At 37.0% G+C, this 72,089-nt stretch overlaps 1 long non-coding RNA gene across 1 annotated transcript; it reads left to right on the top strand.

Moving 5' to 3' along the window:
- The first annotated feature begins 22,765 nt into the window (after positions 1-22,765).
- On the top strand, positions 22,766-33,566 carry LOC128803749 (uncharacterized). Its single transcript, XR_008435820.1, has 3 exons — positions 22,766-22,793; positions 32,507-32,611; positions 33,406-33,566. It is a non-coding gene; the product is annotated as an uncharacterized LOC128803749 (long non-coding RNA).
- The last annotated feature ends 38,523 nt before the right edge of the window (positions 33,567-72,089 follow it).

Raw genomic sequence — 72,089 nt, 5'->3', positions numbered from 1 at the left:
GTTTCTCCATATATTTAGCCTCTCAAAATCCTGTTTTCTTCTGCATTCTTAACAGTATCTGGTGACCAAATACCTACACTATCAGCTTACATGTGATTAGCAAGGCTTTAATTTACCGTGTTCTTAAAGCCACATGGAAATGTCCATGCTTGAAACTGGATCTGAAACCAAGAGCATCACAACCCTTATGTGGTATTGACTTTCATTTTGTAGATAGGGAAGAAAAAGAAAGGAGTGTTCTCAGAACTAGTTCATATAATGGGAGTAAGCTACTTGTGGGGTATACACTGAGAATAGTGTAAGGAATGCTCTAACATCTTCGTCACTCAAGAGAAACAATGCTACATCTAGAAACTGCAGGCAACTTCTAAATGTTGTCAAAGACCACAGGAAATAGAGGCTGAAACCTTGAGGATAGTTTGCAATTTCTTAAGAGCTTAAAATGATGGAAAGGCCACAATCTTAGAATGGCTCCTAATGAAACAAAGCAAACTTCAGTAATTTTTGAGCCAAATAATGTAACTAATGGATTTTATGCATATTTATTTTTAAAAGTTTCTTGATAAAATAATAAAAAATACTATTCCATTTAATAGTGCCAAAGAATTCTCCAGGGTACAGAATAAAAGTATGGCCCGCTACTCTAACTGTAACAATAGTCCTTTGATATGTTTGTTGCCCATGTCAAAGTTCAGCCTTCCAGGCAATTCTTGAGCAATGTTTGGGAGTTAACAGAGGCCGCAGAGAACTTGCAAAAGGTGATTTTCCATCCTGTTTTGGAAAATAAATGAACAAAAATACTGACAGGGGTTATTCTATACCAGTTGGCCTCACTTCCAGTAAAATACACTGGAATGTTCTGGTGTCAACATAAACACTGAATCTGTGAAAAGCATGCTGGTAGCTGTCAGGTCACAAAGTATTCATAAGGTAAAAAATAAAGTATTAACAAATTAAAAGTTAGCTTCGTGGTATTAGGAATGGCTAATGAGAGATGAAGCCAAAAGTCTGTGTTTATTTGAGAGAGAAAGCCTATATGATGGGATGTCATGTCCCACTCCTGCTTTAACCAGGGGTGTGCTATTAAGTTTTTGAGCTGCATCTTCAGGGCATCAAAGAGGCCTGGGATTCACCCTGGGGTCACCCTGATTTTCCTTCTGTGAGTGCCCTCCTCTTAGACAAGAATTTGTGGTAATACTTGACACTCACAATAGTTAATTTTTAACTTTTTGACTAAGTCATAAGAAAACGATTTCTGAGTAAGGAAAAAAATCAATGTTGTAATAATCAAAGTGACTGAAATACAGCATAGATTTCCATTCAAATAGATAAGGTAACAGAAACAGTCTTCCAAAACTGAGTGGAGATCATACCATTCCAGTTTACTCTTGACAGTGCTTGATTGTTTATTGCATCAATTCCTGCTTTCTACAAGCTACACTGGACTTGTTTTTATGTACTTTGCCTGATGCAGTGTATATAAGAGACAAAGGAAACAGATAAGGGCAGACAGGCATAAGGATGAAATTTCTTCTAGTTCTGTTGGTGAAGTGTACTAAATGTTGGAAGGGAGTGAGAGGAAACTTTAACTTGCTGTCCAAATTCTAAATCTAGGAGTTCAGAGGCTGTGCCAGATCTCAGCATCCATGGCATATGGTCTACAAAGCTATTCTGGGGTAAGACTGCATTTTGTTCTGTGTGTAAATGCATGAGTATATATTTGTATGTATATGTGTATATATTTACATATATACAAATGTATACATATATGTTTACATGTATATATATGTGGTAGACAAGCTGGTAAATATACATGGAACACATACAGAGTAAATAACTTTCTCAGCAAATCCTTATAGCCTGCTAAACAGCTTCTGTTCTGTGGAGTACTGCAAAAATCAATGTGTCTAAGGCATTCTTTTGATAGAGAAATCAATCATACTTGGTAAAAATATGGAAGGGGTATTGTGACATAGAGATGTGAATAAAAAATATTTGGCTTTCATTCTATAGATTTGTTTTCTCTCTGCAAATTTGGACTAACCATATTTGAAAAAAAAGTTCCTGTAAGTGATGTAGGTAACGCAAGTGTAATTTAAACAAGCTTTACAACCTGCTGGGGGAAAATAATTAAAGAAGAGCAATGTTTTTTAAGAACTTATTTTTTTTATCATATATTATGTGGCTTTTTTTTTTCATGATTATATTATGTCCAGGAAATGTCCTTTTTTTTTTTTTTTTTTTTTTTTTTTTTTTGGTTCAGTTAAAACACCTATAAAACTCTCTTTTCAAATCTTCCACATTCCCCTCTGGAATAACAGTCAGGAACTCATGGCTCAGAATCAAGAGCAAAGTGCAGACAAATGAGTGATACCAGGGCCTAAACCAAAGTCTTCATGACCAGATTGTCTAACAGACTGGAGTAATAATCTTCAGAGTCATCAGAGTCACCATGCTGTCTTGCAGATTGCTGTTTTAAGTGGCTTTGATTATTATGGTGATTTGGCAGCTTAAATTGGAATTTGGGCTTCTGCCCAAATAAGTTCAAATATATTACCTGAACTTAATTTAATTCTCCTGGATGGAGAGTATTCAAGCAACAGAAGAAATTCCTCCAGTTAAAGTTGAATTTAAAACAACAACATGACTAGTTTAGTTTCAGAATTTGTTTCACAGAACCTTATATGCCTAATCAAGTCTCCAAGAGCAAATAACAAATCAGATGATCAATTTATATGTAATAATGTGTATTATAAAACCACATTGATTGCTATTTATGAATCAAAGGGTGCTAATTTCTACAAAACTTCAGTATTAGAGTATTGAGAAATAGGAAGCTGATTAGTGGAGAAATTAGTATCAGTGAGGCATGCAAACACTAAGTGGTAAACATGGTTTTATGGAGAAACAGAGTGGAAGACATACTGCATCAAAAAAAAAAAAGAAAATATAAGACTTTATTAAATGTCTCTGACACTTCAGATTCTCACGTGTGCAAGAATGACGTAGTTAATATCAGAATTTTCCCAGTACATGAAATTAGTCCAGTAAGGTGAATAATGTTTATGTTGTTGCTGTCTTAAAAATGTGTATGGAGGTTTATGGGCCATGTGGGCATCATGAAGGTCAGGAGGACTTGAAGACATCCATTTGAGTGCTAAGTGATTTTACACTGAAACAAAACAGAATTATGTTGATCTGATTGGTCCCCTCTCCATTTTTCACAGGAAGTGTTGACATGGATATAATACCTTTGGCACAATCAGTCAAAGCCGACCATAACCTGATTTGCAGATACATGGAAATAGTTTACGATGTAATTGCTAAAAGGGAAGGTACTGAAGGTATACTTCACTGCCACAATAATAGTGGCTAAAAAAAAAAAAAACAGAAAATGGGAAACAATAATAAAGACATACATTGATGTTTTGTGACTTTTAAAAATAAGCTGCTAAAGTAGTTGGAGATTTGAAGAGCAAAAGATATTTTTTTTCCTTCTGTAACCCTGAAGTGAATGAAAAGGATTTTTTTAATGCAAGCAGGTGGCCTACACATTCTAGTTATTATGCATAATCCATTATACAGAAAGCAATAATTATCCTGTAAATTGAATATCACAAAAATAGAAAAGTTATCACTAGAATCAGACAAAAATATCCTCTATTACCAAGTACCTTCGGTGGGAAGTATCTACTTAACTGCACACCACCAATATGAATATCAAACTAAAACCATGATGACAGATCAGATTGGCTAGCAATTAAGCACAAAGACTTTGCCATTGTATGTAAATGCTATTAATTTGAGCTCCATGGAAATGCCTACTGGCTAAGTGTGATGTATGGTCAGCTTGGATTGAAATGGCTTTGCTTAACAATTCACTAGCTCTGAACCTAATAAGAGTGTGGCTTTATTGTGGATATGAGCATAAATGTATGTACTTGATCTTAATCAAACTGGTAGTGTGGTACTGAAGAATAATGCAAATTCATAGTACTGAAATTACTAAGTGAGTTCTTCATCAGGGTGCTATCTTTAAATATGCACCCTGTATCTCACCATAAAGGAAGCATGGATCTAGCTATATGGCAATGTTATTACAAATTACAAGAAGAATAAGAAGAATTGCATGTACTGACAGTGATGAATAGACATAACTCACCATCTCAGAAAATGATGTCCAATCATCTGCTCTGAAAAAAAAAAAAACTACAACTTCTCTTAAAACAAGAAGTTCACTTTTTTTTCCCTTAATGATTTTCCAAAATAAATGAAAAGTGGATTTGAACAAAAAAAGTAATATATGTTGGGATCTGTATTAACTGATATGAATGGGAGAAAATGTTACAGGATTAGCCTAAGGTATGTAAAACTTTCAAATAAATTGTGAAGTTGGATTTCAAATACATGGCAAAATGCATACATCTTCAGCTAAAAGAAAAAGATTAAATTTAAGGGCTGAATATCCTTTCCTATACACAGTACAAAATTAATAGTAATTCCATTGCAGATAGTGGAACTGTATCAAGAAAAAAACAAGTACAAATAGGATCATGCCTATAGCACCTAAAAGCATAAACCAGCCTATAAGCTTGTTTAACATATGACAGGGCTAGAGGCAATTTGGAGTCTGCCAGCACTGCTCCCCCTGGAATATGCAAAATAGCTAGATTTTACTGCACAAAGAACATTTTCCACAGTTTAGCATACGGTTTAAACTTTCCAAAGAGAATATGCAGCATAACATGTTGCTTTTTTTTGTTGTTGTTTTAACTTTCATTATGTAGAATGTGTTCATTGATAGCAGCATGTCTCTAACTAACATAAATCCTAAATCCTAACTTCTTTGTGGTCAGTGGGTTACCTTCTGTTTGTGTCAGTAGCAACAGGATTTGACCATGCAGTGCTTTATACAAACAACATTGTTAGAACTGACAGAGGCAATATCAAGGTAAATATACCTTGATATTATACCTAATATACAATTATCAAAACTAAGAACATGTTTGATTCTGGATGTTTGTTTTTCCTGAAAAATATCATAGCTAATCCTTTGCAGGGAAAATATTTTGAGTGTATTTTTTTCAATATTGTGAATGTAAAATCCTGTCCTTTCTTTGGTCTAATGTAAATAACAGACTGATTATTTAATGAGAAGTTATTTGAATATTTTTAGATTGCAATTTTATTTCAGTTTATTATATTTTAGCTGTTTTTCTTATACGCTTTTGCTGCTTTGCGTTCTTCTCCCCGATCCGGGGCAGCTCAGGAGCCCAGCTAAAGGCGCTGCTTCTCGGCCGGACCGGGGTGCCGCGTGGTCTGGGCGCTCTGATGTTCAGCGCACTGGCGTGGGCTGGCCACTCTCTGTAACCACGCTGGGAGGAGACAAAGAGGTGAAGGAATGACCACCCTATTCTGTGGTAGGCTGGAGAAGGTTTATTGTCACGTGGTGCTGCGATGGAGAGCAGTGACTGCTCCCTAGCACCGCGTGGACAATGATGGTGATGGGACCAAGGGCACATGGGATTTTATAGGGGGCAGGCAGACGCGGGCGGAAGCCCTCCCGCCCAATGGGGACAGGTAACGTGGGAGGTGACGTGAACCACGGCAACCAATGGGAACATGACAGGGGTGTGTACAGGGTTCCAGGACGAATAGGGATACAGGGATGGGGTGACTGGCACGGAAGTTTCAGGAATGAATGGGGGTGGTTACAAGATTGACATGGGGAAGCTCCAATGGTGAGTGACCTGGAGCGAACCACTGCGGGGGGAGCATGGGGGTGCACAGAACTGACTAACTGACATTATTAAAATTCCTAACTAAACCAAATCTGGGATGCAACACCCTTTCGCGGCGTGGGTTTTTGCTCTCCCCGGCTGCACGCGGCTCTTGGGAGCCCGGCTGTGGCGTAGCTTCCACGTGCTGCCGGGGTTTGCTGCCGCGGGTTCCCGGACACGGCTCCGTGTCTCGGGTGCGTGGGCTGGCCAACCGCTGTTACCGTGCGCTAGGGATCCGGCAAAGAGGAAGGAATTTGTCCATTTACTCCGTGCTTGGCAGGAACGGTTTATTGGTCACGTGGCGCGGTTCGATGGAAAGACGCAACCGCTCCCGGCACTCGCATGGGAGAAAATGGCGTCTGACTGCCGGCGGGATAGGGCTTTATAGAGGGGCGGGGCGAGAGGATCCACGGCCTGCCGCCCAATAGGGGCGGCTGCCGTGGCGATGATGTCAGCAACCGCGACCAACCAGAGAGCCCCGTAGGGGCGGGCGCCGAGCCAGAGCGGGCTGAGCGGGACCGTGTGGCCAGCACGGGGTTTCCCGGGGCCGGACGGCAGGGTGGTTACAGGAGCAGCACAGGGGTAAGAGCCGGCAGCAGGCAACATGGGGGCAGAAACCGCGGGGGGGAACAACGCGGGGGAAACGCGGGATTACAGAACTTGACTTATTTTAACATAAATTAAAAACCCTAATCTAAACCCAAACTCCGGGATGCAACATCTCCCCGCTTAATAAAATATAAAAAGAAAGCAGTGGTGTTGATTCAGTCTCCCAAGCGGTGGCCTCTTCTCCCAGCTTCTTCTGGTGCTTCAACTGCGGTGACTGCTACGCAGGTGGAGAGGGCCTGGAGATGGTGCTGGGGTTGGTTCTTTTCAGGGTGTTTAGGGATAGGGAAACTGGGACAACTTTATTACAAACATGGGGATTTGGGACACACACAGACTGGGGCTTTGGGGAAAAACATTTTTTTAAGGAGATTGTAGGGTCCTTTTTCTTTTGCGTCGCCTGCGGTTTGATGCAACCCCCCGACTGGTGGGGTCATCTGCCACGCTCAAAGGCACCCTGATGTTCTGAACTACCACCTGCACAGTTACTTGATAACTCACAGCTCCCCTTAAGGTGCTGTGGCCTGCCTTACTTTTATCTTCACGCGAGGCAGGTGCGCGTTGTTTCTTCAGTTTTTTGGGGGAATGGGATCTCCCTCCCCCCCTCTCCCCCCTCCCGCTGTCCCTGGGGGTGCCCTGCCCAGAAACGGACATTGAACCACAAAATGTCCTCTTTGATTGCAGTGGAAGCACTGGCGTCTTGCTGGAGGCTGCTTCGGACCAGCGTTCTTTGGAGGCACGGCATCCAAGGCAGCAGTGTTCATGGATGCCGCTTCCAGGACAAACTTGTCCTGAACCTCTGATCCCTCTACATGCCTCTCATCTGTCGGCTCGACCCGTTCCACGGAATCTGGAAAATGCTCAGAAACCCACATCCCCCTGCTTCCCTCCCTCCCGGGTCTCCGGGAACCCTGGGACTGCAGAGGCAGAGGCTCCGATTCCCCCCCCTCTCCTTTTCCCTCCCGCCCAGACGTCTGGGGCCCATGGGAACTTGGAGGTAGGGGTTCCCGTCCCCCCCCCTCTCCTCTTCCCTCCCGCCCGGCTCTCCGGGGCCCATGGGAAGATGGGGATAGGGGTTCCCGCTCCTCCCTCCCCCCTCTTCCCTCCCGCCCGGATCTCCGGGACCCATGGGAAGATGGGGACAGGGTACGGGCAATAGGACGGGGGCTGCCTCCCTCAGGCAGCGGGGTGGAGATGGCAGAGCTCTCCCCGGTGGAGGAGGGCGGAGTCGATGACTCAGCAGGGACGACATGCAAAGGACTGGAGGGAACACCCATTCGAGGGAGAACAATGGGTGAGGGAGCAACCTGAACTCCCGAGGGGGCGGCGCCCACGCCCACAGGGAGGCAGGTGGGGGTTGGGTCAAAGGCGGGGACACCAGGAACAAAGAACAGAAAGGGGTTGTGGGAAGAAGAGACCCTGCCATGTGGCCGCCCTCCATCTTGGGAAGACAAAGGGATCGACCACGTGGCCTCGGCCTCCTCAGAGGAACAAAGAAAGGGGTTTAAAGAAACAGAACTGCGCGGGGTAGCGCCGAAACTGGGATTTTCAACTGGGAACAAGGGATTGGAAAAGGGGTTTAGGGTCGTGGCCTCAGCGAAGCGACCGATATCGCTAAGGCGGGGACGCCGGGGTGGCTTGGGGGAGCCAGGCGCACGGTCCACGTTTGTGGAGCTGCCCTGCGTCTCAGACTGACGGGGTGCCCCCCCTCGCCCACCCAGGTTAGGGGAAGAAGGGGTAGGAGAAGGGGATGGGGAAACAGATTCAGAGGGAGTAACAGATTTTCCGGATGGTTCTTTCCTTTCCCCAACCGAGTTTCGCGCGGGGTCTGATTTTACTACATCCGTGATCAACAAATGGAATTTAGGGAAGCAGTCATCTATGGAGGGATCCCTACCGATCCCCTCTGCTAGCCTTTTTCCCACTTGCTCCCAAAATTCTGGTTTGCGCGCGTCCTCGGTAGACAGACGGGGGAAAGCAAAGAACAACCACCGGACAAATTTCTTAACTAAATTTTTTGGGTATCGGCCCTTCACCAAAAGGATTTCTTTAACTTGGGAATAAAATTCCTTTTGTTGGGCAGATAGCACGGTCCCCATGCTTTTTCCACCCAAACCACCTCACCCCTGGGGCAGTAAAAAAGAGAAAAAGAAAAGCAAGAAAACGCAGGCGACTCCAGCGGCTGCCGTTCGTGCTGCGCGCTGCACGTCCCAACCTCGGGAACACGGCCAGCCCTCCCCGTATTAGCTGGACACGTTTCCACGACTAATACTTACCAGACTGAAGTCTCTGCAAAGAAAAGCTGCTACCAGGGTCCGGGAGTCCCGGGAAGTGTTCTTTCTTCTGCCCTCCTGGCTGCGAAAGTTTGCACTTCCTGTCCCACGCGGGACACACTGTCTGGTCCCTCGTGGGCGACGGAGACTTCACTGACGTACTTTGGAGAGCCCCTGCTCTCGGTTTCCGTCCGGCACGGAGCTGTGGTCTGGCGCGGATCGCTGCCCGCTCTGGCTTGGCGGCGGCGCTCCCCCCTTGGCGGTGGCGCGGCCCCTGGCCGGCGGCGGCGGCTCCTGGCGCTGTTCCTGGAGCTCCGCGGTGAACCTCCGTCCACGCAATCAGCTCAGCGCTGGCCTCGGCACCACGTTCGGGCGCCAATTGCGGCGTGGGTTTTTGCTCTCCCTGGCCGCACGCGGCTCTTGGGAGCCCGGCTGTGGCGTAGCTTCCACGTGCTGCCGGGGTTTGCTGCCGCGGGTTCCCGGACACGGCTCCGTGTCTCGGGTGCGTGGGCTGGCCAACCGCTGTTACCGTGCGCTAGGGATCCGGCAAAGAGGTAAGGAATTTGTCCATTCACTCCGTGCTTGGCAGGAACGGTTTATTGGTCACGTGGCGCGGTTCGATGGAAAGACGCGACCGCTCCCGGCACTCGCATGGGAGAAAATGGCGTCTGACTGCCGGCGGGATAGGGCTTTATAGAGGGGCGGGGCGAGAGGATCCACGGCCTGCCGCCCAATAGGGGCGGCTGCCGTGGCGATGATGTCAGCAACCGCGACCAACCAGAGAGCCCCGTAGGGGCGGGCGCCGAGCCAGAGCGGGCTGAGCGGGACCGTGTGGCCAGCACGGGGTTTCCCGGGGCCGGACGGCAGGGTGGTTACAGGAGCAGCACAGGGGTAAGAGCCGGCAGCAGGCAACATGGGGGCAGAAACCGCGGGGGGGAACAACGCGGGGGAAACGCGGGATTACAGAACTTGACTTATTTTAACATAAATTAAAAACCCTAATCTAAACCCAAACTCCGGGATGCAACACCCTTTTCTCTCAATTAGATTATTTAAAGTTTTGTGTGTATACACCCATTCTATAAGTGTTCTAGTTAGGAATTTTTTCAAATAAATTAAATAAAACCAAATAACTGAAAACAAAACAAACAAACAACAACAAAAAACTTATCATAAAGTTATCATTAGCAATAAATTATTTTAAAATAATCTAACTTTCTTTAAAACATATTTATTGTCCATAAAAGGTTACAGGCATGCTTGCCGGAGCAGAATAATACTCTCAAATTGAATCTTTAGTCATGACAATCTTCATTACTATTTTCACAGATAAGATGAAAGCATTTTTCTGAATTTAAAGTGATGCCTTAAGTTTTAGTTTTCATATTTTTCAGTATAAACAACAGCGAATTGAGAAGAGTAATCTGGGAAGCTGGGACTTCATAGCCTGAAGCTGTAAATGGACAATTAACCTCAGTATGTAAATGGACCAAAACTTACAGAAGTGTGAAAATGTGTGACCCATCTTGGGTGGAGCCACAGCTGGGGTCTTGTACTGCCCAAGGTGCATCCTTTGAAGGCCTTTTTAATAAATACCTATTTTATTCTTTTAATACTGTCTAGTCTCTGTTCTAGGTAGCCTTTCAAGGCATCAAAAGCATATTTTGAACTATTGATATTAGAGAAAGAAGCAGAATTTAATGGTAAGGAGTGTCTTGTCACATTGCTGAAAGTGCTGTTTATTAAAAAGGTTAAACAAAGAATTTGAGTAAGTTATAGTGATTAATATCTTCTCTCTATTTTCATTTTCCTCCAAATTATGCCACAACAGCATTTCCTGAGATGGCATCTCCACTGCTAAAACATTTTATGTACATCCTTTTAATTGCACTTCTCAAAGAGTGTCCTAATAGTTCACCATTAACTCCTTGGACAGCTGATGACTGAAAGTACTCTGAGTGACAGACGGTAGTCACCATGTGGGTGTGGTTTGTTTTTGTTTTTGTTTTTGGTGGCTTTTGTTTGTATTTTTGTTTGGTTTGTTTTTTTTTGTTTTTGTTTTTGTTTTTGTTTTGTTTTTAAGATGAGAACTACAGAAAACAAATTCTAGTGGGAAAAGTCCATTAAAATAAAATCCTGCCTATTTTGCATGTGCATTGAAATCAGCTTAAGGACCAACATTGCATTTATATTAAAACAACAGGAGACATGAGCAAGCAGAACTTGGACCTAAAAACACTTCTGTTAACAATAGCACTGAATATTCTTCTAAAATTACTTTCTTTTAAATCATTAGAATTTCCATTTCTGAATGCCTTATTCACTGACTAATTCCCTTAGTTATTACAAACTGCACTGAGAGGGAAAAAGTGTTTCTTAGCTATCTTTGGAGTTACTCAAGGCATCACCTAACTTTTTTTTTTTTGCTATCTTCCTCTGATAAGCATGTTTCTTCTTACTAATGAAACTCTTCCCTTAAAAATCTCTCTACAGGACAGAATTTTTAACCAGTACTTTCTACATGGTTTTGAAACCTATTTTTTCAAGGCAATCAGAATGATTATGAAAGGCTGAGCCTACAGAGTTTCCCTTAAATAATGTCCCCATGCTCTAAAGCTAGGGAACAGGAAAATCTATTTAAAAAGATATTTTAAAAAATAGAAGATCAATATTAGCTGTGCTCTAGCTAAATAATAAAAAATGGAACAAATCATGTCACTAAACCTAGTTTTGTTCTCTTTAAGCTGTGGGAAATTAGTGGTTAGCAATGACACAGTCTATACTGCATGACAATCTGTTGTCCCTGTGTGGTGTAAATGTTAGACTGCCAAGGTGATGCCTGCAGAAAACAAACAATAAAAAGTACTTTACAGCAAAAAATAATGTAGAAGACCGCAAAGGAACTTTTCCCAGGAACTCTTATAATATTTACATCAGTAATTCTCAATTTAAGAATTGAGAGTGGACATCTCTGTCTCAGAAAACTGCTTCTGTTTGCTAACATAATTTCTAGACCGGTATAGTATTCTTTCCTGGTTGTTTGGTATACTTCATTTTATTTTGCAAGAAAATTATGCAAAATAAATTATTTAAATGAAGCAATAATCATAAGCTAAAGAAAAAAACCCAAAAGTTCACTTTCCATTCTAGCATGAGCACCATCACTTTTGTATCTCAATTACTACCTAGAGATAGCAGTCAAAACTGCCTGCAGGTCTTCAAGCTCAGTTATGAGTGTAACTCAATCTATGGTGTTTCCAGATTGGTGAATTGCACCTTGAGATATTACTTGATATTATGCACTCTGGGGTTTTCTATTCATAGAGATGGTTGTGGTTATCATAATGAAAGCCACTGAGAAATATCTTTTGAATGTTTTTATCACTTCTGCCAGGGAAGAAATTACAGCAGTGGTATAGGATGATAAACCTGAAAGATTGAGAAAGACCTGTCTTTCCTCTTAAAAATATATTTAAAAAAAAACATGTAAAACTAGGATGCAACAATAAAAAATGTTTCTAAGTTCAGTGGAGAAAAGTGAGACATATATTCACTACAATTAAGTAAGAATAATGTTTGACACAGTCACTCATTCAGATATGTTACAATATTATTTTAATCTAAAACAGCAGTGATTTGTATCCAAAAAGTCCCTAAGATTTTAGGGAATCATTCTAAGAATCTTAATCTGCATTTTGATGACTAAGTACTATAGTAGGCCTCTTGAGTGCAAATATATGCATTATATTCCAGCAATAAAAATACTGCATTCCAAGACATAATTAAATAAAGTTTTAAGTGCTAAAAGCTGCTTGCACTTTACCGACATAATAATGACAGATATTTCAATAAAAATAGAGCAATAGAAATAAACCAATAATAGTTTAGTAGTTAATGCAAAAAAAAACCCTTTTTTTTTTCCTATCAAATGATTTTCCATCTACATAAGCTTTGTGGATAGAATGTTGTAAAACTTGTCTAATCTTCTAAAACATAACTGTAGTTCACTATTTTCTTTGAATAATATCTTTTATACCTACAATAGTTTCTTTACTCTTAGCATACACCTTAGCTTTCAATTTAGAAAGCTCTTACTGCAATTACAGGTCTCAGAAAAGAATGGAATTAAAAGGAGGAATCCTGGACTGAGAAGAAATACAGATAGAAAAAAGTCATCAGATTTTTGAAATTTCACATTTTTCAGTTCTATTTTGCAAAGAAAATTCAGGGATAAAAATTATGTTTTCCATCTTTTCAAAAGTCCATGAAGAACACATAAATCTGATGCAAAAGGAAGAGCAATAAAACCAAATGAAAGTTATCAAATGTTACCATACTGCATTCCACTGAAATGTCATAAACCCTTTTATAAAGACAAATTTCCCCTCAAGTGCAGTAATACAGTCAGAGTGGAAAACAAAATGATCTTTGGTTTATATACTTCTTACCCTCAGAGGAAAAATACCAAAAGGTGTTCTGATGTTGTTCATAAAAGATAAAAACATTCCAGAGGGGAAATTTTCTCTTTAGTGCTGGGGCATGGTAGAATTGGAAAGCAATACGAGGAGTAATGGACAGAACAAAATGAAATCAGATTTTAGAAAAGAATACGTTAATGTGAGAGTTTGGGTGTTTTTCCAATTACAATGCTATCGTTTTATTTCCCAAGCCCTGACTTTTACAGGATCCTCCTCTCTCTAGGGCAAGTGAAGTTTTTTTTGTGTTTTTGTTCCTGTGCTGATTCTGCAAGCTGGTATTGATTAGCTTACTAATGAAAAAGGCCTCAGGTGTAATCTGCAGAGGTTTATTTTGTTTTCTTTATCTTTTGTATAATGGTTATGACCCTGGAGTCATTCCAAATTCTGATACTTCTTTTGAAGATCATATCAATCACGTACTTAAAGTGTGTTGCAGCTACCTTAATAAGTCTGCTAGACTGAAAGCTGTGATCTTTGAACACTTGCTGAAAATCAGTGCCATACTGTTTCTGCCCTGATTTGACTTGTGAATATTTTTTCTAGATGTTTTTTTCTTGAGATTTTTCAGTTAGTACTTATAGCAGTCTGCAGCTACTACAAACCAAATAACTACATTACATATTGTATTGAATTATGGTAGTCATACTCAGAAAGTTACCATAGTTTACATGATGCATGCTAAAATACAAATTTGTTTCAAGATGACATTAAAGCTGCCATACTATCAATATATATCCCAACAATTTTGGTAAGTGAAGCTCATGACAAGTAACAAAGAGAAATATCTACTGAGAACAGTGATATTTTATTAACCTTTTAAGAACAGATTCAAACAAATAAGATATTTCATTGTCTTACCTGACCAACAGTGACATTATAGGCCAAGACAACCAAACAGTGATGTGACAAAGGGCCAATTAGAAAAACATGTCTTTCCAAATAGGAAAAAAAAAATATTAGAGGGACACTAAGGAGCCTCAACTCCTAGATCCCCTCCCACAGACAACTACATAAAATTGTTTTTGCCACTGGCATATTTTCCATAGTCATAGCTGTTTTAGTAGAGACATTTATAAAATAAAAAGTGTTATGGTACTTACTGCTCTTATGCTGACCCAAGCATCAAAATACCAAGCATTACAGCTATCCTGGTGGACATTTTATTGAGAAAAAAAAATAAAGGCATGCTTTATTTAGTGTTAGTTTCGCCCTCTAGGCAATGTAACAGTCATTTTTGATAGGCAAATAATTTCTATAAAGTTTACTCAAAACACTAAGTTGACAAAGTCACTGTGGATACAAAACAATTAAAACTTCATGATGGTATTAATGAGGGAAACAAAATGTAAAGGGAAAGATCATTTGAGTAAGCAATACTTTTCCTTCTCTCATTTATTCTCTTTTCTCATATCTGTTTTCTCACGTTTTTCTATATGAGCTGATGAATAGAGAACTATTTCTCATACAGAAAACCTAAAAAATACCCCAAGCACAGACGTCATCTTGTTTAGATCATAAAACATGTATTCTGTTTGAGCAATACATGACACACCTTATAATTATATTAGTGCTTGGAGTGTTTCAGTCAATACCTAGATGTCTGGAATCACAAAAGATGTTTTGGGATAGCAAAGATATCCACTACCTAGTAGATATGACAAAGGACATACTTTCTGGGATGAAGATGGAGATGAGTTGAAATATTCTTTGTCATTTCAAAACCCACAAGGCACCAGTGTGTGGGCAAATTAATTACACTCCTAATCCCCTGGGTAAAATTTTAGATTTTCTTAAAGTTGGACGTTCAACACAAGGTTAGGCACTGTTAATTATCTTGCCAGTTCTCCATCTATCTTCAGGCCTAAATCTGTGTGTTTCTGTGGGAGCTAGGTATTTGAGTACCAGGGACTACTCTAGTCCCTGGAGTAGTTGGCCAAGACAGCTAATGAAAGTGACAAAGCATGTCTGCTCAGCACCTCAAAACAAGATTTGACCTGAGAATAGGTATTTACTGCCATTTGAAATGTCTTAGAATGCCCAAGAACTCAAATTTTGATGAATAAATATGACAGAATCTAAAGTAAGAAAAGTTTATAAAATTGATTTGTGGTCCCAGATATGTACTAGCTGTCTTACTGATTATATTGAGTGCTATAGAATATTTTTGGGATTGTGTTTTCTCTTCAACTATAAACTATTTTCACCATCCCTTTGCACTATAATAATTTTGCATGTATAGAGAGAGAAGTTAGTCTGATGAACTAGTTAATCTCTATTTTAAGATGTAAGATATATGGAATTTATTCTTTTGGTATGGTTTAAATGCATATTATAAATATAAAATTTAAAATAATTTCTATTTTTAGAGAATCTTTAACCAAGCTTTCATTTAAGCAATTTAACTGCTAATGCAATATGCCATCAGGCACTGTTCTGGGATAAAGATAGGACTGGAATATTAAAGTAAGTATATCATACGGGTGACTCAGTCTGCAGCTATCTAACAATAGCTGAAAGAAAATGTTTAAACTATTACATTCAAAAGACTGTGAATATTATTCTGCATTTCTTAACTCTTAATCAGAATCACAGAGGACAATGCTCAGAATCTAAATCTATGACAAAAATGTTGAAAGAAAATTCCACATTCTTTTTATCTAAGCACTACACAGAGTACACTATATTTGTAGTCCAAATTTAAAAATATTACCTTTTTTCTGATTTTTTTGATACTTTTTAAAGTTTAATTTGGTCTATTTTATCTTAGTTACCAAGGGTTTCCTTAGAGACATATATCACAAAAAAAGAAAAACTGGGGAAAACCAGAAGGGATAGAACATATACATACTTAGATTTATCTTCTAAACACAACCCAATAGCTTGTTTCTTAGAACAATGTTATGAAAGACAAAAAGGTAAAGAAGGAAGAATAGCAGCATGATTCTAATATGGTATCTTTGATTTAAAATCATCCTTTAGAATACTTTCTGGATAATTTGTTAGACAACCCTCAAAAGAAGCTTCCATTATTTGCCATCACATACAAGCTTTTTAGGAACAAGTGTGAATATAATTTCTTTAGTCACTTTGTGATTATAGTAGTGACATTGATAAACTATGTCCTTGGCAGACAACAGTGATGATCGAGCTGCTTTTTTTCTTGACAATTTATCATATTACAACGCTGTCTGGAAGTGACAAGTTATTGTTTTTTGGTTCCCTAAACTTAGTAGTGTTTGTTGTGAACATTAACTTTTTTAATAAACAGTTTCCTTATAGTATTGATTGCTATTGTTCAACAAACATTTATTATGCCTGTACCACTGGTTTTCCACTAAACAGTTGCACGCTGCCCATTCATTTTACTTTAGTGTGTAGAAATTGCATATAGTATATGGCATATAGAATTCATTAAGCTCATAGTCTGCACCCGAGAAAAGGACTCCACTCTTCACACAATTTTCTTCTACAGACAAATGAAAACTCAAGCTATAATATAAAATGAATAAAAACCACACAATTGTTAAAATAATTATGAGTCAAAACTATTTTCAGAATACAGGCCTTCGTGCAGACAATTCAAGAACCTCTGCTGGCTCTCATGTACCCAGAAGATTTTAATATATATTGTGATTAAATAGATATTAATTTTGGATGAAATGTGAAGGAAGTTTGAATACCTATTAATGAATTCATCATAGATTTAACATCTTTGACAATAAATACAATATTTAGGAGATTTACGTAAAAGATCATATTTTTTACTTAGATAAACACAATTTTTTTTTTTATGCATAGCTATTAAATTTAGCAAACTATTTTATTTTTTATGCAGTCTCAGAGAAAATTTTCACTTCATTCTTATAGCAGATATGGTATATTTGACATTAAATCTTTAAAATCACAAATAAAATTAATTTAAATAATGTATAAAAAAATACTTCCTCTTTCAATTTAAGTGATTTCTCCTTAACTATGAAGAAAATATGGCTTTACATACTTTTTACCTTGCTAAATTGCCTCAACTACTTATCTGTTCAGTCAACCATCATTCAGTGTAGACCTTTCACTTATTGTGGCACAAATAGTGTTTGAGAATTGCTGCTTTCACATTTGTTGTCTCATGGCCATGTGTTTCAGAAACAACTTGTTCTAAACCTTCAGAACTTTCTGAATAATTTATATTTTTATTTTCCCTGAAGAAATTTCTATAATAAGAAACATAATGTCTTTTTTAGTGTTTTCAGATCATCTCCATTTGCTGGGGGATAGTTTATGGCCAAGTGCTTCATGACAGCTCTTAAGCTACCAGGAAAAGAAACTATTATTTCTCTTTTTTTTCCTGCTTACAACCTCTCTCTCTCCAACCAAAAAAAAACAAAACAAAAAACAAAACAAAACAAAACAAAAAAACCAAAAAAAACAACAACAACAACAACAAAAAAAAAAAAAAAAAAAACCAAAAAAAAAACGTGTAAGCAAACAAACAGGCAAAGAGGCAAAGAAGCCCAAAAGATGTCATAATATTTCTTGGGTGATTTGTGACAATCCTTTACTTAGAGAAGTTTATATCCCTTGTGATGGTTTAGCACAGTTTCTTGAGACCAAAAAATGTAGGGAATTCCTTTTTTGCAGCAAAAGTATAAGAAACCATAATGTAAATCTTCACTGCCCAGGGCTAAAAGCTCATGTAGAGTCTTTCCTTTCATGCATTGTCTCATTCAAATAACTTTTATATATTTTGGGGTAAAATTCTTCTCTAGCTAAGGTCCCTAAAAAGAAGCTTTTCCACTACTCATTTTCTCCTTAAGATCTTCAAGTAAGTGCAGCAGCATCAAATATAGACACAAGTGCCTGAAGAGGAATAATTTTCTCTCTACATGAGCAATGATTTCTTGTGATAGGAAAGTTTATAGGACTTGGCCCCTATTAGATTATACTCTGTGCTGGAATAGAAATTGTCATTAGCTTAATGCCTTATCAATTGATGCCTTAATGCCTTTATCAATTTATCAATTTATTGCTTATTTCTCTGTGGCTCCTAGCTTTCATGAGCAATTGGTATTCTAGCTACTCTTGTTTTCTTTACTGGGTTTACCATACAGTTATGCAGAAATGTGTATTGACCTGATGGACATTTGATGTGATGCATTTTAGGGCTGAGTTGTATTTGCTGATTGAAAAATGCAGTTGTCTGGAAATATCACATCAAAATACATACAGATTTATTTGATTTTTTTTTCTATTTTCATTTTTTCTCCTTTTTTTATTTTTTTTTTTCTTTAAGGAATGCTGAACTTTGTTTTCTCTGTCAATGGATTCAATAAGTGGTTGCTTAAGATAATGGGCATGATAATCTTCATAGGTAAAATGATGTACCAGTTTACTTTTGAAGCAGCACAAAGATAAGGAAAGAACCAGCTCAAAAATCACCTCACATGTGTGATTGTGCATAGTACTCACAATAATTTTTCTTGCTTCTAAATTTTCTTTGTATATCACATTTTTTAAAACTTAGCATTCAAAAACTTCAACTTTAACAACATGTACTTCTTTACACGGAGATGAGTAGGAAGGATGAGGCAGTGAGGAATTCAAGGCTAAGAACCAGCACCTTATTGACAGTACGTTGTACAGTGGCTCATAAGACAATTGGGGTTTGACTTTGACAGAAAAGCCATGTCATAGCAGGAAAAATCTGAAGGCCTGTAAGGAAAAAGTTGCTATTATTTCATGGAATTATGCAAATACTTTTACACTAATAAATCAGAGCTAGTGCATTTGAAAGATAGGGTGTTTTGAGAAGTTGAGCTAGAGGTCAAAAATTGAATCTGTCTTACAAACCTTTTGAGAGACTTGAAAACTTGAAAGGCCTTGCAAGAAAACTCCTCAACAAGTGCATGGAGAAAGCTAAGACACACAACTGATAATAGCAAAAAGTGAATCAGGGGAAACCTGAACCCCATCTAAATTAATGGAGGAAGCTAAATAGTCTGAAGTTAACACATTATAGTCTGAGTAGTACCAGTTAATGGAGAAAAAACAAAAAGGAAAGCAACTCTTGGAGAAAATACAATGTTTCTGTTGATGGTAGATCCAATTTGACTTGCGAATTTAAAGGCAGTGCAATTGTTTTACCCTTCTGCATTTCACCAATTCTGCAGCAATAAGAAAACAGTTGTATAGTATATGGCTTTGAAAAACCCAACCCAACACAAAAATGACAACCAAACCCACAATGTTTCCATTCTGGCATAAATTTCCTGGTTTTGTAGATCTGTTTTGGATTCTGTATGCTATTCTTATAATTCAGTCCTGCAGTGTTTGAATCACAGAACTATGGAAAATGAAGATTTAAAGGCATGACCTGATTTATTTCAACATCCTTCTCAAAGCAAAAATAGACTCCAAGTTAGATCAAGGTACCTGTGAACTTTTCCAAATGAACTTTTTAAATTTCCAAAAATTATCAATGTATCTGAATATGTTATTGCTCCTCTCACTGTCATTTTTTGCCACTATATGCAATAAGAATTCCTTTTGTAGCAGCCTGTTGCTTCCACTATGAAAACCTGAATTAAGTCATTTTCTATTCTCTCTGTCATCACTTTGTTAGGTAGGGGAAGGCTGCATTAATATTTTTTCTGAGCTTTCCCTTCTCTAAGTTAAACAAACCAAATTTCTTCAGCCTTTCCTTGTACATAATTTGATCTGGAGCCCTCACTGCATTATGATTTACTTTTAGGTTGACTCAGATTTGTCAATCTCTACATTGCATGGGGAAGCTGAAACCTGGAGGCAGCATTACAAATGCAACTTCACTAAGGCTGAGGAGAGGTGATTTATCAGTTCTGTCAACCTGTTTGCACTAAATTTTAAATTGTCATTTGGCCCTCAGTTCCTTTCTGCAAAAGTCTGTTACTAAACTGCACTGATGTCAGGAGATGCTCTGCCTTGAGCAGCAAGAGTTCACATTACTCTTTGCTGGAATTCAGAATGTTTCTGTTAACCCAATCCCCCATCTTTTTGAGTTATGTCTGAATGGCAGCCCTGATACCCAGCACACTAGCCATTCCCCCTAGTTTGGTTTGTTCACAGATGTAATGAAGATGTATTTTGTCTCATATTCCAAATTGTTGATGAAGAGATTAAACAGTGTTACTTCCAATACTTACCCAGGCATGACATTCATGGCTCACTACCATTTAAAACTTCAAAACTATGATCTCTGCCCTTTGAGTCAAAGAGTAGCTCTGTGAGTTTTTCATTCACCTTGTAGTCCACCCATCCAATCCTTATTTCTTCAGTTTTACTAGGTTACTGTGTCAAAGCCTTACTAAAGTCAAGGTAAATGATATACACTACTCCCTTTAGGCAATCATTTTATCACAAAAAAGAAATAAGGTTTATCAAGAAGGATTTACCTTTCCTCACTATTTCTCATTTTTCCTTTGTATTTTTGCTAAGAATTTACCTCCTGATTTTCCCCATGACTGGCATAAATCTGAATTGTCTGTTAGATCAGATGGTTTAAAATGAAATTTCTTATTAGATAAATTTGCAGACTGTACTCCTGACATAGGTGGAATTATCAAGCTGTACAAGATGGACATCACAGGAAAACAAGAAATTTAACACAATAATTTTATACTGGCATAAATGGTGACACAACGTTAACATTCTCTTGGAATGAGAGAATATGTCAGTCTTCATAAGCAGTTGCCTCAAGTAGCCCTCCTCAAAACAACCTGAGAAACACCTTTGGCACTACAATTAGGATAGTAACACAATCATAAGTCAACAAGAAATAGCTAGCACTCCGTCTGAACAATCTCATACTGCATTTGACTTTTGCTCAGGCCTTAACGTTGACATCAAGAAGAACCCTGGCAGCATGTACTCAGTTTGGTTTCACAACAGGTATTCAGGTACAATTCCATTTTTTCTTTACTTTTTTTTAGCATTTTACTCCTCTCTGTATCATAGGAACATGACCCGTCCTTCTTTGAAGACAGGAACAACAGGGATCAGTATGTAAAAGTATGCCTGAATAGCTGCAGAACAGGAAAGAACATCTTTACTTCTTTAACTGTGATAATCTCCCAAAAGGACTGGAAACACAGCCATAAACTCTGTTTAAGAAGCTTACTATTAATAAATGTGAGTATTATGGTTTTTGGTATTATGGTATTATCTGGTATTATGGTTTTTGTTCTGTTTGTGAAGTGTGTCTTTATGTTTTTTGTGAAGGTGGTGTAAGATTTTTTACAGTAACAACTTGCAAAATGATTTTTTTGAGTCTATTGGTATAAAAGCACTGACACTCAATTTACCTGCATGCCTTAGAAAGCAAACAGTTACATAGCTTGATGTAGTTCATATCTCTTCAGGTCACCCATTCTTTATGAAGTTCTCTCATCATGCCATGCATTGAAAGATCCCTATTCATGCAGTACTTTGTATTTTGGAAGTAATCATTATGTTGGGTGGCAATATAGTTCTAAAAGATGCAAAAGGCCACCTGCTTGTGAAAAGATAGGAATGTAGGTCAGGACATTTCTTAGAATTAAACTTTTTTTTTTTTGTACAACATTAAAAATAGTTCTGACAATCAGATATGGCTCTTTCTCTTACGCTGCTTTGCTAGTATTTTTGACACATCTCCTTTTCAAATGTCAGTGACCCTTCCTACAACATTAATAGTTTGGACTTCATACTTAGGGCAATCTGCATTTTGAAAAAGAGTGCTAACATTTTAATTCCAGCACAATTGTCCACTTCTTTTGTGTTCAATTGTAATTTCTTAAGGCAGAAATTTGCTACTTGAGCTGAATATGTTAACTGGTTGTCTGGTTGAAGACAAAACACTTGCACTTAATTTTTCTTACTACTAGAATAGCAAAAAAAAATGAAAAGATAAACTTTATAGTCGATACTCAACTGGCTTTTTTCCTTTTTATTTCCTGGCAAAGGAAGGATTTTATAAGAGTAATAATACAATACTAATTAGAAGAAATATGTTAAAATATAACTAAAGCCATTGGAACCACGAGCAAAACAATATTTAATCCAAATCTTCACTTTTAAACCAAGTAGTATAGAAAAAGTTACTTATTTTTTGAAAGATACACTTAACACTACTCTGATTGCAAGATTTTTGAGGTTTTGAGTCAGGGGACAATTTTTTGCTAATCCATTGCAAATCTGTTTAAGCACATCCTGTCAGAAATATATTTCTGGAAAAAACCCAAAAACTAACTTTAGTGTGGACAAAGTCAACAGAAATGCCTGTTAAACTCTCCAAAATTTTGTTTGTATTAAGCATTCTTAAAATTATGGCAAAGGACAGAAATTCTGTTCACTACTCTAGAAACTGAGGATTGGATTTAACTGACCAATTAGGAGACTCATTGGAAAAATGCAGCTTTGCATAAAAGGTCCTGGCATCCTGGCAGACAGTGTGTTGAACATATATCAGTAGAGCAGCCTTGCATCAAAGAAGGCCAATGACATACTGGACTGCAGCCATCAGGTCCAAGGTAATGATTCTTTCACTCTATGTGGCAATTGTGAGGTCACATCTGGATTGCTGTGACCCATTTTGGGATTTCCATAGAACAAAGATTTTGGAAGGGGTATGCAGGTGTGAGGAAAGGGTGAGAAATTTTGGTTTATTTATCTTTGAAAGAATAAGTCTTTTTGCCTGCATCTGATTAGACAATACAAAGATAGAACCAGATTCCCTCAATATGCACAATAAAGGTGATGGAAACAAGCTGGAAAGTGGGAAGGTCTGAGTCACTATAAGGATAAAACAGAAGGTGGTTGGACACTGCAAAAAGTTACTCAAAGAGTTTGTAGAGTGTCCATTCTTGGAGATATTCAAAAGTTGATTGAAAGTGTTCTTGAGAAACTTAATATAATTAGACCATAGACCTTCATTTTAGAAGGGATGACTATGTGTTCTCTGGATATTCCTTTCAACATGTATATTTCTGTGATTTGGTTGTTAACCTTATGGGGGAGTATAACAGCCATTTTTCATGGAATCAGAGAATTGTAGAGCAGCCCAAGTTGAAAGGGAGCTCGAGAGATTGTCTGGTTCAACCTTTTGTGTGAAATAGAGTCTAGATGAAATTACCTAGCCCCCCATGCAACGTCATGGTAAAACTCTTCAGCAATGAGAAAACTACAATGCCGCTGGGGAGCTGGTTCCTGGAGATTGGTTGTTTTCACTGTAAAAAATTCCTTCCTTATATCAAAATTAAATCTCTCCCAGTGCAACTTGAAGTTGCTGTCCCTTGTCTTCTCTATGTGGCTTCTTACGAAGAGATAAAATGATCTTCATCTTTGTAGCTGCCTTGAATACTGGAATACTTTGATTAGGTCCTCTCCTGAGCCTTTGCTCCTCCAGGGAGAAGAGATGCAACTCTTTCAGGTTCTCACAGAGAAGGTTCTCCAGACCTCTCATCACCTATGTGGTCCCATTCTCAAACACCACAGAAGTAATTTCATACACCTCATCCAAGATGATTTGGTATTTGGACTCCCAAATGGAAAAACAGTCAGTCTTGGGAAGGTCTGAAGTATATCGCTACCACTTAGTGAGATAATCAGAGAAAAGGTTATTTAAATTCTTCTCCCCTGTGAGTCAGCGTACTTGGTGTTTAATGAACTAAGTGCTTGCTTTTCAGTAAAGGCAGTGTCTAAACCATGTTAGCAAAGGAGATGGTCCAAATACACTTTGTCTTCTATGTCTACAGGAATAAAATATACTTTAGTACTAGCAAAAGTACTAGAATCACTGATTCTACATAGACATCTCACAGAAAAAGTGTATCTTAATTCTTTGTCACTTATATTTCATCATTGTAAAATATTACTGTTACATCTTCCCAGTCTATTACACAATCCAGGTATTTCCCTACAAGTCACTTCTTACTTACTGTTGACTTTGTCATTGATGATTTGTTATTTTCTTACAAATAACCAATAATATAGAGTAAGGCAAGAGTTGATTATGACATGACACCAATATATGTTTTAAATATTTTAATAATGATAGCCTATTTGGAAAGACCTTCTGAGGTTTGTCTTATGCCTGTTCTTTAATCCATTTAATTTATATTACATGAAATTTTATCAAAATTTATTCATTAAATTAATACTTTTTATAAAGTTTAATGCCTTGCAAAAAAAAAAAAAAAAGTGGGTGCACTACATGAGTGATATTATCTAAATTAACTTTAAATATCAAAGCAAACAGAAGTTGTTTAATTCACAATGATAAGGTGATGTTTGCTCACTTAGTTCCTTGCTTATTCCAATTTCAGTAATTCTATTATTTAATATCAATAATTTATAGACAGCACCTTTCAACTCAGAATCTCTCCTATAAAAAGGGAAACACCAAGGGAAACATGGAGAATAACAATGGGAGCTAGGAGTCCCAAGTGTTATTCCTTCTATGGCTGATTCTGTGACTGAGACATCATTCAAACAGTCTTTCTTATTTATAAATAACACTTAATTCATACTAAAAATAGTAGGTCTTTTGAGCTTGAAAATTTAGGTTTCTTCAATGATGTTTTTATTTAACATACAAACAATTTTTCTGTATTCAATTGTCCACATTTCAACTTGCAGCTGTAATGGTATTTATACCTACTATGAATAGGCTTGTAAAGAAAACCATCAGCTTTCTCAAAGTTTGATAGGGAAGCACAAACTTTCATAAACTTGACTAAATAGAATGTTTTAAATTAAGACATTTTATAGTTAAATGAATGTGTTTTTCTAAATTTGAACACTTTCATTTTTTATTAAATATAAAAACAAAACAAATATTCAAGTAAAATTTTCATGAGTAAATTATTTCTAAAATTGAATAGGTGGGATTAGGAAGAAAAGTTAGATTTGTTTTTCCAAATTAAAAACATTCCAGCATTTTATGAAACAATAAAAAACCCTCCAAAGTAGATAAATAAAGTATTTGTGTTTGCTAGATCTGTGTTTTTCATGAGAAAAGTGTCTTGATTTGACATACCAAGAAAGAAAATGCATCTTAGAAAATCTTTGCTAGACTCCCACTTATTTTGAAGTAAATTTTCATTATATCGGTAAGGATTTTTAATGAAGTGGAAACAAAACAAACACACTGCTTCAAATGGTTAGTAAAAAAATAAAAGTCACATGATGCATGGAAAACTGCATGATTGGCATTATCAACAGAAGTTGAAAAAAATACTGGTGGAGAAAAACTTATGAGTATCAAGGATATGAAAAATATTGTTCTGAGACACATGGTGAGAAAAACAAAACCATTCAATATATATTGCTTTTAAAATTTTTATATACCTTTAATAAGAGATTCAAATGATAGCATCATAATAGTATAAATCCTTGAAATATCCGCGAAAAGCCTTAGGCTTTCGAAAATAAATTTGGGAAATATAGCTAAAAAGAAGGAAATGTGATTACTTCTAAATATTAAAATCTGTCATGGTGACCCAGATGCACTAAGAGTGTCTAAAATTATTTAACTAAAGAGTATCTGGAATGCATGCATTTGAAATAGCTTTTTTTGTTTGTTTTTTAAGAGTAAACATTAGAAATTGCTGAGCATTGAAAAGATTTAATTATCTAATGTTTTAAATAGACTTTTGAAATATCATCTTCTAATTCAGCATAATGGCATTATGAGATATAGATATGAGAGCCTAACAAAGTATTAATCATATTTTGTGTTGTTTTGAAGCTCCTCTGACTGGCTTTTTTTAAATCATATTTTCTCAATTGTTTTATATTTCAAAACAAGTTCAACATTTTAACAATTGAAATTGAATTATTTTCCTACTTGACTACAACTAAAAATTGTGAAGAATTTGCTTGCTAGATGTAACATATACACCTTTATCTTTCTTTTTTAGGTATTTCATAAAATGTGTGTCTTAGGGTAGTGAAGCCCACAGAATAACCATCCAAAGAAATCAATCAAATCTTCAGCTCTCATGTGTGTCTTCTGAATGATGGTGCTATGAATTCACATAGATTTGATCAGCCTTCAGTAAAATTCACTTAGACCTGAAGTGAATGTCAGTTATAACGTGTTAGATGTTATGTGCGAATAACAGGCATTACAAGAAAAATATATTTTTAGGGTTTCAACAGTCCAAAAGTTATTTCCCTTCTATCTGCAACAACTCTTCACTCAAATGTTAGTATTTCTTTTTCTCTGTGCCACGCTCTTCTCTGAGTGGGAGCTGTGAGCTCTCCTTGGCCTCTTCCATAAAGAGTTTGCCATGACATGTGTTAAACTGTGAGATTTTGCACTCATGCCAAGTATGCTCACACTCCTTCAAACCTGCAGACTTATAGGTTTGGGTCTGCTATGAGAACGGTAGCTGAGGACTGAAAGTGAGGAATTTGGGAAAGGAAAGGAACAGTAATGTATTGCTGCTCTTGGTAATTTTATACTTATTTTATTAAAGAGATACAATTAGGCTGAAAAAGAACACTAAAATAAATACCCTTTTCCCTATTAGGTTTTAATCCAAAGTGGTGTTGGGATTTGTTGTTGGGCTTTGTTTTTTCTTTCCCTTTGTTGGGGAATATTAGTACAAATTATTGACCTATATAGAAATTTGGGAAGAGGTTAATATTTATCTAGAGGACCATTTTCTCAATCTGGAAAAGAAAAAAAAAAAAGAGACACATATCTTTTTGATAATATGTGAATACCTTTTTCATGTAATCCCTAGTAAAAGTTACTAGGAAATTCTCTCCTATTGTATACTGAAATCCCAAATAAGAATTTCTGTTGTAGTCCCACTTCTAATGCAATCATTGTGGATTTCTTAAAAAAAAAAAATACTCCTATATTCTAGCAGCCCCAGCAGCATCATGCCACAAGGATCCAGCCAAATTCTGTTGTTGTTTGTTAAATTCTTTATAGTGAAAAATTTCCTACTTGCCATTTCTTTTCTGAAAATAATCTCTGAGATCAAAATATCAGAGCTTAAATGTACCACAGTTTGACTGAGATTTTCTTTCTCTTTGCTTTCCTTTTGGTATGCTCAAAGCTTTGTCCATGCTCAAAGCACAAAAGTTTGGAACTTTCTTCAACCTGAATATAAATAGCAAAGATCACTGACCTGTAGTCTGCTCTTCTCCCTTTATCAACATTAATGGAAAGCGGGGGAGGGAAAGGGAAAATGCATGCTGTTAGCTATTATCTTTACAAATGACTTGCTAGCCTTTTATTAGTCTTCTTAGTCTTCTTAGGCTTCAAACACTCAAAGGATATTTTCAGAATTTCACTAGATGGAGGTTCAGTCCTGAGATGACTTGACAAGCTGCATCTTCCTTAAGAGATTTTGACATGATATTAAGCCATAGTTACAAGCCAATACTTGAATGTGGAGCCCTGGGGAAATCTTTCTAAAGTGGAACACAACATTTACAGCAGGAGGCAGGTGTCTGCACCACTGAAGCAAACAACAATATGATATATTTAGTATCGAAAATGGAAGCAAAACTACTGTCTCTTTACCACTGGGGAAAATGGAAAGGGTTGAATGAGAAAGAAAGCATCCTTTTCAGCTCTGGAGAATTTTAATTCACTGACAGAATGAAATATAGTCTCATCATGGCAGGTGCAGCAAGTGCCAGGTGCTGTTCGCAATATTGTCTTTGAATTTATGTGTTTTTGAAACATTGAGAGGATGTGAAGCAGCTGCAATGGCCATGTGGAGAGAAAGCAAAGAGCTTTTAATTAGCAATAAGAGGGCTGTTAATTTCTTTTAGGAGCTGACTTTGCTTTGCACTCATATCAGAACCTCAGCAGGAACTCTGTGCAGTCCCAGACACACGAAGAAAATCAAGCAAGCCATGTGCTACAGCAGATTTAAAGCAGAAGTGAAATTAGGCTTTGGCTGTCAGCTAAAAAAAATCTTGGGAATTTTGATTTTCAAATTGAGAAATGAGATTCATAGATGAGGGACTGCACAAAGATTTTAAAATTTCAGTGCAATCACTAACCCAAGCGGTGCATAATAAAGCACTCAGAGATCACAGTAAAAAAATGTATCAGTCCTGCTATGGGATTCTTGCTGAAACCTAATACAGTAGTTTGAACTGAAGTAAATGCTGGAGACCAAATACTGAGATAAATCAGAATCTGAGAAATGTTACATGAGACTACATCTGAGATACTAAACCACTGGCACAAATACCAACTTTGACTTGGATGAAGAATTTAAGGTTTTTGAAGTCTGACACACAGTTCTGCCAAGGTTCAGTCTCTCTGGAAAACATACAGATGACTTGCCATTAGAGAAAGCCAGAACTTTCATTGGTTTCAATTCTGTCAACCTCAAAAAGAACAATGAAATATTCATTTTTACAATATATCATTTATTTTTATGCTAAGAGTACTAGTGTGTGGCAATCATAGCTTTTCATCATTTAAGAGACATCAGTGATCTACTCATCCTTAATTTAGGGATTTTCTCAAATGAGATTGAAAGATTTGAAATCTGAAGAGATATTTCTCCTCCTGCTGAGATAAATGTTAAAAATGTGCAATATGTTATTGAATGACAGGGAAAATGAGTTATCAATGTCTAAACAGTCTAAACTCATTGGGGTAAATTGAGACTTTTCCAGTAAGTTTAGTAAGTTTGCTGGTTTGTAAATCCCAGTATGCTCAATAGTTTCTATTTAATATCCAAGGAAATACAGAACCACTTACTGTATATAGGAGATGTCTCCTTAGTATTTTCTTTGGATCCTATTTTTAAATGCAATTTATTTATATGTTTACCTTTATGTTGCATTAAAGATTATTGAGGCAAAGAAAGTTAAACATGTTCATGAGTCTTTACAGAGCAGGCAAATATATATTAAATTCATGCAAATAAGAAGGGCATAATAGGTCAGGACCACAGTTTTTAATTTAATCTTTCATTATGCATCATAAATTATCATGCCTAATTTATGGGGAGACAAAAAAATTAAAAGAAGGACAACTGATAATGTGTCATATCCCTAAAGACAGCCTTTCAAGATAAAACAAGACTCACTCTACTTTGTCAAGTCAAATGTCCACCTATCTTTACATTCTTATCTAGTATATAGTAGTAATGTGCTATTTAGACTTAGTTTCTCTTTTCAATATTAGTAAATAATAAGAAGCTTCATGTATTTATTTTACACCTGTATCAAATACGTATATGGATAAATTAATCAGGATCAATTAACTGGCTTCCTGATGTAATGTAACAAATGTGGAGTTTTTCATCAGTGAAATGGAACAGAGGGATACAACATGAACTGCTAAGTATTTCTCTGCTGTTATGAGATGGTATACAAAATATTATATATTTATAAACAGGACAAATGAATTAGAGATTAAACATTGTCTGTGAGGAAAAAATCTGTGTATTTTTGACTGTTGCCAATCCTCTGCCTGCTTTGGGAAGTAGAATTCCTGTGTAGAGATAACACACTCTCAAATCCATGCTTGAGCCTCCCTGCTAGCTAGGATGAGCTGAGCCTAACCGAATCTCTGTGTCCCTGTGTGTCTCTGGTGCCCAGCATTGTCAGTGAGGAAATTAAATAAATCTACTCTTTTCCTTTTAGCTGGGGTTTGATGGTTGCCTTTGGTTACCTGTGTTTGTCAAGTCACACACCTACCCATGTATGGGTAAGACTTGAGAAAACACAGCATACCATTTCCTATTTTTAAATTTTAACAGTATTTGAGGTAAGGTATGCATAAAACAGTAGGGCTTATTTTTACAAAAATCAATGTGTTCTATATTTATATTTTTATCTATTTTTATGGTTTTTTTTCTCATTTCTCAAAATGGCTGAGAAGAATTCAGTCATTTATTCATCTCCAAATACATACAGAGATGGAAATTTATGCTAAGTCCTTATGATTATGTACTTGTTTAGAAATCAGAGAAATATCATTCTCAGTGGCAAGACTAATTCAAAACTGATTTTCAATGTTACAGACCAATCAGTTCCACTGCTGTCTGATTTCTCCATATTAAGATTCCCCCCTTGACTCACTTCTTCAATCTGCTCTTGCTAAATGAATCACTAACAGATCTGCTAATGTTTTCAACATATGGTCAAATGAATATGATTCATCTTTTAATAACTGCTGTCTGTTATGAGGAAATCACACTATGACTAGTGAAGAAGTCACATCTTTGCTTCACTAGGTGGACCACCTCCAGTATGAAAGTATAGGTCAACAGTTTTGGTAGGAATAGGAAGTTTGGTAACTAAACAAACATTTTCAGGTACCTCATCTCTCAGCACATCAATCCCTGTCCAATTTATATTCTACAAAAATGCTTATAACATAGCATCTCAGAACATACCCTGATCACCTCTACTCTCATGCACTAAGATATAAAAGAAAAACTTTATCACTTTACTTTTTTTAATATCTTTTGTGCTCTTTTGTGTTACAAGGACTTGCATTTACCAGAACCTATGAAACAGAACCAAAGTGAGATCCTTCAACAATTGTCAGTGTCTCTGAGCTCTTCTCAGAGAAGACTGACAAAATTATCATCTTCAACTATCTGAAAAGTTCATTTCTAAGCATACAACTCGTTATTGTACTCATTAAATAGGAGGAATTCTTAGATACGGAGCATGGGGAGTTATTCAATCAAGCTAGGTCTATCATTAACTTATAATTTTGTATTTGGTTCATGGATTGTTTATTTTTAACCCAGAAACAATTTACATCAGGCAGTGATTGTCTCTGCATTCATTCACTGACAGCCAGGCAAGCACAGGCAGGGTTGCACGCTTTGTTACTCAGCCCACCTGCAAAGAACACTTGCATTCACCAAGTTACTGCTGCAGCTCTGTTCATTCTACTTCAGAAATGCAAGATGAGTGTAGTCACCCCAGGCTCCATTTAATCAGTAGAAGGATGGCCAAGGAGATGGTGCAAGTGTGTGGCAATTACTGCTTCTACATCACAGATACGTGGTTATCCACTGATTTAATGGCAACTGTACACAACCCTAATGCTACAGCTTGTCCTAGTGAAGAGGTTGCATAAATATTAATGTGATTTCTAAGCCATAAGCCATGTACATTTTTTAAAATTAAATGTATATACTTGGTGTGTGCTGATTCTGAAATACATCTATTATATGGTTAGCTGCTGAAATTCTATTGTAATTTTCTGTGGCTCAGTTAATTTCAGACATTTCAGCTCAAGCTGCAGTAATCTAAGGCAGAGGTGAAATTCAGGCCAAAGAATTCTTAGTGAATGCTAAAACATCATGTACTGTTAACTTTGCAATTAACACATCTTTCTTTGAGCTGGAAGAGATAAGTTGGCCATGACTCTGTGGACAGAAATCACTGACCTGTTTAATAGTGTGAGATGAACTGGAACAACTTGCTGTCCTTGTTTTGTTTTTTAACTGTGTTCTCCAGGATTTATGCCTGTAGAACCATGCACTTTTGTTTAATTCAGTGTTCTGGCAGCTTCATGTGCTGATTTCTGTGTTTAAGCTACATCTTGACAGAATTAAGTTAAGGATTTCCATGGAGGCTGGAAAGGGAAAATAAGAAATTAATTCCTTCAGGCTATGGGGGAACCGTGCTGTTATTTCTTATCTTTCTTTGCTTAACATATCCTTAGTATACTTTTGAGTGTGAGCTTGTAAGCATTATATTTAACTTGGATCCTAATATGAGATATTAATTATTTAGAAGTAAATACTTCTTTTATGAAGAAAAGTGAAGAGAGTCTGCGGTAAGAACACTAGTTTCTGGTTTTGGGAATAATAATGCTAATCATTTGTGCTGAAGCATGCAAAAATTAATACAAACCTTAGATACAGATGCAGAATGGCTAAAGGATGAAGGACCTGGACCAAAAGTGAAAAAAAGGATTTTTAATACTATTAAATACTGTTTCCTCTTCATTACACACTTACTTGCATTTGTATCACAGGTCTTTCTAAAGCTTTCATCAAGATTATCCTAAACCACCCACTAAAGTCCTGTAAAGGTAAATACAGCTCAAGTCGCAACAGTCTAAAGAGACTGGCAGTTGGTAGTTGGTGTAACTGAGAGAAGGAATAAAAAGTCTAAAAACAGCTCTTAATCATGTCATAGTCTACATCAGTTGACACACCAAAAGATTAGATATCTTCTTGTGGGTCACCCAGAAAGAACTATAAGTGCAACTTAAATGATCTGAAGGGAGAGAATTTAAATTTAATTTGCTTAATAGGTACACGATGCTTTTGGTCCATGGGTCTTATGCTGCATGTGGCTTGCAACTGAGTTCTGCTTCTATCTTCTATTATTTTATGGCCAGGAATGGGAGGAGCTTTCCCTCACATGGGATGCTGGATAAACCAAGTTGGATAAACCAAGTTTTCAGCTTTGGAAGACAGTGAAGTGCTTCAAAAGTTATCAAAAGGTGAAACTGAACAGAAGTATTTGCCCTTTTCCCATGTACTAGATATTGCCATCTTTTTAACCATTGTCTCTTTCCACTTTTTTTTCAGAGGATGACACAATCTAATTTATTTCATCTGTTATATAATGAACATGACATAGTCTTCCATCAGTCTGTTACAGTTATTCTGGCCTTAAAGTGAATATCTAATTCAAACTAATTTGGAAGAATGAATAAAGGGACATGTACCTTTCGCTTCTAGGTTGGTGAACTGAGATCAAGCCAACCCAATGGAAAATGATAGTATTTTCTGAAAGAGACCATAAATGTGGCATCTCAGTCCCAAAATTAGTTAATCTTCATTTCTTTGACATTCATTGACACTGCTGATGTGGGAAAGAAAAGAAGCTAAATTACTGAAATAAGGAGAATGGGCTAAGCAGCAGTTAGTTTTAACATTTACTGCTGGTAGGAAAATGTAATTCACTAATATTGCTGGACATTTCTTTTCATACATACAAAAATTTAGGGAAATATGAGAGTAATTGAAAATATTTTCAAACTACAAAATTTGCTCATGCAACCTAAAGCCCTGCAGTACCCCAAAAGGTGAAATTTTAACATGTTCTTACTAGAATGGCCTTCTGTGCACGTTTATCTCTTTCTGTAATAGTCCGCTTCATTATCCAAATTGGTATTTCCATACCAGTGTTACATTTCAGTATAAAATAAATCTTGAGGCCTAAGGAGATAAGGAGTATGAGAGAAATAACTGTCTTTATGGCTTCCTTGTTTTTTGCTTTTCTTTTTTTCAGGTAGTTTCCTTGGGATTTTGCCTATTCCCAAAGACAAGCCTCTAGTCTGAGAAATGTAGGAGTATCATCAAGGGATGTCTGTGCAGCATTTCTGATTGATACAAAAATATCTAAGGTAACAAAACAAAGAAAGACTTTGATAACCTTTCCTCAAAGCATAGTCCTGCAATAGAAAACCCTTTCATGTCCTTGCCTTTATCTTGGTCTTTTAATTCCTTAATTGATTTGATAGAGATGGAAGGATGGATGGATGGATGGATGGATGGATGGATGGATGGATGGATGGATGGATGGAGATAGAGAGATAGAGAGATAGAGAGATAGAGAGATAGATAGATAGATAGATAGATAGATAGATAGATAGATATTTTTTTAAATCAAACATGTCTCAGAATTAGGTACTAGTCCTCTAAATAGCTTTCCAGCTTTCCAAAGAGATGCCTTTTTATGGCTGCAGAGAAGACCATTGAAGTCATTGGGCATTACCCTAGTTTGTAACCAACTGGAGACTGGATGCTTTAGACTTAAGATCTTTTCAAGCAACATCCTCAGTTTCTAGAAATTATCTAGGTGCTAAATAATGTTTAGTAAATGAAATAATCTATTCAATTATTGCTCTGATTTGAAAAGTTCTCTTGTGAACCATAAAATACTTGTGTATCTAATATCCTCCTCCTTGTGAAAATTAAAACTCCAAGCTCTGTATGAAGGACGTCTCTCCATCTGTGCTGTCATATGTAAAATTTAATTCCAAGTCTGTAAAGGAATAAATTAAAGGTGTTAGTTAATATTTCTTAGCATGGAAGGCCTATTGCTCATTTAAGGATTCAGTATTCTTAATTCAGGAACTTTCATAAACTATTAATTTAACTAACTACTGAAAATCATTTGAGCTACAGAAACTGAGGTTCCAATAAATAGACTAGATCTCAGTGGCAAATATCTAACCTGACACTGGTACAGGTATGTGTGTGTGCCAATTTTGCATCTTCCTTGGAAACATCCTCAAATGGGTGTTGAGCTCCAGATTAGCTAATCTGGACATACACATATGTAGATAAATTCAGGTCATCACACTCAAGGGAAAATTCAGTTTACCCTGAAGGCTCAGTTCAGGTCAGGCAGTGGCTTAGTTCCATTCAACTGCTTAGCAGCTGACAGACAGACTCTCTGAGAAACTTTTGGGTCAACCAGTGCTGCTCCTATCCACCAAATCAAAAAGACATTTGTTTTCTGTGCAGCTTGTATCATATCTGTATTACTTATTCAAGAATTCAGAACACCATAAGACATCATAAATTATACAAGACATGTAAGTTTAAGCAAATTAGTTTAAATGCTTTGTGAATTATCAGTTGAATCTCTGCTCATACTACTTTGAGTGCCCTGTTTAGAAATCATCACAGAATGTAAGACTGAAATAGGGGTATTTTCACCTAAATGTCTCAGTAAGTTTCTGGAGGCTGGATCAAAAAAAATGTCTAAAATAGATGTTGAGTATCACCTAAAATGAGATATCCACAAGATCCATATAGGCTGGCAGATATGATTTATGAAGTCCTCAGTATTTTGAATTTTTATCTGAACTGACTTCACTCTCAAACTGAAATTCAATTCTCATGAGTGGCAAAACTAATATGGATATCTTTAATAGGTAGCTACATATTTGTCTTCTCTGGCATAAGAAAAAAGTCAGGATGAAATTACAATTAAGATTAAATATTTTCTATGAAGCTGAAAAAAGTTACTTTCTTAAGTTTAGAAATGCAATTATTATTCCCTTGTGCTAATTTATAGAGACATTCTGGTATCTATTATTTGTATGGTACATTTTTAATGATTTTCCCTAAGCTGCAATGCAGACTAAAATCTTGATCTTCCTTGTATGTAATAGAGCATTTTTTTAGGAAATTCAGAGCCAAAAGTGAGTTTAAAGTAGCAGGTGTAGAACTCTAGAAGTAGGCAGTTCTCCAGCAACAGTATGTATGAAAATTATTCAAATTGCCCAAAGATATTTTCTTAGTGTAATCTGTTTATATATTCCCTCTTTTTAATATTTACACTGATAAGAGCTTCAGAGATGTGTATAATCATTCTCCATAGAAATAATCAAGATAATTAATATACTTATTTGAAAACATGCAAAAATGCATCGAAAAATGATTCACTAATGTTTCTATCATGATTTTACATATCAATAATATATAATAGGCCTGGTTCTGCCTATTTTGAAATCTATGGGAATTTTGCCATTAAATTCAATAGCAAGAACATCAGGTCCAATATGAATATTTGAGTATTAAGTTAAAAGTTAAACTCTTTAGAAATAAGATAATACCCTATGGTATTTCTAAAAGGAAAAAAGGAAGAAAAAAAAAAAGACTATTTAATCTGCTTTCTTAATCTAATATTCCCTTTTTCAATGTTAAAAGTATTTGCCTTGATTTGCTTTTTACATTAAGCCTTAAAGTTATTTTCAGTTTCTGGAAATTTGAAGGTAAATGAACAACAAATTTTTTTCTACTGTATTAATATGATGCATTCTTGGAGACAGAGGAAATGTACTTGCTGAACATCTGAGACTCAAAACCTAGGCATTTTCTGGGCAAAAAGAGACTTAAAGACAAGTATCTCTCAAGTCCCTCTGATTTCTGAATTAACATACAGCATGTTACCTTTGAATACTTCCTAATGTGGCACCTTGCTAAGCATTTATTTCAACATATTTTCTCTCCGTTAGGCTTTTTGCTCCACATTTTCCCTGGGAAAAGGACATCTATTTTCCAAATTCAAGAGCAGGCTTCTGTGGCTCTTTTTGTCTCTCATGCTTGTTTCTTGCTATTTTTAGTACATTTTTCTCACTATTATGATCTTGTTTCTGGATTTATCACTGATAGCTTTTCACCTATTACAAACTGAGATTGATCATATATTTCTAAGATGTCCTAATGGCTTGGCTGATCTTATTTTTAACAGTAATTTTTCTAACATTTATTAGGAAAACTGAATAATAGAGATGTTGATGAAGATGACTGGATTTTTATTGAAACAAAGGAATTGTAGATTTGTCCATCTTTCCAACATTTTATTTTTAAAGGAATGCTCAGACCATGAACACACCTTTACAGCTCCAAAAACTCTACTTACATTTGTGTGCATCTATTATGGCTAAAGAACTAAACTCTGCTCTTATTTCAAGGTTTGGGGTGGGGTTTGGTTTTTTGGGTGTTGAGGTTTATTTGTTTGGTTACTTGGGGTTTTTCTTAATTTTTTAAGTCTGGGTTGTTTTTTGTGTTTGTTTTTGTTTGTTTGTTTGTTTTTGTTTTGTTTTGTTTTGTTTTTTGTTTTTTGTTTTTTTGTTTTTTTGTTTTTTTTTTTTTTTTCTGACTAAGCATACAATTACTCCAGTGTATTAAAACTTACAGAGGATTTCAAGTAAGATAAAAAAATATTCACTTTTTAAGCAGTGTAATTATCTAGCAGAAGTCAGTGCACTGACTGTTCACATGAATAAATCTATTTTATGTGTGCTGGAGTGTTGAGAAATTCCAAGAGCAATGTCCTCAGTTCCAGCAGAGACACAGATTTAAAAGCTTGTCTGGTCTTTCTGATCTTTCCTGCTCTCAGAAAGATATTCACAAAACCATGTATGAACATACACTTACCAGGCAACCATATTTGCTCTTTTTCAAAGTAGTATAGATTTTTCCCTTATGAAGACAAATACTTCCCGGTATTCTGTTAGCAAAGAGCATTTCTGGATTTTTTTTTTTTTTTGCACACATGCAATAAAAATATTATGATAATCTAGAATTTTAAAATCTTTTTAAAATCAGAAGTATTCTAAATTATTATAATCAGTGTCTCCATACTCTGATAGGAAACCAAGTCCACAGTTTTATATCAAGGATCACATTTTACAAAACTTGTCACAAAATTCTTTTTCATTGTTTACATGGACATGAGTTCTTGAAAATTACAACTTTAACTTCCTGTCTTTGCCAATTTTGAATGTGATGTCTGCTGTATTTTCAGGGTGAATTTCAGGGTCAAAGCAATGATGAAAAATATAAAAAACAAACCAACAAAACCCAGCAGAAGATAATATGGCACTTCTATCTTCCTTAGATGTTGTTATAGTCCCAGTTCTTCAAATCAAATTATGGTTGCTTATGGTACTGCCAGTGTAAAAAGTCCTCCCAATTTTCTCTTTATATCAACTAAGTGTTTGGGGCAAATGACTGGTATTTTGTTATATATTCTTGCCACATTATTTAAACTAATGCAATGTTCTCTGTATTAAAAAAAAATACTTAGTAGAGATTTTACCTATGCTATCTCTATCTATATCTATATTTACTTCATATAGTCAGTATGAGGATTTGGCTCTTGAATTACTCGATCTCATGAGGTTATTTTTATACAGAGTAGTAAGCACACAGATTGTATGCTCACCATTCCTCTTGCATAATTATAGTTGTGATGTATATTCTTAGGACATCATTGATAATAAGTAAAAAAAAAATCAATCGACTGTATATATCTATCTTTAATATCTTGATTTCAACTCTCCCTGGATCACAATCTGGAAACAGCATTTTGCATCCTCTTTTTGCTTGTTATCCGTAATAACACCATAGGTAGAATTTTACAAGGAAAAACAAACAAACAAAAGCAAAAACAAACAAGAAACCTACAACAAAACAAAAACTAAAAAAGAGAATTGCCATTATTACCTTTTCATAACTTCAATACAATCTATAAACTTTATTCTATTTGGTGTCTAAATCCATTTCATGATAGTTTGCTTTTTTATTTGCATGTCATTTCTTATTCCTATTTTTTTCAAAATCTTTTTTTGTTTTCTACCTTTTTTTTAACTTAGTTTATCCTTAGCTTTTATTTTTCTGTCCTGTTTGTTTCTAGATTTTTTTTGGTATTGTTTCTATCATCTGTTGCCCCTCTTATTGCAACCTTGTCTGGAAACAAGCCAAAAGCAAGAGTATTTAATCTAATGAGATTGGTGTCAGTTATGAAAGGTTTGTGTGTTAAACCACGCTTGGATGTCTACTTTTCCCCTAGTTCTGTTGTGCACAAGTTATACCATCTGACAAAGTCTGAGTTTGAATAGCTTCCTTGATTTAACTGGCAACAGTAGTTTTGATCAGATGAGTGCCCATCTTTTCATCCATTTGAGCCATCATTGTCTGTGATCTTCTAAGCAGACTTAATCTGTTTCACTGTATTCTATACTTCTTGAGAAATACTTACACAAATTTGCAAATACTTAAATTATTTTTGTATGAGTGTGGTGTGCATGCATGTGTTCATGTGGGGGTCTTTGGCATCTACCTACCTTTAAAGTAGTTATGAAGTGAATGATACAAAGAAGTAATTTTAATTTTAAAATTCTTGATGTTTATATTCCCTCTTTACGTATCTTGTTGATGTTAAATACTTCAGGTCCAGCTTCTTCATGAAGAAACCCACCTGAAATTGCTTTCCAATACAGTTAGTGATATTGTCTAGTTGCTTTGAGAGGATGCAGTCATGAATCTTTGAACCGTTCTTCAACCTTCAAGTTATTATCAAGTGTAAAGAAAAATTTAACCATTGGCTGAACTAATATGCTGTGGAGTTTTCTTCTAAGAAAAGTATTTCAAAATGTGAGGCTTTGCTTTCTAATTTTAACTGTAGATGCTTCACATTATTTATCAGTGTAGACTGCTTCCATGCTTTCTTCCCCAATGTCCCTTCACAGCATCTATTATTACTGAGACAACAAAAGAAATTATGAAAAAAGAAGCAATAAAAAAATTTCCTCCTTCCTGTTAGTAAGAACAGCTTACATTTCAAAACAGCCTTTTCTTTAATTGTGTATGAAAGGATTCTGAGAAAATGTACTATCAACATTTGATTTAAACTTCTGACAACTGGAATAATTAAACTGATTTTTGTTGTGTGATTTTTATGATAGAAATTTTTAGCAATTAGTAGATTTTTATGCAGTTGAATTTTTAATGTCAACATTTTTATCTTTTTTTTAATTTCATTTTTTTAAAAGTTTTTCGTATGGGAAAAGCCTTTGGGGACAAATGATATGAAGAACAGATTTGAAATGAATAGACATAGTAATTATAATGTGTCTTTATACAGCAATATGGATGCTTTCAATGTTAATTTAAAAAACCCCACAACAACTGAAAGGACTTTTGTAACACAAACAAATATCTAAATAGCTGTTTTATGCAAATAAAATGGAAAATAAGTTAAAATAGTTTACAAAGCCACAAAATTTCAATAGGAAAATATATGGATACTTTTTTTTTTATCCTTAATGAAGAAACATGCCAGCTTAATAAATCCAAATTTAAGAAGGAATGGATTGGCAAGAAATAAGCTGTAAAAAGCAAGACAACATATCAGGACAGCTGTAATGTAGTGCTTTATTTAAATGGGGAATTGCACAATCTAATAGTGCAATATAGAGAATGCAACCATGAATACTAAGAGGCTAAATCCTCTCCTGGATTACAGTGTCTCAAAGGAGCAAAAAGAAATAAATGAATAACATGTAGACAAGAGCTACATTTCTCATGGGGCAGAGATGCATGTCTAATGATAAAAGATAACATAGCAGTAAAATATTCCCTAGCACATTTTGGGTTATTTAAGAAATCTTTGATATTTACAGCTGAGAATTACTAAACCATAGGAAAAGAGGAGAAGGGGTGGGAGGAAGATGTGCTCACAAACAGAAGTCTTTTTTAAATAAGGTGTTTATATCTTTTCACAGATCTGTGTGACACTAAAAAAGGTATAGGACATGTCTCACCATGTTAACATAACAGCAAAAACAGGTGATCTAATCATAGATGCAAGGTTCCCATTTAATACATAGAACATATTTCCACACCTGATACAAAGAGATACAGATTCTGCATAGGCCCAAGACTCTTATAGAAGTAGATCAATAAGTCGTGTTTAAACCAAAAATGTATTTGTGATGAACCTGGCAGAAAGATGCAGATTGCCAGCTAAATTTCTTCCTTAATTTCAAGTGACCTGATAGACACAATCAAATATTATTGTGTTACTGAATGAATGCAAGGATTTATATGTGTGTGAAAAATTATCCTGCTCAGTGAACTGCTTCATATCAGAGGGCAAAAGATGTAATCAGAGATAAATGGTCTCATCTGATCTTGGGTTAACAAAATCTGGAAGGGAAAATTTGAGGCAGAAGCTACAAAGCCCAAGGAGAGTTATTCTAATATTTTCCTGTGATTACAAAAGAAAACCTTCTAACCAAAACAAACAAACAAACCACAAAAATAAACAAAAACCCCAAACCCCAAACCTAAAATAAACTTTTAGAGAAATAGGTCAGAGAAGAAAAATGGGACTTCTGCAGTAGAAAAGATAAATTAAAAGTTCCAAGCTATTACTACATTTTAATTTGAATGTTTTCATAATCAAGATATTTTCATAGTCATTATTGTTTCATGTCAAAAATAAGAATGAGAATAAAAAGCTCAATGCGTGTTCTTCCACAGATTTCTGAGAGGTTTGGAGAAAACAGTTGTAAATAGAAACAGTTATTATTCAGGTGTGATTGCAAAATTTTGAGGGAAATATAACTCACCCACATCAGACATCTGAATTGGTAAGAATACTGGGACTGAATATAAACATTCTTCTCCATCTAGCAGAAACACTTCAGAGACATGCTTTTCTTTTAGGGAATAACTAATAGAAAAGTTGCAGACCAGCAATAAAAGATACCAATACGGATACATTTTCCTTGTCTTTGGTGAGCACACAAAAAGAAATACTAAATTGAGATTTTCTTCCTGAGACATTTTTCTGAATATGGATAGAAAAAATTAAATTGTTTTCAAATGAGAAAAGAATTTTTTTTACTCTGTTAATAAATTTTACATTTTGAGATTTCTTGCAGTGTGTGACTGAAGATTGCAGAGTAATATTATATAGATTCAGCATACTGGTAATACACATTGAAAAAGTTTCTTCCTGTATTTTAAAAATAATATAACTATGCATGGATATGGTGGCACAAAAATAAGTTTAAGAATAAACAATAACTTAAAAAATAGCCAGCAGTCAGTTTTGTCAGGTATTTTTAAATTGTAACATAGAAATAAAATTAGTAAATCTGTGTCTAGACTTTTCTGCTGGAGTGAGCCCATATATGCTCAGGATTTTTGTTAGAATGCTTGTATAGATGTTTATTGTTCTGTTAATCACTAAATACTTGTGGCCTCCTCTGTTAATCTCTATGAATGCATTTACAACCCTCGACTGTTAGTTGGAAAATTACTATAATTTGCATGGGAAGTAGAAATCTGATAAGTAATTAATCTAGTTAATAGAACTGACAAGTATAACCAGGATTTGTCACCGGTTTCCATGTTACTGCTGTCTGACCAGCTGCTTTATGAGTTTGGCAAAGAATTGACTGGCATACACTTCACTGAATGGAAGTCAGGCAAGTTGCGAAACTACTAAAAATATTATACCATTTTAATAAGAATGCTGAATGCTTTCTAAGCCCCAATAAGGACAAGAATATGTAGCCATGTTGATTTTTTTCCTTCCTCCATCCAAATGGATTGCAGTACAATCTGCAAGAGCCATCAATTTTACAGTTTACCTGGTATTACTCTTTCATGAAGCATTGCCAAGGAGACAGAACGCTTTTTCCATTTTACCTTTTCTGCTCCCAAAGAGAAAAATTCTTATTTTTTGACCTCAATTAACTTTAGATACCATTCTTTTTTTTTTAACACATTAAACTAGTATTTTATTATTTCATAGTGTAATAAGATATTTCATGAATTCACAATTACTATTTTACCTTGTAGTTTAGTAAACAATCTAAGATTGACAGATTATAATTTTAGCTAATCTTTCACTCCCAAGAAAAGTGAGCTGAGATGATCAAGCGATTGCTCAACATTATGTACCAATGCATCCAGTCCTACTGCTTCTGCTGATAGTCTTGCAATTATTTCTCTGCCTCGGATGTTAGTTCAGACTATATGTCCTGAGTCACACTTTTCTTTTTGTTCTGGGACATTTTTGAACGGAAAACACACAATCTGTAAAACACTGCCAAGTTGTTTGGTTTAGGCTGATTTCAGTCATAGTTTCAAGGCTTTGCCGAATTTCCATTTAATGAGAGAAAACCAAAATGAACACTATTTCATTATGGCTCAATATCTACATTTTAAAATGGAGAAGTAAAGTCACAATGCTAACATTTCTTGGCTTTTCATTTCCTCCAGTTAGAATCTGGTCATACTGGCACAGGTTTTCCTCATAAGTAAAATGTTTGTACAAAACAATTAATTATGTCAGTGGGCTAGCTGAAATCCTTAATTATTTTCTGATGAACCTTGTAAGAAATTATCTTCAAAATTGGATCATCCTGTCTGCTGTAAAGTATTGTGGAAATCACAGGCCCATTTTAAGTTAGGAATAACTGTATAGTGAGACATATTTACAAGTGCTGAACTGCTGTGTCTGCAATAAACATTAAGACTCTTTCACCTAAAGTAGAGATGCTGTGAATTATGTATTTTATCCTTTGATATACTTTTTTTTTTTCCTGGAAAAAAAGGAAGCATTAAAAATAGTGGCAGTAAAAACTGAACACAAAACAAGGAAAGATAAAGATTAGCACAGATGATTATATAGCTCAGAGGACATTAGAGAATTAACTTATGTTAATATTTATACACAGACATACACATTACTGCATAACTGTATATGCACATGCACTCATGCATGCACATACATATGCACACATGTATGTGTGTGTGTGTGCCCATTAGACAAAATCTTACTGGCACAATGAAACAATGAAGAAATATGCAATCCTCTCCCTGGTTCTTGAAAGAAGCAGGGTTGAAACACATTTCCCCAAGTAACCTTTCTGGTGTTTTTGTGCTTATATTGGAAAAAAACCCCAAAACTACTTGTCCTCAGAAAAAAAAAATAGGGAGATTTTACACTGACAATGACTCAAACCACATCCTTATTCTCAGTCACTTCACAGAAATGAGTTTGGACTGTTAAAGGATCAGTATGCTGATTGTTTTAAGAACTATTCTAGCAAGCAAATCTTCACATGAACAGTATGGGAGGTTGGGGTTGATGTCCTGTACTTCTATGACCCAAAACTAATTGCAGATGAAGTTTCTTGAACTTATGTCATTTGTGAATTTAACTTTGACTCTTCAAAGAACACAATGAAGAGATAATTTTAGCTTGTTTCTTTTTAAGAAAGACTTTCAGTTACATCTGTTCATCTATCTATCTCCTGTCTTCAAAGGCTTTTGAATACATCAGTCAAACATAACCTAATTTGATTAAAAAGTATGAATGAGAATTACTGAAACTGCACTCTGGTTAAATGAATGATCAGACTAGTGATCAAACAATGGTGTGAAATTAGAAATAATCTATTCTCTTGCACTCCAGCCAGAAACACAAACTTGCCCTTGGCCAGTCCATACCCCTACTGGAATCTATTGATGACATAGACAGTTTACTGTCTATAGCACAGCTTACTATATCCTCCTCTTATTGTTGTCTTTTAGGAATGATTGATTGTTGACATGACAGCTGGGTCAGAGAGCGATAAAGCTAGATAAGTTTTCCCAGAATTGGCCTGGGAGATTTTAGGGAGTTGAAGAAAAATGATGTTGGCCAATTATTAAAAACAACCTGCAGGTGTTGTTTTCCTATTATCTATTTCCTTGTTATTCTCATAAGATTATTTATAAATGGGTGTCTTGTTAATTAGCCAATCAGGTGAAATGTATTGATTAAATGACTAATCAGGTCTACCTGTATCAGAACAGTGTATAAAAGAAGTGGTCTGAAGTAAAGACGCGTGCTTTATGCCACTCAGCCTTCTGACGACTCTGTGTCATTTCTTACTGAACTGTGACAGTTGATGTCCTAACATATATTCAAATTACAAAATAGGAAGAGTTTCATGGCAGAAATCTGGCAGTTCAGCTTCATTAATTCTTCTCACAAACAATGTGTTTGGAAATTCAGATGTGCATCTAGAACCAAACCTAAAAAAAATCATGCTGGCATTAGATTTTCAGCATTGGTGTAGGAGCCAGAAGGCTTCCTGTTATAGTTCGCTTATCCTATTACATCGTCTATTACATGATAAAAAGGGTTTCTAAATACAAAAGAGAACCAAATAAACAAAAGAAAAATAATAAAATGAAGGTTTCAACAACAAATAGATAATTAAACAGACAAATTCAGTATTTCACTCATTATTACCATTTTTCCCTGTATTTATTTTCTTTTGTCCCCTTCTGTTTCTCTTTTAATAACGTAGTTTAAGATAAGACATTTTTACATATTTTGGATTTTCTCTTTCTCAGAGAGAAACGTGTAAATAAAACTCTATTGTTCTTCAGTAATATTCAACATTTCCTATAAGGTATAGATTTTCTTTGCTAGTATAGCAAAGATTCTGGATGTCCATTACTGTCCTTTTTCCTATGAGAAAAACAGAATTAATAATACATATATATTTTCAGACTTACTCTGAACATTTAAGGTGATATTAGCTGTTCAGATACACAGACATTAAAAATCTAGTGAAAAATATTTGTAGGTTCCTAAAAAGCCTCTTAAACTAAGATGCAGATATAAAGTTAGGAGCATATTAAAAACTTGTAAAGGTTTATGAAGAGGAAGTGAAGTTAGTCATTAAACTGCAAAACCTTTTCTGACTTACTGCTCATCTTCTTTATGCCTCTGTTCCCAAGAAAAATCTTCAGGACTACGTGAAGAACAAGCAAACAAAAAGAGCTATGTGAGCAGAACAGAGAAAAAAAAACCCAACCTGTTTGTGGACTTTCCTTTGGAATAAATCTAATGAACCCTTGAAATCTGCAAGGGTTGATACAATTCTAACCCTTTAGAAAAAGAGAAGAATTATTTGTGGTATTTAGATCATGGGTTCTTTTTATTATTCTAGAAGGTTGCTATAGACTTATAAATACTAAATATTTTAGTAATCATTTTTATGTTCAATAAAAACACATAAGTAAAATATTCTCATGCTATAGAAACCCATAAACCATTAAAATATCATTTTAAACATTATGTTAGATGAAAATTTACATATATCATGCCAAATCTAACATTCTGAGAGAGAAGTGAGGCTGCTGTGATTCCATGCTCCTATTTCCAACCAGTAGTGAGACTGACGTTGCATTTCCAGCAGGTACATATACACAGAACACATGCACACAAATATTTACAGATACACTGAGGTGGTGGCAGCACAGATCACAGATGGACAAACTCATCAGTCACCCAATCTGCATGAATGACCTCATCCTGCTCCCCTCTCTGTCTGAGCAGGATGAAGATAAAACAGTGGGGGAAAAAATATGTGCACGTATATATGTATATATATATATATATATAATATATATGTATATATAATATATATGTATATATGTTGGATACCTTTGTCTACTGAGTTCAGATGCTCAGTCTGCCCAGTGAGTATCCCTGGTTTCCAGTCTACGCTGTTTACGCTGTTTCTAGCTCCCCAGGTCCCAACAGCCAGATGTGTACTGACCAGAAAAGTATTTGCATTCAACTGGCCTTTTTTTCCCCCATAGCTTTCCATTTTCCCTTGCTTGTTCTTCTGTTGCATCCTGGGATTGGGTTTTAGGGGTTCTTATTTCTGTTAGCTAGCCGAGTCCTGTGTACCCCTGCGCTTCCCCCGTGTCGTTCCCCCCACCACGGTTTCTGGCCCCATGCTGCTTGCCGTTGGGCCATCCCCTCTGTCGCTCCTGTAACCACTCCCCTATCCAGCCCCGGGAAAAACCCCGGGGTTTTTGTCTGCCGCCCCATCCCCACGATCCCACTCAGCCCGAGGCTCGGTGCCCACCCCTGAAGGGTTCTCCGGTTGGTCGCTGTCCTACATCATCATTGGCAGGGAGGCATCTGCCCTCCCTATCACATCCCCTATATCATTCCACTCCCTCCCAGGTCCCAGCGCCATTTCCCCGACGTGGAGTGGGAAGCGCGGGCCTTCCGGCTTTCCTCGTGGGCGATCTGGACATTCCTTCCCTCTTTACCTCGGATCCCGTAGCACGAGCGACAGAACCCAGCAGACCTTGACTGGCATGCCGGTGCCAGCAGCACGCGGGAGAGAAGCGGGAAACCCGGAAGTCCGGGGGGAGGCAGCGCCGGAGGGCATCGGAGATGCCCTGGTCCGGGGAGAAAGAGAGAGCGCCGCAAATGGCACCCAAGTGGGGCCTGAGCTGGCAGAGTCGCCCTGCGCAGACAGAGACTCACCGTGAAGCACTGGGAGATGTGCGGAGGGCCGTCGCTGCTGGCGCGTGGCCGCACTGCCGATCAATGGCTGCCGCCGCCAAGCCAAGCGTGTGCAGTCCGCGCGGAGAGCTGCCGCGCAGACGCAGTGCTGCGACGGAACTGTGCTTTGTGTTAGACTGAAAACTGGAGAGAAGACTCCAGTAGGTCAGTGAACTCCCCACTACCCACGAGGGAGCATGCAGATGCTTTTCCCCGCGTGGGAGGGGAAGTGAAACTCTTCACAGCCACGAAGAGCCAAAGAAGAGAAACTTCCCGGGACGAGGACCCTGGTGGCAGCTTTTTGTTTGCAAAGATCCCAGTTTGGTGAGTACTAGCAACGGGAGGGTACCCGGGCTATACTCTCCTTCACTTGGGAGGGTACGGAACACGCAGCGTGCAACGTGAGCAGTGGCCGCCAGGGTCTTTTGTGATTTTTTTTGTTTTTTCCCTCTTTTTCTGCACCAGGGGTGAGGTTATGTGGGTAGAAGTAGCATGGGGACCGTGCTATCTGCCAACCAGAAGGAATTTTATACCCTACTTAAGGGAACTCTATTGGTGAAGGGCCCCTACTCCAAAAGATCGGTTAAACAGTTTGTAAGGTGGTCATACTTTTCCTTCCCACGCATAACCACGGGGGATGCTCGCAAAAAAGAGTTCTGGGAGCAGGTGGGAGCGAAATTGGCGGAGAGGATTGAACACAGGGATCCCTTTGTGAAAGATTCCTTTGCCACCCTCCATTTGCAGATTTCAGAAGTGGTGAAAGCTGAATCCGCACGAGAAGCAAGCAGGGAGGGGAAAGAGCCATTGTACAAAAATGTTGTTTCCCCTGAACGTGTTTCCCCATCTTCCTTTCCTACCCCTTCTTCCCCTAACCCGGGTGGGTAGGGGGGAGTCCTCCGCCGCTCAAAGGCGCAGGGCAGCCCCACAAGCATGGGCCGTGCTCCTGGCTCCCCCAAGCTCCCCCGGCACCCCTGCCTTAGTGAAATTGGCCACTTTGCTGAGGAACTGACCCTAAGCCCCTTTTCCAATCCCTTTTTCCCTGCTGAAAATCCCGGTTCTAGAGCTGCCCTGCACTGCTCTGTTTCTTTAAACCCTTTTCTTTGTTCTCCTGAGGAGGCCGAGGCCACGTGCTCGATCCCTTTGTCTTCCCAAGATGGAGGGCAGCCACATGGCAGGGCCTCTTCTTCCCACAACCCGTTTATGTCCTTCGTTGCCGGTGTCCCCACCTTTAACCCAACCCCCACATGCCTCCCTGTGGGCGTGGGCGCTGCCTCTTCGGGACACCAGGTTACTCCCTCACCCATTGTTCCTCCTCAATGGGTGTTCCCTCGAGTCCTTTGCATGTCCTCCCTGCTGAGTCATCAACCCCACCCTTCCCCACTGGGGAGAGCTCTGCCATCTCCGCCCCGCTGCCTGAGGGAGGCAGCCCCCGTCCTGTTCCCCGCACCCTGTCCCCATCTTCCCATGGGTCCCGGAGACCTGGGTGGGAGGGAGGAGGGGGGAGGGAAGAGCGGGGACCCCTACTGCGGCGTTCTAGTGTTTGTCCAGGTCTGGAGCAGCCACTGTGCCCAGTGGGGCACTGCGGCTCCTCCAGTCCCGGTCCTGCTGCTGCTCCCGGGCTCGCGGCTCCGGGAAGGTGGGTTGGCCACTTTTACCGCCGCGCACGAGGGACCTCAATAAAGGGGGTGAAGGAAGGACCACATTCCCCACAGTAGGAGCTGAGAGCATTTTATTGGTGTGCTCTCAATCCCTGTGTTGAGAAATATGGCCGCCCAGGTCCTGCCACATGGGAGTTTTATGGGGGGGTGGAGCGGGAGGTGTCACGTGGTCTGGGAAAGCCAATAGGGATGCAGTAGGGGATGGCACCGGGGCCGGGGCAGTCCCGGGGCTGCGGGGGTGTGGTGTGGAAGACAGGAGCCAATGGAGAGGCGGCAAGAGTGGCGCCGGGGGTCTGGGGTGGCCCCAGCTGTGGGGGAGGGGGAGGGACCCACAGGACCCACAGGAAGAGACGGGGGGATGGGATCCGGGCCATATGGTAAGGCAACTCGGGAACCGGGTACTGCAGTGGGGGGAAACCTGGGGGATACATGGGGTTACACAGAATTTGCTAAGATACATCAGAACCCTGATCTAAACCCAAAGTCTGGGATGCAACACCCTACCCCCATCTTCCCATGGGCCCTGGAGAGCTGGGTGGGAGGGAAGGGCGGGGGGGGGGGACGGGAACCTCTACCTCCAAGTTCCCATGGGCCCCGGACGTCCGGGCGGGAGGGAAAAGGAGCAGGGGGGGAATCGGAGCCCCTGCCTCCACATTCCCATGGTTCCTGGAGACCTGGGAGGGAGGGAAGAGGAGGGAGGGGGGAGCAAGAGCCCCCGACTCTGCAGTCCCATGGTTCCTGGAGACCCGGGAGGGAGGGAAGCAGGGGGAGGGGGAAGCAGAGGCAGGTCTCTGAGCATTTTCCAGATTCCGTGGAACAGGTCAAGGTGGCAGCTGAGAGGCCTGCAAAGGGATCGAAGGTTCAGGACAAGTCTGTCCTGGAAGCGGCATCCATGAACACTGACACACAGCTTGAGATCCCTAAAAGGCCCAGAAGCCACGTAGTTGCCTTGGATGCTGTGCCTCCAAAGTACGCTGGTCCAAAGCAGCCCCCAGCAAGACACCAGTGCTTCCACTGTGATTGGAGGGGACACTTTGTTGTTCAGTGTCCATTTTTGGGCAGGGCACCCCCAGGGACAGTAGGAGGGGGGAGAGGGGGGGAGGGAGACCTCATTCCTCAAAAAACTGAAAAAACAACACACGTCTGTCTCGCGTGAAGATAAAAATAAGGCAGGCCACAGCACCTTAAAGGGAGCTGTGATTTATCAAGTAATTGTGCAGGTGGTAGTTCAAGATATCAGGGTGCCTGTGAGTGCAGCAGATGACCCCACCAATCGGGGGGTTGCATCAAACCGCAGGCGATGCAAAAAGAAAAAGGACCCTACAATCTCCTTAAAAAATGCTTTTCCCCAAAGCCCTAGAAAACTTTCCAGCCACCCCAGTCTGTGTGTGTCCCAAATCCCCATGTTTGTAATAAAGTTGTCCCAGTTCCCCTATCCCCAAGCACCCAGGGAAGAACCACCCCAGCATCGTCGCAGCAGGCCCTCTCCACCTGCAAAGGGCAGCCGTTGCAGCAGCTGAAACGCCAAGAGCAGAAGCTGAGCAAAGAAGCAGTCAGACGAGCAGCAAAGAAGATCAAGCAGCCATTCTTCCTTTTTATATTTTGAAAAAGAGGGAATTGTTGCATCCTGGGATTGGGTTTTAGGGGTTCTTATTTGTGTTAGCTATCCAAGTCCTGTGTACCCCCGCACTTCCCCCGTGTAGTTCCCCCCACTCTGGTTTCTGGCCCCATGCTGCCTGCCGTTGGGCTATCCCCTCTGCAGCTCCTGTAACTACTCCCCTATCCGGCCCTGTGTAACCCTGTGTCCGCCGCCCCATCCCCACGATCCCACTCAGCCCGAGGCTCGGTGCCCACCCCTGCGGGGTTCTCTGGTTGGTCGCTGTCCTACGTCATCACTGGGGGGTGGCATCTGCCCTCCCTATCACATCCCCTATATCATCCCGCTCCCTCCCGGGTCCCGGTGCCATTTCCCCCATGTGGAGTGGGAAGCGTAGGTTGCTATCCCCACTGCAGCTCTCAGCGACAATAAAGCCTTCTGGCTTTCCTCGTGAGTGATCTGGACATTCCTTCCCTCTTTACCTCGGATCCTGTAGCGTGGGCGACAGAACCCGGCAGACCCCGACCCACATGCTGGTGCCAGTGGCACGCAGGAGAGAAGCGGCGAACCCGGAAGTCCGGGGGGAGGCAGCGCCAGAGGGCGTTAGAGCTGCCCCGGACCAGGGAGATTTTTCCCCAAATCACCTAAGTCCCTCCCTTTTCCCACTTTTAGTTCTTCCCCTAAATATCCCATAGTAAGTTCTCTGCAACCATGAACTGCTTTTCCCCTGCATTCCTTAATGTATCCCACACCCTTAGACATCCCATACTTAGTCTGACAGGTGATCCAGAGAGTTGCTCCTGATGACATATCTTGATGGGTTTCAGACCTGTACAACAGGGCTGGTGGCTGTCATGGGACAGTTCTGGGGGGGGGTCTGTACAAGGTGTTTGCTCATATTTTATGAATCTTTAATATGGGATCCTGCCTGCAACTGTGCATTGCTGAGCTCCTCTGAGCTTGTGGAAATGGGCTTTTGATGGCCTTCCCATAGTAAAAGACCAGTGTGGAGTCAGGTGACGGCATTATTTGGGCTCCCACTCCTGTTTATCTGAACCCTACTGTGGCTGTTAAGATGAGTTTGTGAGCATAACCTACCATTGTCCCACACTCAGGCCTAACCAGAGAGTACCACACCATCCTCTCTCCTTGCACAGCACTTCCCATGAATCTGTTTCATGTCTTGGCAGGGCTCTGCTGCCAGAGCAGAAATTCTAGTGCTCTCCCAGATACATCTCTGAGGATTTGTAGGTCTATGTGGCTGTGGTCTGCCAAATCTTATAGATTGTTTGTACTTCCCACTTGTGAAAAGAAGGGAATCAGAGACTATAAACAGAGGTTTATCACTTTCAATGAAACACTGCATAAGAATAGAATCCTGTATTTGTGTGAAGTTAATTAAGTCTCTACAAAGGTGTATTTTTAGTATGGTGAATGGGAATTTGACATTAGGTAATACTAATATATGACAGCTGGTTTCTCTATACCACAGTGAAAATGTTCCTATCAGTGTCCCTAATGACTGTGAAGATTGTCAGCTCAATCATTAAAGGGTTTCTATTTCCTTTCCTGAGAGATAATGGCCATTTTTACTTTAATATCACAATAAGCCTCTAGTTTTGCTACAACAGATCATAATGGATTATGTTGTTACAATATCTGTCTGTCCAAGAAAAATGAAGAGTACATTAAATATTGCTCAAAACTGTGTTGTTCATTCTTTTCACTTTTTCCATCAATACAAATCCAAATTCTAGATTACAAAGCAGGTCAAATCAAGGAACAAATATATTTTATGATTTTATATGAGAAGAAGTTTAATCAAATTTTGTCTTTAAAGTGCTATAGAAAATTAAACTACAGGAAAAAAAAAGAATTCAGCACTGCTTTGTAAAATAACATTCAGTCCTCAGCTATGAATACATAAATAGTATCTTTCTGTTATTTCAGGATGTTTTCCTATTTTTTCATTTTCTCATGATCAAGACCAATCTTAATTTCTTGTGTCTACAAATATGTGAACCTTATAACTTATTTAGCTACACATGTTTTTCCTAAGGCAGTTTTGAGCTCTAACATGTTAGAATTAGTTTTTCATCTCTTTATATTTGTTGAAAGAAACTCTTCAAATTTATTGAAAGAAACTCCTCAAATGTCAATGGCAGATGCCAATATGTCCTCAGAAGACAAATGAAAAATCTTGATTAGGATGTGGTCATATTACACACCCTTCTGATATGATCAAGAGTTTATGTATCTCTCAGCCTCACAGCCAGTGATACCAGAAAGTCTGAAAAAGCACAAAGTTTTTTACTCTCTCAATAGGCTGCTGAACTAATCAGGTATCTCAAATGCAACATTTACTGCTAAGCAACCCCCCAGGTACAACATTAATTAGCTGAGAAAAGAAAATGCTATACTAGTTCACAGAAACTGATCAAACCCACAAGACTGCAAATATGTATAACTTATATTTTCGTTGTCTTATATTTCCCTCATTTTGTGATTCTGTAATTCTGTCATAGGCTAGAAAGAAGTCTGTCAGTTGAGATAGACCTTATGCTGGGAGAGAAACAATTGTAAGCAATAGATAGATAGATATGGATACAGATATAGCTTATAAACATTTCACCTTATGCCAGCTCAAACCATTAAGCATGCCAAAGCTGCTCTAGTGAAAGCTTTGGTTACGTTTTAGCCATCTGAATGCTGCCATAGAGACCACTTTTTTACCTTCCTTGACATCTTCTGGTTCTCTGGGTTGCAAATCAAATATCAAGGAATACCAGAACCTATGACCATTACAGAGTTTGTTCAACTGCTTTGCAAAATTCCTTAAAGATGTAAATACATATGTGGAGAAGTCCAAAATATTTCAGTAAAAACCTTCTTATGAAAGAAAATGTTGTTTTCACTTATAGTAAGAATTAAAGTGGATACCATGGCAACTTATAGAATGTTTAGAAGATGTATTAAAAAAAAACCAAACAAACAACTTTTAGATAGATAAAATTAAGAGGAAACATTAAAAATTAATTTTACTGTCTTTTTACTAAAGTATTACATTCCAAATCTCCATTGTCATGCTATGTTTAGATTTTTTTTGTCTGTTTTTGAGGTTGTTTTAATTAACAAATAGTCTGGGCAATGTTACGGACAACCTGATCATGTATGTAAAATAACCCATTTCTGCATGATACAAAGATGTTTTCTGTTGTCTTGGGCTTGGAGACAGGGAAAGTTGACCGTGGGGAGCAACTGCTAGCTTGTCTTTGTCTGGGAAGTCATGTGGTGCAGCTGCCACCTTGTCTTTGTCCCAGGAGCCGTGGGGAACTAAGTCAAGGTGGTGAGCACCTTTATTGTGGGCAAAGAACCTTCTGTTTTTGTGTACTTTTGTTATTAATATTGCTGCTGTTCCATGCATTCTCATTCCATTGCTGTTTGCTTACAGTTAATTGTTATCTCAGCCCATAGTCTCCACTCTTTGCTCGCTCTTGAGCAGGGACCTGGAGGGAGTTGAGTGGCTTATTTGGAGTTTAATTCCCAGTTGTGTTAAATCACCACCACTACATGCAATGTGCAATGTGCTCTGGAGACAGTATATATGCAGAGATGCCTTGTGATGTAAGCAAGATTGTACATGACTTTGAAATGGCTGATATATCACAAATCTGCTGTGTGCAATTGTTGGAGGACCTTGTTTCAAAGCAGAAAGCAAGAAGCCAAGATAGTAAATAACACTTTTAGTGGTGAAAACACTATATTTTTAAATTAAAAGATCATTTTTTACAGTCTATAGAAGCCTACCAAAATATCTCCTCCTGTCAAAGAAGCAGTCAGTGCAATAAAACAGAGATAAGCTGAATATAATGACCTTATTTAGGTTGTGGAGGAAAAGGGTACAAATGCATAAGCAAACAGAATCATTATGTTTAACTCTTTCACATTTTTTCACAATAAATGCTAAGGAAATATAGAACAATTACACTCAGAAAGGGAACAGAACCATATCTTTTGAAGTGCTGAAAACACAATTGGATGAAACATTTGCAGGTTTATTTAAAAAATACTATAGTGGTCTGGCTGACTATAAAATCTAGTAGGATTTCTTAATTTTCTTTTCTATTATGCAGTCATCGGTGCATGTGTTGTACTCTTGATAAGCAAAAAATTCAACATAGAGAAATGTAAAAAGATCCTTTGGAGACAAACATGATGGTTATATTATATATGAAACTCTATTCCAATATTTATAAAATATCTCCTTCCCTTTTGATCTGCTATTATATTCTAGCTTTTCTTTGAGTTCAGTTAAAATCAATTAATACTAGAATAGGATATAATGTAAATTGTTCTAAATAGTTTAATTAAACATGTTTTCTTTTAGTACTGACTAGTTTCCAAGTGATAAAAGAGATTACAGAATACCATTAAAATACGATTCAGACAAGTTATATTTTCTTGTCTTTATTTATTCGGACGTGTCTTACTATTCACAGGTAAATTTTGTGTGCAAATTTTGATTTTCATTCCAAGTCCCTTTAAGACTCAAGTTTTTTGTGTAATTACAAAGCCACATACAACACCAGTCTGCTGAGCATTAACGAAAATGATTATTTTGACATCATTTCCCTTCTAAATGTTGACTGTGTGAAATAAGTTCTCCTGGCCATCTGCCGATAGTGTTTCTAAATTGGAAAAATATTTTACAAATTTACTTTTAGGAAATGTATTAAGTAAGGGATTCCACAACAATTAAGACAAAAATAGTTTTTATTAGGATGCATATTTTACTCTGGTTCATACACTTAGTCAGGACAGAAACTGGAGAAGATTTTGAGGCAGAAAGATAGATTTTGTCACAATAAAGTAAATGATAATAACAATTTTTATAATTCAACAGTCTCCTCTTTAGAGTCTAAAAATTTTCTACTGCTTATCTTTTCCCTGTTTTTCATTAGGAAAATGATACTGCTTTTGTTTATTATTTCAAGAATATTATTTTACCTTCTATATATTCCTGAAGCTTTATCATAATTTATTATTAATTTTCTTTCCATAAGACTTAATCACCTATATGGAAACTGACGATTTTAAAGACTTAACTAAAAGGAAAAAGGCATGATACATTTATTCTTTACTTCCAATCCATCTATAAAATTTAAGTAGAAGGGGCAGTGAAGAAAGAATACAAATCTTTGTCAGAGTATGACACAAAACTGAAAGCAAGTTTTCAATTCATATACTTGAAAGGAATATTAGATCATCTTTAAAAATTACTGCATACAACACTACCTTTGTGTTACTTACCAGTAGAAATGTCCAAATCTTATTCAGTTTATGTCAGGTTATTCCTATTTTCAGGTAAAAGTCTAGTTACACTAAAATGGTTCAGCATAAAAGAAAAAAAAAAATAAAGTAGGACCTGCACTCCTATTCCTGAAAAGTATTCTGTGCTCCCTGATGTACAGTCCTGATGGTTTTTGTGCTAGAATAATGACGACAATTTGTGTCGCTTTTTTTTTAGCCCCAGTTATCTTTGTCATGTAATTACACATGAAGAAAAATGTAATTCTATTGGTTCGTGCTAGCTACACTTTGACAAGGAAAGAAATGTTATTTCATGTAATTTCCGTTCCCTGCAGAATTTAACAGAATTTAGGTGGCTAGCAGCTAGGTCCAGACAGACTTTGTATAGGCTTAGTAATTTAAGACACTAGACTCAAGTAGTATTTTCAGATGGTGCCTCTAACAAACAATTATGGTCCATAAAAACCTTGCATTAAAGTTACTTTTTTTTCAAAATTAAAAAATCAGGAGTGCAAATTTTTGTGTGCTTTTTTTTTTTTTTTTTTTTTTTTTCATGTAGTTAGAACATCCCATACAAATGTTTGTATGTGCAGAAACTTAAAACTATTATAGAAAGTGACTTCTAGCTTCAAAGCCTAGGGGTTCCTTCCTTTGTTCTGAAAGTCTACCTAGAATGCATTTTTTTCCAGGTTGTTTCCTGAGTGTTCTCTCCTTCTTCCCACTCAAATATTTGCAACATTAAACTTTGAAATTATTATTTATTGGGAATAGAGAAAACATCCTCTCCAGAAAGAATGGATGTGTTGTCATGGCAACAGATAGGAAGGGATTTTGGGAAAACTGTATGCAAGAGGCTCCCATTGAATTTCTCCTTGATGTCAATAACATATTGGACAGAAATCTCTGGGAAAGATCATAAAACAGGTCAATAAAGGGACAGTTGAAAGACATAATTTAAAATAGAATAAGGAGGTCTGTGCTACCAATTTATTGCTTTGGTTAATTCTTCTTTAGCTGTAGGCTAACTTTATTAATCTACTTATTATAGGATTATTTTCGTAATTCTACTCAGTTTTTCTTAGCTGTAGGCTGACTATGTATTATAAAAATGTCTACCAAATACCTGTACACATTGCTCAACTGACTGATTTCAAATTGCTAATTTTAAATGGCTAGTAATGAAAGATTTTTCTGCCTGTTTGAAATACTCAGTGAAGTAATGAAAAATATTTCTGCATAAAATCTAAAATGGCTTCTGGCATGAATTTATACTTAGGTTTGATGCTGGAAGAGAAAAAGAAAGGAATAAGGTTTGTTGACTTAATTTCTGTGGATAATTCAGAGTTACTGGCACCAGCAACTCACCAAGAAAGATATTGTCCCAGCAATTCTCTATAAATAATTTATAAAGCCATACTTAGCAGTATGGCTTTTTAAAAATGGTCCTCGCAAAAAAAAATGAATTGCATCATTAAACAGAATCATTGAGAGTGGTCAGGTGCTTTTTAAGCACAGAGTTTTCAGGGAGTGCAGAATAAAGCAGTTAATCTGCAAAACTCTCTTAAATCATTGCCTGAGAAAGGTCATGAGCACATAAGTATGATTTAAACATGCTTTTCTAACACCTAGAGGAATTACTATTCTACAGTAGCCTATGCATTACATCCATGCAAGGAAATTATTTTCTGGGTAGACTGATGTCAAATAAAGACATTAAAGAGAGGTCCAATCTGGCTTTACAACCAAAATTAAAGAGCAGCTGCAACAAAACCCTTTCATTTAAAATACAAATTGGTACAGTATGAGATCTGATTTATTTTTACAGCAAGCAATTTTTACAGTAACTAATAAAAGCTGCTCTTCACAAGAAAAAAAAAATGAAAATCCAGCATTAGTTTTCAGGGAGGGACAGAAAACCCTCCCTGAGTTCAGAATACAAATTAACACCATAAGGTCCATCCAAAAGTAGCTACCCTCAAATCTGCTGTAGGCAGAACACATTAGAAGTGCACTCGCAAAAGGCTGATAGCATTTTAATTAATGGAGAACACTTGTAGGCCATTTACTGTTGCTAAAAATTAGGCAAGCTAATTGATCCAGTACAGGTGTGTGTAATTGAGAGATATGCCTAAGATGCACAATTAATTTATTCTGGGAATTTTGCAGATACAGTGAAAATTTAGTTCACAGAAGTCTCTAAAAGGAAATGGGTAAAAGAAAATAACACTAGCTTAAAGAGAAAAAAAAAACAGTTTGACTAGGAAGAATTAAACTAGGAAGAAGATATGTAGCAAGTTCAGTTATACAACACCATGCAAGCTAGAAATAATCTTTCTTATTTATTTTATTAATTCACACATGATATCATTTAGGGATACTGAACTATAAAAATTGTATAGTGGAACTTCGAGGATTCAGCTAAAGACTTTCATAATTCAAAGAACACTAGGATAGGGATACATAATGTATCATTAGCAATTTTAAAATACACTTCTAACTTAATCTTCTTGGTAGTCAATAATGATTTTTTAGGAAATAAAAAAATGTATGTTCCCTGGTTATTTTACCTTTGGTAACTTTTTTCTTTTGCTATGAGTTTCGTGATTTTTACCATTTAAAATAGATACAAAAGAGTTTCAAAATTAATGATTTGATTTCAGATTTCTAAACAGATACCCACATTTTTAAAATCACCAATTCTGTACTTGTTGATTTTATTGTTAGGCATTTCCATTGAATTCCTTATCACCAGCAGTTCTTTTCTTCAGTAGTTACTTACAGAGAGAGTCTATGATTAGGAATTCTTTCTTTCCCCCACACAGGACTAGGGTCTAGTGCTCTTATGTAATATCTAAGGAAACTACATACAGTGTGTTGCAGAGATGAACCTTTATTTATTTTGGCAGATGTTTGTTTTCCAAATAAAATCTGTAGGTTCCTAAGTGGTAAAACAGGAGCTTTAAACTGCATGAAGAAACCTCACAACAGTCAGTGCTTAAACTAGGCGACATAAAATGCCTAGGAGTGGTGTACATATTAATGTGGTGTACATCCAGCAGTTTGGAGGGCTTAGGCTTAGATTCCCAGAGGTAGTTAAGCCTGTAACTTCAGCAGGGATCAATACAAGAGAGGGACCTAAATCCCACAAGGCTTCAAGTGTCAACTCTTCTGAAAGATGACTTTAAAGTAAGACCATCAAGACAAGTAATCAGGCCCAGCAGTTAAAACCATTCAGCTGCTATCAAGCTCTTTACTTGAAAAATTAACTGAGAGCAAGTTCACCTACAAAGATGCCAGAGCCTGATGTTCATATTGCAAAGAGAGGTTATAGAATCAGGCTTAAAGGGAAAAAAGGAAAACACAGGAATGAAACATGACTTTAAAACATACTGATGCCTAACATCTGGAGGAGTAAGGGGCAGCCCCTTTCACATGATAGGAAGACATTTTTTGTCTACTGAGAAATAATCTTATAAACTACATTTAAAAACCATGGAAAGTAGGATCCAAGGTCAAGGAATTTCCAGTTTTTACTGAATAGCAACCATTACAATAAATTGATGAGAACAAAAAAGACAATTCTTTACACCAGAGTAGAACAAATGTAGAAGTAAAGGCATATAACACCCTCAAACATAACATGTAATATAGCTCTGAGCTATAGCAGCTAGCTCTTATGTTTTCAAAGAAGACTTCTTCTTTTTCTGATCATTTTCCTGGAAGTTAATTTACCAACATTATGGAAAAATTTTGATCAACATGCACCATTTTACATTGCTCTTGGAGGATTCTGAAAACAGCTTTAAAATTGTGCCAGAGCTTTCTCCAACTTTTCTTTGTTGCTTAGCTCCAGGCAGCCCTGTGCTGAGAGCAAGCTGTATTTTATTTGATTTTGTTCTGTGACACTGTCTTCTTAATTGAATAACAATGCAAGACACTTAAATAAGGTCTCATTAAATCAGTGCTAAATTTTTGTTGTACTTGTATCATTGCTGCAGTAAAGTTCAGCTTTTCTCAATACCTGCAACTGTTTGTGCTCTTTGCTCATATTATAACTGTACTGCGATATACTGAGGTAAAACCAAATATGCCCTACCCCTTTTTTCTTTCCATACATACCTTTCTTTCCTCAGAAATTTGAGAAGATAAAATGGAATCGAACCAGTAAAAGGCTCCTTATATGTATAATAGCTTATCTAGGTGCAAGCACAAAAACTTAGCTGCAAAACAAGGGTTTACATCCTGTCTTGTGCTGTTAAATATATTATTAGTGGTGTTTCTAAACTTAGGTATAAACTGTTGTCTCAGTATGATGTTGATATAATATCTGAAGCCTTTTTATTTACTTTACAAAATTATCAGAACAATATTCATTTTACTAGGTTTTACTCTAATGCATGGTTTTAAGATTGAGATTTTGTACCATTTCTGGTGGGTAAACTTTTCATTGCTGTTTCATCCTACTGACTTTCTCTGGTATAAGCTCTATATGAAACCATCTGTTGCTGTGAGAAGCAAGCTATTGATGAAAATTTCAAGAAAATCCCTATGCCATTTGCAATGCCTCAAAACCCTTGAAGATATGTGCACCTCATAGTACATAAAAATAACAAACAGAATTCATTATCTGAAGTATTTCTCCTTGCAGTTTCTTTAAAATAAGAGATACATTGTAGGTAAAATCTTAATGTAGAAGGTATGTCTCCACAGGCTACCAAGATGTAAAAGCCAAAAATTTTTAGAAGCACTTTTTCTTTCTTGAGCTGCTCTATTCTTGATGTATTGCACCTTTCTAACTGTTAATGATAATTCAGAATTATATAGGGCATTAGCTCTGCTGTTGTTATGATTGAGAACACCTTTCTGTTTAAAGGTCAACCTAAGTTCTCTGAAATTTGCATGTTTACTCAGATTATTCTAAAACTTTCATCACTTGATTTAGCTGCAGGAAAGTGTAAGGTAATCAGATTTGGAGTCATTGAGGTAAAAGTCCTTATGAATAAATTGCTTTCAGCCCTTGTATTCTATCAGTGATCTTCTAATGAATACATTGGGCTCAAAGAAGGTCATATGGCAGCTGATCTCAGCTACTCAGAGTTCATCTCCAATAAGCATGCTACTTAGCATCCCTCAAGCAAAAGTAGTATCACAGTCATTTCTGTTGTAATAGTTATACTTGCCAGATCAGTGCATGTCAAACAATCATACCCAAGACTGATGACTATGTATTTAAGAAGACACCCTTCAGAGAATTTCTGGCAATGCAATTTCCTGTGTTTTGGGCAGTGGAATGGATGTTTTGTTGCTGCCATAAATCCTGAACTCAACTACTGATCTTGAAAGTCTCTGACTGTATCTATCTACTCTGACTGTATCTATCTACATAGTCTCTATCTACTATGGCAGTGGGATTCATCTAACCAATGCTTAAATCTTGCAATCCTGTCATAGTTTTGTCAGTGTTTGTGCAGTGAATCAAATCTTTCAAACCAGATGATTGGTCACTGCCTGGATGTCAGACAAGAGTCTTTAAAATGACATTGTCATCTGGCTTGGTGAGACTCTCAGAACCACTATTTTGCTGAATTATGATACCTGGTTGGTCAGTGCAATCCAGTACTTGCATGTTGTATTGCTATATCTTATTTAAAATTATATTAAAAATATCTTCTTACCATCTTACCTACCTACAAGACTGTCTGATACAATCATATCTACATCTTTGGGGACAGATTGTACTTTTCCTGAAGACTATTCTTTTTTCTGAAAAGAGCTTATCTTTCTATGGAAGTCAATTTTCAAAGCCTGAGGAGTCTCTGCAATGGCCAGATTAACCTTGCGGAATGCTAATTAACACATGTAAGCATATAAATTAGCCTACGTACATCCAGAACTGCCCAGGGAAATATCCTAAACATTCTGAAGTTCCCAACAGGAAAGTTCCTGTAAGAATTATTCAAACACCTACTTGTGAAAATGGTTGGAAATTCAATCAATAACCATGTCTCAGGCCCTCCACTTTTTCAGACTGATCCATTACCTCATCCATGCAGATGATGGGATAGGGAGTGTGACCACATAGGGAATAAGTGACTAAATATCCTGGGTGTGCATACAGGCAGGCTCAGGTGCAGCATGGGACAATCTAAAGCTTATACATTAAAGTTTTATATCTCTTGCCACACAGGTTCTCCTTATCACCAGGAAGCATAGATTATGCTATTCTAATATAATTTTCCTTATCTTGAGATATGAACTTGTATTTCATCTGTAGAGTTTAAGAGAACTCTTCACTAAGAATAGCCATTTCTCTCCAATAACTATAAACATCTACCAGGAAGGATGTCTAGCTTGTATATGACCATGAGTCTGAAGAATCCCTTTCTTAAACAGAAATAGGCTGAAATTAAAATATGGCAGTACTGACTTCTTTTAGAAACAGCAAGTTTTAGATTTTCCATTTTTTAAGCATCTGTATTAGTCTTTGTTAACAAGATCCCCCTCCCCACCTTTGTTAATAAGAGAGAGACCGGGGGGGAATCTGGAGCAATAGGAAAAGGAGTTAAAGTTTTGAATTAAAAGAGGGTGGAGTCAGATGAGATATAAGTAAGGCATTCCAGGCCCTTTCCCTGGAAACATTCAGGTCAGGCTGGGCAGAGCTCTGAGCAATTTGATCTAGTTGAAGATTTTCTTGCTTGCTGCAGGTAATTTGGATGAGATGGCCTTTAAAGACCCTTTCCAAAACAAACCTTTCCATGATTCTATGCTACTAAGATATGTACTTGGTGGAGAAGGATCATGTTAGGGAATACTTTAGCAAACTGTACATATATAAATCTGTGGGCCCTGATGGGATCAATACTTATAAGTTGGCTGATGTTCCAAAATATGCCAGCTGACCTCATCTTTGGAGCATAGATCAAGAATGAGTATTTCAAACCAATGGAAACGTAGCAAAAGTAAAAAGATATATAATTAAAAAAAAAAAAAATTACATGTAACATTTCCTCTTTTATATACTCCCACTCCCTCTTTTCTATATTCCCATCACCTCTGATGAACGAAACAAAAGAATGTAACTGTACTATTTATCAAGAGGATGTAAGTTACCTCTCCAAATAGGCTGAGCCAGCACAAGGAATGTCATAGCTCACACTGAGAGTGTTGGAAAATGTTGGAGAAACAGAGTTACTTCCAGTTGTCTCAGAGTTAGAATGTTTTAAAATAATAATAATTTTAAAAAAATCAATCCAGTGCTACCATTGCTTCCTCATTGTTTAAGATATTTTATGCATATTCAGAGACATAATTTTTGTAGTCCTGGTCAGGAATGGTAGGTGAAGTAAGATTATGTGATAAATCACCATGAAAATGTGTTACACTAATGATTATGTGATAAATCACTATGAAAATGTGTTACAGGTGACAGATATCCAGAGCAAAAGAGAAACACATCTCTTTTGCTAGTGAACATCCAGATTTCAAGATACTAACACGAAATACCAAGCTGTAAAATAAGGGATAGTGTGTCAGTACCACATGTATATTCACAGCAAGCAACAAGCTTTCATTTTCTAAGATCTCGCTGCACAATTCACAGTAACCTCTACCATGTACTGCAAAGTGCTTGTCATGCAGATAAATATTCTGCTGTTTCTTTTGGAGCTAAGATTTCAACTGAACTTCAACATGAGACACTTTTGTCCCATTATCTAGCTTTTTCTGCACTATTCTAAATTAAATAGGATATGTTACTGTGTAAATTTACTACGCCAACGAGGCTAGCACATAGTATTTAAATATGATCCCTACACAGGATTTCTAAATAGATACAGATGATAAACAATGGTATAGAAGGGTTAGGATGAAAGAACAGCATCTAAAAAACCCCTAAAATTTAGCAAAGATGTGAATACAATATTTTATTGATATTTAAGTTTTAGTAATGTTTATATTAATAAATTTACATTAAATATTCATGCAAAGCTACCTTGGATGGTATTCCTCTCACTTATCTTTAAACACAATTACTGAGGTGTTTAGTGAAGCTGCTTACTGTGGACACCTCCATCATAGTCTCTTCTTGAACGTGATTAATCTGGCCTATCATGGATCTCTCTTGCCATCATCAGGCATGAGAAGAAACATCCTGTGGGTATGTCTACATCTTTCTCCAAGGGGAGCTTTGGCTAGTTAGCTCACATACAAACATTTATCTTTGAGGTGTTTAGGGAAGGAATAATAAATTCCAGCAGACTGCATTCTGCATATATGATATGTGAACAGGAATTCATAAGCCATTTTTTCCCCAATAATATCTTTCAACAGATCTATTTCTTTACTACCTGTTTCTTCAAAGCCATTTTATTTCTTTTTGTCTCCTTATTTTATTTTGAGCAACTTTTCATGACAATCCCAAAACATTTAATCACTTCGTATTTATATCAAGAAAATATTCCCAGAGGGGTATTCTGTTTAAGGGTTGCTCACTTAGCACGTAAAAGCAATCTCAGCATCTTTTCAGTTGTTTTGTGTGTGATTTTTCCTCACCTTTATTTCAACTTCTGTGTCATTTCAGTAGCAAAATCTCAGGAATGTATCTACTGTTCTTGTAGTGTTTTCAGAAGTGCTCATACAGATTATGATATACATTTCCTGTAGGTGCAGCCAAACCTTAGGTGGTCTATTTGTGCCTTCTTATTACACTGCAAGCTCAATATCTAATTTACTGTCTACTATCCATCATTTTTAGATTTTTTTTTTTTTTTTAGCATTACAGCTTCCCAAGGCTTTCCCTCCCTTTGAATTGTATTGGAGAGTATTTTCTCCAAGATGTAGTATCTTACATCTTTCTATTCTGAACCACATTTCATTATTGCTCAGATGTCTCTAGATAATGCAGATGCAGATAATGCATCTGCATTATCTTGTTCCTTTCATTCTTGCAAATCCTAATATGTGACCATACACATTTGAAATCAGGAGGTAAATTTAAGTAGAAATATAATAAAAATTTTGTCTTTGATTACATCTTCCTGTTGTCATGAATACAAAGCACCATATTGCAAGTTCATGGTGCATCAATATCCATGTCCACAGATTGAGCTGCTGCTTTTTACTAAGTTACTGCTTTTCACTTTACATAGGTTCAAGTGTTGAGCTGCCATTTTCTTTGGAGAAGATTTACAATGATTAATTTAGGTATGTGAACAGACATAGAACACTTACAATTTTGTATCTTAACTCTGATAAATTTGAGAGTGGCCCAGATGACCTTTTTTTAAAATAAGTATACTTGGAATAAAGGTCTCCAGAGTTACAGGTCAAATTCTCAAAAGGTATGATTTTTTTTTTTTTTTGGTAGTTAATTTCCTTGAAGTCTTCAGTCAATGGCATATCTTCAATCCTACAAAGGACGGACAAGAGTCAATTGCAGTTTTGGTTTTGTGAAAAAAAAAACCAAAAAAAAAAAACCCAGACTCACGAGGTAGCGTCTCTAACAGAACTGTGGAACAAATTTGGGTGATTTCAAAGATTCTAACATATTAGGAGACTGCTCATGTACTGTCACTTAATAATCACTTTCTGACAGAGAGACTAAGCCTTTTCTTACAAACAAAATAGTCAGGATTGTTTTATGGTGAGTTATATCAAAGCATATACTGTCTTTCCATCAATTAAAGAAAAAAAATTCTGAGATTAAGAAAGAAAACAAATGGTCTTAACTATTATGGGGTTTACTTGTTTGACAGGGTAAAAGTATAATAATGTTGCTTTTCCTTCTCTTCTACTTCTCATGCATTCCTTGATCCTTAGGTCACATTATTGTTAAGGGCTCCAGGTAAATTTTAGGATTTGAGCAGGTTTGAAGTTTGACATTGCAGTTTCTGTTGAGATTGGTAAAATGAAGACTGCGTTTTGAAGGCAATGGAAATACACGCCTATTATAACCCAGAGAGCACAAAGCTTAAATGACCTCTGCTGTAAAAAGTGGCAACATCACATCAAGATGAAAGTAATTGCTTTAAAACCAAGCCCCCAAACATTTAATGTTTGCCATGTAGAGAATATGGAAGCATGCAGAGTTCACCTTTTTGATGTTTGCAAAATGTTGTGCTGTGCAGGGATAATATCCAGAGAAAGGATAAAAATCTACATCTCCAGTATGCTTAAAATAGCTCTGTGTATTAATGAAAATGTACTTAATGAAAACCTGAGACAAAAATGCAGCATCACTGCAGAGGATTGTGCAAACTCACAGATGCAAACTCTGAAACTAAACAGTGAAAGCTCTCTTTACCTTAATAACTTCTGGCTGCATAGCATAGGGTTAGGATTTGGACTAGCATAGAGATTATTTACAATTTGGAATGTTTTCCATCAATCTCCTTATGTAGGTGAGGGAAAAGAAAAATCTGCTGAACAGCCAGAACTTGAAACAAGCCAGATGTACTTCATTCCATTTAATTCCTTTCAGCTGATCAGGGTTCTGTCCAGCCCAAGTGACAATGGTAGGCCCCCTATCTTATATTTTTTTTCTAAAAAGGATTTGAAAAAGTCAGTGCATTCATGAGGATCTTCTCTTAACAGAAACAAGCTTCAGAAGGTAAATATATATTTGTTTCACTTTAAGAAAACAAGGATAAGTGGAAAAATTAAAATACTTAAATACATTAAGTCCGTAACTTCCAAGTTCTTAATTCCTCTGCTATATTTAGTGTCAAAGCAAGAAACGGTGTAATTATGGCTCATAAGCTGTTTCAGCTGTTTGGAAAACCTAATATTTTCTCTTCCTTCTATCTGGCTTAACATTTGCATCTGCCACTGACACTTCAGCATCAGTGAAATATAACTCCTTCTGCCCTTCCAGATGGCCTGGCATACATTTGGATTTTCTTACTCTGACCATCAATGGCAGTACCCCAAGTTAAGTTGGTGTGGACTTACCATAAAAAACCCAGAATGAGCCATGACTAGCACCAGCATGCTGGCATTAAAATACTCAACATGCATCACTTAGGAACAGTAAACTATCAAACAGAAAAAATAGCAACAATTAATCCTATGGGATACGCAGTGAGAAATACCCCTTGGAGGTTTCACATCTATTCAGGGAAGGGATTACCCATATCATGGTTAACAGAGAGCACTGATCCAGCATACATCTGTAGCAGCAAGTGGGTGGCAACAGCTACCACTAAATTACTGCAATTCTATATATGCATGGATGAAGAAACCAGTTAGCATTCATAATGCCTAGTGACAGAAGCTTCCTCTACAAGATGTTTTATATGCTTATGTGGTCAAAGTACATAGAGAGAGACACCCACAGTGTATATTCATCAATTAAGCAGAACTGGTTTGTAAGTTTAAAATAAAAATCTGAAGAGGTAAAAGAAGAGAGAAAAAATAGAACCAAAAAATAAAATGTCAAGTACCCTTGTGTTCTGGAAAGATAAAACAATGGCATTGAAATCAGAGAATCAATTCTGCTATTTTAAAGCACATTGATTCAGTCAGGGAAGTTATGGCAAAGATCCAAGCAGACAAGAAAAGTGACTGAGGCGCTGTTGTTCTCTTCTCGCTGGAGACTAGAGGGAAATAAATTTTTGCTAGGGGAATTCTAAGACTTTGGCAATACAGCAGCATCAATAAAGACTGAGTAGTCTGAAGTATGAAATTAAGACTGCAACACTGCAGCTAATTCAGAGCATTTTTATCAACTATTAGGCTATAATTAGCCTGAAAGATAGTGATGATTAAAACTGCAGCACCAACTCCTAAACCATGAACTGATCCTTTTCAACATGTTTTCCTTGCATAACAGTCATTGTAGGGATCTGCACAATGCATGAATTTAAGCCATTTGTTTTTACTGATTATTCAAATATTTACAGCATGATCTGCCAGCTTCTTCCCTTCAGATACAGTCATGGAGTTTTCACTGCTTTGTGTGCTATTTGGATATACAACAACAGGGAAGTGAGTGCATGTGTTAACAGCTGTTAGAGGCATATGGTATTTTCAAAGCTGGTGCAAATATTTACACGCATGTGGATGGATGCATGCAGATCTTCAGCTGACAGCAGTCATTGCTATAGTATACAGTTTTTGTTGTGCAGAGCTTGTGGAAAAGACAGTTTACAGTACACTTAAGTCAACAGAAGGAAATGAAAGCACTCACTTGTCTTTCCTTTATAGAATTATGTGCATTACTCAGAAATGTAGTAAGAACGCTGCTTTAATGATATCCTAGAAAATACATTCAAGACTGCAGGTTCAAAAGATACAAAATATCAGAAAAATATTAATGCAAAAATAAACTGAAGCTGAAGTAGTGCTTATCAATATACAGAACAAATAAATTAGATCAGTAAATCAATTTTAAAGCAAGCCCATAATAACAATGCTATTAATAGTGACAACAGTATTTACATTGACATTCTTACTAATGTCTATTTCAATCACTTTTCCAACTTGATACCATTTAAGGAAAAATTGGATTACTTATTCATCTTAGGATTTGAGCAACTTTTGATGTACCACTGGGATAATGAGTCATGAATGAAGTTTAATAAGCCTTGCTAATTTTCTGTCAATTCAAGGGGCTATTGGTTTTACCCATTTTACATATTTGGATCAACTTTTAAACAGCTTCATTTGTGAAACTGAAAAGTATGTAATTCATTAAAATGGAATGCTAGGCTTTACTCTAAGCAAAACAAAACTTGTCCTAAATTAATAACAGTTTCATGACCCAAGTGCAACTAGCCTTTGGATTACACTACAGAGTTATTCCAAGGCTTACTTAGAAATTATACCCATTATCTGTGGGGGGATGGATTGTAGGAGAATAGAGATAGTGCTGAAGGCAATCTTACCCCTGAGGAGTTGCAGCTGTACTAATTACCAAAGAGTAGGAACAGCCTTGCCTTTAACAGGTCACAGCTGTGTCCAATAAGGATGGGTGTTATAAAAGGGTGGGTTAGCCGGTCAAGAGGAGAGTTGGAGTTTGTTAGTTGTGCTGTGAGGGGTTGGGGTCATGTAGTTGTGTTCAGGACAGTAAGGGTTAGTAGGGACAGGAAGGAGTGAGCTGGCCATGTGGAAGGAAGAGAAAAGGAGTCAGTGTTGTGAGGAGCTGCCCGTGGGAACTCACAGGGAGAAGGTATGAAAGTCTTACAGTAAGATAACAACTTAACAGTGACAGTCTTTCCATCCACTGTTGATTGGTGCCAAGCAATGATGCTGACAATTGGTGGCTTGTATGGGGATGAGTTTTGACAATTGTCCATGTCTCTAAACCAAAATACCTTTGTTAAAAGAAAATAGTATTTATATTCTTCAGTCATAAAGATGATAATATAAACTTGGATAGTTTATTTGGGCTTTGGCATTATCCATGACACCAGCTGTGATATGATTAGAGGTGTTTATCAGTTGTTGAATGTATTCACAGGTCCCAGTACAGATCTGATTTGCTCTATTGCTGTTTTGCGAAGATAGTGTTTCAGTCCTAACTGGGATTGTCAGTATAGGGCCCATAGGTGCAAATGGTCCAACAAAAGGGGAATCTTAATCATAAATACAATGTTGGTCTTTTTAACACAGAGAGCAGACCAGAAACTATATTCTGGTATACCTTTCTGTTGACTACACCACAGGAAACAAAGTCCTGGATATTTCATCTCCAAGATGGGGAAGTAAAAACAAGAGGAGACCTATTTTCCACTGAAATTTTAAAAGGCAGTTCCTTGAGAAAAAGCTTTCACATTTGCACTTTCTTTGAAAAAAAAAAAACAAACTCATCTTCTACAAGAAAAATGCATTAAGACATTTTGTTAGATTATATGACTGTAAATGACAAATGCACGCATGTAAATTGGTATTTGCAAAGTAAGGTTGCAGTGAAAGTTTTCCTGAGTGCTCATTTCAAATTTCTTTTATTTGGTTTAAATGGAATTTAATTATGTCAGCTTATGTCTACTGTTTACTATTACTTTTAATTTTGCTTTGACAAATTGTAGCCAACTGGATATTTACAATATCCATGACCTCAAAGTGAGCCAAATTTTGCCTTCTTTTAATTGTTGAATGTTTTACTGGATTTTAGAAATCAGTGAAAATGCCATCATGTGTTTTTTTTTTTTGTTTGGGTGGTTTTTTTTGTGGTTTGTTTGTTTTAAGCTTCTCATTATGGAAGTTTTTCCCAGATGTGCTACTTTAAAAAATTCTAGCAAAGAAGAAAAAAAAAAACTTCGGTTACGTTACTGCTCATTCATGTGGAAAGACTAGCACTCATGAGATTAGTTCTAACAACTTTCTCCATAAAAAGTCAAAACTTTTCCAGTGTACTTTATTTGTGATAATGATTACTCATCTGACTCCAGAAAACCAAAATGGCGTTTAAAGTCAGAGTCTCTTCATTACTTTTCTGCCTTTATCTACTTGGGGGCTATACAGATGAAGGTTGTAAATCACAGTCTTGAATTTCATTTGTGTCTAAATAGCTCTTTTGAGTTTTTGGTCTTGGAAGAGTTTTTCTCTTTTTTCTTTTTGCTTTTTTTTTTTCCTCTTATGGCAGTGATATTTGCTCTCAAGTACACTCTCTGCTACAATACTATTCTCACAAGGGCATAGAATAGATCAACAATTAGAAACAAGAATTAGAATTGCAGTTTTCTTTTAAAAAACAATCTACCTCACTAGTATTTTCCTCATCTATTATCATAACATCTGTGAAGAAAACACTTTCCTTCTTTCCTGCTCTTTGCTTCTGTAACGTAAGTTTTCATTTTCTGGTATTTTTATATTTTGAATGTAGAGAAAGAGAGATTCCTTGAGCCAATTAAAAGTCTTCTTTAATATATGTTGTTATATTGCATGTCTTCCCTGAAGAGTTTTCTAGATTTCTTGTTTTAAGTGTAAGTAGGGGAAGACCTCTGAACAGGACTGGTTTCATACAAAGCTTCCTTTTGAAAGATAGATTTGATAATATGAAGGACAGATTTTTTTTTTTTCTTGCTTCTTTTTTCCCAGATAACAAAACTAGTTCAGATGGATACATCAGTTACAAGGTCCCTTAACACCCATAGGGTTCAGTTGTTTTGGGTTTTTTTTTTGTTTTGTTTTTTTTTTTTTAGCAATGAATAAACATCATGGTATCTGCAGTTCCTGATGTCATAGAAACAATTATACAATATGCATACAGAATATGAATTCTTGCAAACCATTTTACTAAAAGGTTTTTCACTTTTACTGTGAAAGGATGAAAAATAAAGACATCTGGAGGCATATCACCTGCTGAATATAGCTGGTGATGATATTTATTGCAGTAAGAGCAGAACTAGGTCTTTAATATTCACTACTGAAATATTTAGATAATGATCATCTCAATGAAATGCTTAATATCAGAGATTTGCAGTTACTTTTTATGACTTCTTTGTAAATCTTTTATAGTCAGATGATAATTTCATAAACTCGTGCACAATAGAATATCCTATTTTCAAACAAGTGTTTTAAGAAACCAAATTCACTGTTCTTTTCTGGTTCCTAAGTTGATCAGAAATGACACACTGAATACATTCTAACTAAGAAAAAATTTTGAAAGAATACTATATTTTGTGTAGTCTATCAGTCCCTAAAGAACAATTAAGATACTTTATCCAACATAAATAGCCTCTATAACACTTTCCGGCCTGCTTAAATTCCAAAGAACAAAATCCTCATGCTCCCCTGATTACTTTTGGAATATCAAGAACTCTTAATCGAAATGTCTATATGCCCCAAAGAAAGGAATTAAAGTACCTGGAATCTGCTATGTGATGTAGCCACATCAACATGGATCGGCTAAATAGTTTAAATAGTCATCCCAGCCATGGGCCCTTGCTTCTCCAAGTGTTCTTTCACAGGTGTGAGTCTTTTCTTTTACCTAAGTGTTTACACTTGTTCTCTGCTTTTGACAAAAGCTCATCTGTGCTCATTAAATGGCAGGGACACAAAGGGAGCTACCCATGCATATTACTGCTGAATTGCTTTAAGGTGAAATTTTAGTAATTCTAGGTATTAGTAGGTCTCTGTGGAACAGCACTATTTCTTAGGAGTCATAGATTCCAGAAAGACAGATATTGACTTAAATGCAAATTTATTCCTGTGAAAAGACATACAACACTCTTTAAAACTGTGTACTGGGAGAAAAGGGGTTTTTTTTAGTCAAGAAAACAGCTCACTAAGAAACAAGCTAGCATTCATTTCATGAAGCTTCAAATAATTGTCCTTTTATTTTGTAGCTTTCCTTGTCTTTGTTTTGCATTTCACCCAAAGCAAAATTAATAAATAAAAAGTTTTTTGATTATTGCATCAATTATGTATGTGTATATACAGATATATAATTATTGGAATTCTGCAGGAAACATGGATGAGAGAAACATAGTTAACATTTTGAAGTCATTTGTGAGTACTGAAGAGTATGTTTCTTCTCTCCTTGGGTGTCACGAAGCATCACCTTCACTATAAAGAGTATAGTTGTTATCTGAATTGCTAGCAATAAAGCAGACTTGTTCAGGATATTTTATGATTATTTTCAGACATTATCCCACTCACATTCTCTTGCTTAAATCAGTTATTTTGGTTTTAACCTCTACCTATGTATTAACATACCTGATTTTGCATATGCATATAGAATACTTAAAACATTATATAGGAAAGGCATTGTTCTTATTTGACTAGTT

Source organism: Vidua macroura, chromosome 2, assembly GCF_024509145.1.
Source record: "Vidua macroura isolate BioBank_ID:100142 chromosome 2, ASM2450914v1, whole genome shotgun sequence".
In the NCBI taxonomy this organism is placed as follows: Eukaryota; Metazoa; Chordata; class Aves; order Passeriformes; family Viduidae; genus Vidua; species Vidua macroura.
The sequence above is the reverse complement of the archived record's forward strand: the minus strand, read 5'-3'. Positions and strand labels throughout refer to the sequence as shown.